The sequence below is a fragment of the Alligator mississippiensis genome, chromosome 7 (genome assembly GCF_030867095.1).
Source record: "Alligator mississippiensis isolate rAllMis1 chromosome 7, rAllMis1, whole genome shotgun sequence".
NCBI classification, from domain to species: Eukaryota; Metazoa; Chordata; order Crocodylia; family Alligatoridae; genus Alligator; species Alligator mississippiensis.
The window spans coordinates 7,574,661-7,635,036 of record NC_081830.1 but is presented as its reverse complement, the minus strand read 5'-3'; the positions used below and the strand labels follow the sequence as shown (position 1 = coordinate 7,635,036).

The 60,376-nt window shown below is 48.0% G+C and overlaps 3 protein-coding genes and 1 pseudogene across 3 annotated transcripts; all 4 read left to right on the top strand.

Moving 5' to 3' along the window:
- Positions 1-8,035: 8,035 nt before the first annotated feature.
- Positions 8,036-9,001, top strand: LOC102576766 (olfactory receptor 6M1). The gene has a single exon (XM_006268505.2). It carries the CDS (start codon positions 8,036-8,038, stop codon positions 8,999-9,001), a length of 966 nt encoding a protein of 321 aa, XP_006268567.2.
- Positions 9,002-13,779: 4,778 nt separating this feature from the next.
- LOC102576536 (olfactory receptor 6M1) lies at positions 13,780-14,721 on the top strand. Its single transcript, XM_006268504.2, has one exon. It carries the CDS (start codon positions 13,780-13,782, stop codon positions 14,719-14,721), a length of 942 nt encoding a protein of 313 aa, XP_006268566.1.
- A 9,030-nt stretch (positions 14,722-23,751) lies between these two features.
- On the top strand, positions 23,752-24,705 carry LOC102576307 (olfactory receptor 6E1-like). The gene has a single exon (XM_006268503.4). It carries the CDS (start codon positions 23,752-23,754, stop codon positions 24,703-24,705), a length of 954 nt encoding a protein of 317 aa, XP_006268565.4.
- A 6,781-nt stretch (positions 24,706-31,486) lies between these two features.
- LOC132251576 (olfactory receptor 6X1-like) lies at positions 31,487-32,449 on the top strand (annotated as a pseudogene).
- The last annotated feature ends 27,927 nt before the right edge of the window (positions 32,450-60,376 follow it).

The window sequence follows — 60,376 nt, the reverse complement described above, 5'->3', positions numbered from 1 at the left end:
AGAATACGTGAAAGGGTGGCATCTCATGACTGAGGGGCATTGACTGAGCTCTATGTGGGGAGGAACTCCTTATGCCATGTCAGAGGGGAAAATTCAGACCAGGAGAAACACAAACATGGAGAAACACAAGGTGAAGAGAGTTGTTTTTTTGTGGGTTTTTTTTGTTTTTTTTATTAAGTCAGCTCTGGACATTGCCAACTTTAAAGTTCCTGAAAGTTCATCCCAGGTGAAATGTTTAAGCCACTTACAGTCTGACTCCATAGGGAAAGGAATTAACAGAACCAACCTGTGAAGGAATTATACTTACTCTGCAAAGATAGACAGGAGTGATAGAGAAATTAAAGCAAGAGTGCAGTCTGGAAATCAACAGCAGGGGATGGTTACTTTGGTGGGAAAAGAAAAGCAGGCTAGATTTGATAGCAAAATCAACTGAGCTGTAATTTTCACTATTCCATCACACGTGGGTGAGCAGGGATGGAGCACTGCCACCCACCACCCTGCACCGCTGCCTCCCAGGACCAGGGCTGGGGTGGGGGGAGAAGGCAGCTGTGCCACTCTGTGGGTTGTACAGGTGCCACCCGGCCAGCTGGATGCCAGGGGGCGGGAAATGACAGCTCACACACAGTGGCCGACACTGCCACCCAGCACCCTGCACTGTTGCCAGGAGGTGGGCAAGGGCAGTGGCACCCGTCTGCAGGCTGCACAGGTGCCACCTGGCCAGCTGGACATGGGGGGAAGGGAGAGCTCACACGCAAAAGCCACCCCTGCCCCCAACCAACCATGCACTGCCACCGTGCTTCGTCCAGCCATGTGCCACTACCCCCCTCTGCTCCATGTCTGATTGCCCAGTGTACACTTATTTAAAAAGGTTGAAAACCCCTGATATAATGCATAAGCACATTTGTAACACAGTACCAAGAGCTACTCACTGCAAGACTATGGGAAACTTTACTTGCCTTTTCTTTGGTGGAACTGATGCAATGGTGGTTTCACTTTAGAGAAGGCAGGGTAGAGATGCACCGTTATAGATTAAGTAAATAAGATATATGAAAGAGCACAAGCTTTCACTTCACAGCCCATGGTTACAGTGATAAAAATGCACTACTTCAATGTAAGGTCTGCTTATTTTCATGTATAAGAGTTTAAAACCGTTTTGTTTTGGGTTTTTTGGCAGTCAGTACAAACATGGCCAAGAATCACAGTCTGACTTTTATACAGGGATTACGCTGCTCTGGATGATAAATGACCTACTCCTTTTGTCCGATTATGGGTCCTCTCAGACCTTGTCATCTTACTCCCTGCCTGTGCAGCTTTTCATGTTGGTTATTTTATCCTTCTTTAGAGTTCATGGAAAGAAACAGTGTCTTCACAGCACTCCCCTCTGTTTGCCTGAATCCCACTTTTATCCTTTCTTTACTCAGATCCCGCCCTCGCTATCTGATCCAGACTGACTCCTGTTTGAGTGACTGGATGTAGGAACCACTGCTACTGCTTTTGTGAACAGAACCCTTCTTTTCTTTTCTTTTGGAAAACTTTTGCAATCACACAAAATGTTTCAGGTCGAATGAGAGAGAAATGCTTGGGTTTGGTTCACCCTGTTCATCTTCAGTCATTTTGTTTGGCAGCCAAACCTGAAAATCAAATACTCACACAGACCTAGTCTCGCATTCAGACAACCTTACTGGTAATCTCTGTTTTACGGAAGGATATTTGTTTCTCAAAAGCTTGTCTAACATCTCTCCCACCTATACAGTTGTTCCAGTACAAAAGATCATCAACCCGCCCTTATTCCAGCATATATGCTCCACTGTTTACAGGATTTTTGTAATTTTACCCAATGCATCCTCTTACTTCACCCTGTGCTTCTTTGGCCTTCTTCTCATGGTTCTCTCCACAGTAGGTGCTGTCATTCTTTTGCACCCCCACATCTGGATGTGGGGGTAAAAAGCACACTGACAAAGTTCACCAATAATACTAAGCTGTGCATCCACGCATCAGGGTAGGCTGAGGATACAGACAGACCTAGACAGATTGGTTAAATGAGCGGACCAGAACCAGATGCTGTTCAACACTGTGGAGTGTGAAGTGCTCCATATGGGGAGGAAAAATCTGCAAGAAACTTAGACTCAGTGGTGCTATGCACCACATCCAGAAGGGGGTCATAATTGACCATTAAGTGAATAAGAGCTACCAATGTGATGCTACTGTTAGCAGAGCAAACAATACGCTGGCGTGCATCAACCAATGCATCTCAAGCCAAACTAAGGAAGTTATTTTTCCGCTCTGTTCAGCATTGATGAGGCTGCAGGTGGAGTACAGCATCTGGTTCTGGGCACCACACGTCAAGAAGGATGTGGAGAAGCTTGAGAGAGTCCAGACAAGAGCCACTCATATGATTAAAAGCCTGAAGAGCAAGCCACACAAGGAAAGGCTGACAGATATGGAACTGTTCAACCTAGAGAAGAGAAGACTTTGGGGGGATTTGGTGGCAGCTTACAAATATATCAGGGGAGAGAATCAGGGGCTTGGTGAACAATTTTTCACCAAAGTGCTCCAGGGGAAAACCAGGAGCAAGGGTCATAAACTCTGAGAAGAAAATTTCAGACTGTATATAAGGTAAAACTTCTTCATGGTTCATGTAACCAGACTCTGGCATAGACTCCCAACTGGGGTGGAGCAGGCACCTACCCTGGAGATCTTCCAAAGGAGACTGCATGCACAACTCGCTGGGGTTATTTGACCCCAGCTGTCTTTCCTGCCCAGATCAGGGGGGCTGGATCCTATGATCTCATGAGGTCCCTTCCAGCCCTAAACATCTGTGAATCTGGGTGAATCTGCTCGATCACTATTGATGATAAAAGGAATTCAGATCAGGCCTCTTTGACTCTGCCAGCCCTCTTTTCTCTGTGTATTTCCCACTCCTCTCTGTCTTCATCCCAGGTCCCTTTCTTTGTCTCTCTCAGTTCTCTGTTCAAAAAGTCTGTAGCGTTCAGGAGAAGGTAAGAAGCACTTATATGACCCATTTGCCATTATAAATTAATTGCAAACAGGGATATGAACTTTTCAAAGCACCAGATCTTTATTTCTATAATAATGCATGGATGCACAATGCCAGAAATCATATCAGCCTCTGAGGAGCTTTGAATTTAAACAACAGAATTTAACCTGGAACGCAACATCACATGCTTAAAAGCCAGCATATGCTATTTCTCACGGCAAAAGTTGAGCCCAGACTTTCTCTCCTAAAAAAATTCTGCATATTTTTCTCAGGTGAAACTTTTTAGGCCCTTTTTTTTCAACCATAGGGAAAGGAAAGGGAGGGGAAATGGAAAGGGCCTGGAGGTGAGTGATTCAAACCATAGAGAGAATGGAAAGCAAGTTGTATGGGGCAAGGTTGAAGGAACTATGTGTTTTTGTCTAGTGGAAAAGACATCTGTATTTGGTGACGGGAGCACAATTGTGCTTTTTCTGAATATTTGAAAGACTTCCACAAAGCCTGAAGTTCCTTCTTGTCTTGATAACAGGATTCATGGCAATAAGTTTAAACTACAGTGAAAAAGAGTTAGATGAAATCTCAGGAAACACTTTCTAATTGGAAGGGAACAAGGTGCCCAGGGAATCTCCTTCACCAGAAGTTTTTCAAGAGTTGGCTGGATGGGCATTTTTCTGGGATGATTTAGAAATAGTGAATTCTCCATTTGTGCCGGGTGTTGGACTAGATCATCCATTCTCACGTGACAATTCTGTGAATGGCTTTGAAGAAAACAATGAAAACATGTTATAAGTATGCTGCAGAATAAAATGAAACCAACACGCACACGGGAGAGATGCAGGTTTCAAGCTGAGGGAGAAGTCTGGAAACAAAGACTGAAATGAATGGTGAGGAATAATTTAGAATCAGTGGAAAGAAAATCCCAAACAAAAGTGGTCTGCAAATAGTCTTACAAGCAAAAATCAAGGAAGTTTGGGTGAGGAGTCTGTATATCTGTCTGTCTCTGTATATCTCAGTCCCTTCGTCCCTTCGTTCTCTTTCTGTTTTTCATCCCTGTGTCTCTCTTCCTCTCTCTCCCCGTGTTCACAAAACTCTGTGCTTTCTCCTAAAATATAGGAAGTTCTTGTGTTTTTAATCATTGACCATAAATTACTTAAATACGTATGGCAACGAATACTCTAACCCTTATGATTTTTACATTTCTGATGGCAGAAATCATGTCAGTACCAAGTTAGCTTTAAACCTCAAATTCTTCACCACAAGGTTCCCTGGAAAACTGAATGCATTGGGCCTTCGCAAAGAGGATAGATTGATGTTAGATCTACATTGCATAATTGGCGTGAGTGAATTTAAACTATCATGAATTCATCTGAAAACTTCTTCTAACAACCTTCACTCTTTATTCATAATGCAATTGGTCTAATTGATGAGAATACATTGAAGCCAAGGTAAGGTAGTTTATTTTCAGTTATGCTGCTAGTCTTTGTATGGTTTTATTGGCAACCATCCTGATTTATTTTTCAGATCTTTTGATGGTATTCCCTGTATTTCTATTCATTTTATGTCTGTTTAGTTAGTTATTTTATGTTGCTTTACAATTAGGAACTCAAGCAAGCACAAATGATGTTCTATAGCACATAAAGCATATGACAAATTTTGATTCAAAGTTATGTAGTTAGCTGAACAGTGATAAAGTCTTCATTCTCTGGTATCTAGACATTTAGGAAAAGGACACTAAAAACAGTGGTTGCCTGTCTTTTGATTCTGATGGGTGTTGTATCATGCCATTTATGTACTACCTGTATGGTCACAGTTTTATATTGAATTAATCAGCCTGATGCCATGCTGTGCTGCTTTAGCTTTACACCAGAGTAACACAACTGAGATCTCTAGTAAACCAATATACATGCAGAGTGATTTGTTAGAGAATTTTTTACTACATTACTTTATATTCATTCTCATCTGAAATAATTGAAATAGGGCAAGTGGAGATTTTGAATTAATTGGAAGTAGTAAATTCAAGGAAAACCACGAATTTGCATTGTTTGAAGGAAAAACAAGCACTAGATGTGAATTTGGGATATTATGTAATTTTTAATGCCACAGGCATTTTATGAACAACAATATTATTATGAGTTCTGTATAAATTGACTTTATACTTCAGTCTTTTTATCAATGGTTGCATAAGACTGGGTGTGTGTTTTAAAGAGATAAATAGAAATTGATGATCTAGAGTAGAAATAATATTAAAATCATGCCATTGCTTCAAACGGTATTTTTAATTAGAACAGCTGAACTCTTACAATGCAAAATTATGGAGAAGGGAATTATTTGATTGTTTTTATTTTTTAATGGTATACACCGATAGATAGATAGATAGATAGATAGATAGATAGATAGATAGATAGATAGATAGATAGATAGATAGATAGATAGATAGATAGATAGATAGATAGATAGATAGATAGATAGATAGATAATCTGTGCAAAGCAGAAAGTATTTGCTTTGGATTCAGATTTGGCAGTTTGGAGGGACAGTCATTCAATTCGGTAATTTGAATCACTATCCCAATTTGATTCGGCTGAATCCATAGATGATTCATTGATACTAGTCGGAAGGGACCTCAACAGATTATTGAGTCCAACCCTCTGCCTAGGCAGGAAAGAGTGCTGGGTCAGATGACCCCAGCCAGATGCCTATCCAGCCTTCTTTTAAAGACCCCCCAAGGTAGGGGAGAGCACCACCTCCCTTGGAAACCCATTCCAAATTTTTGCCACCCTTACCATGAAGAAGTTCTTCCTGATATCTAGCCTAAATCTGCTCTCTGTCAGTTTGTGACCATTGTTCCTTGTTACCCCAAGAGACGCCCTGGTGAACAGAGCATCTCCGATCCCTTGCTGCATCCCCCTAATGAATTTGTAGGCGGCCACAAGATCACCTCTCAGCCTTCTCTTGCAGAGGCTGAAGAGGCCCAGGACCCCCAGTCTCTCCTCATAGGGCTTGTTCTGTAAGCCCCTAACCATACGAATCCAAAGATATTTGGCTATAGACGATACAGGCAGGCAGGGCTGGCAGGAGCAGCCAGATGAGCCCTGGCTTGAGCCAGCAGCCCTGAGAAAAGCCGTGGCTTGTCCAGCTGCTCCCCCAGCTGTCAACTCTCTTGCAATTCCATTGTGCCCATCGCTGCACCCAAATAACTCGTGCCATCCTATGGCAGGTTTGCAGCAATGCTGTCACTGTGATAGGTTTTTGGTGATATCTTTAATTGGACAACCCAGATAGTTGGGAGAGATGCTACTTAAGTTTTCCGGCACACAGGGCCCTTTCTCAACTCTAGGAAGAAGCAGATTCAGTTTAAATTTAATACCATGAAAATCAATGGCTTGCATTTAACTCCATATTTAAAAGACAACAGGCACTTCAAGGAATGGAGGAGTGCCTTGAAATAGGAGCAAAGGGAAGATAGCAGAAGCAGTTTCAAAGCAAGAGAAGTGTAGTTGAAGAGAGAAACTAATTATGCAAGAATGCAAAACCATTAGGAAGGGCTAAGGATGGTATCAAGTGGAGTGCCTCAGGGGTTGATCCTGAGCCCAGTTTTGTTCAGTACCTTCATTAATGATCTGCAGGATGGGATTGAGTGGACCCTCAGCAAGTTTGTGAATGACACTAAGCTGTGGGGTGTAGTAGATACACTAGAGGATAGGGCTAGAATCCAGAGCGTCCTAGATAAATTGGAGCATTGAGCCAAAATAAGTTTCATGAGGTTTAACAAGGACACGTGCAAAGTCCTGTACTTCGGATGCAAGAATCCCATGCACTGGTACAGGCTTGGGACCAGCTGGCTCAGGAACAGCTCTGCAGAAAAGGACCTAAGGGTTACAGTGGACAATAACATAGATACGAGCAAGCAGTGTGCCCTTGTTGTGAAGAAGACCAATGGCATACTGGCCTGCATTAGTAGGAGCATTGCCAGCAGATCAAAGAACATGATGATCCCCCTCTATTCTGCACTGGTGAGGCCACATCTGGAGTACTGTTTTCAGTTTTGGGCCCCCCACTACAGAAAAGATGTGGACAAGTTGGAGACAGTCCAGAGGAGGGCAATAAAATGATTAGGGGTACATGTCTTATGAGGAGAGACTGAAGGAAATGGGCTTATTTAGTCTGCAGTAAGGAAGACTAAGGGGGGATTTAATATCAGCCTTCAACTGAAGGGTAGCTCCAAAAAAGACGGAGCTAGACTGTTCTCAGTGGTGGCAGATGACAAAACAAAGAGTGATGGTCTCAAGTTGCAACAAGGGAAATTTAGATTCGGTATTTCAAAAAAACTTTCTCACTAGGAGGATAATGAAGCACTGGAGGTGTTGAACTCTGTATCCTCGGAGGTTTTTAAGACCTGGCTTGGCAAAGCCCTGGCTTGAATGATCTATTTGGGGCTGGTTCTCCTTTTAACAAGGGGTTGAACTAGATGACCTCCTGAGAGCCTTTCCAACTCTAATTTGCTATGATTCTATAATGAGATGTGGAGAACTGAGAAGTTAGTGCTAAATGGTGACAGACACCTGTGTACTAAGATGTCAGTGAGTAGCAGCACTATGATTCCAACCTCCCATCCATGCCAGTGATGCATTGGGTAAAACGTGTTTAAAAAGCCCTGGGAATAGGGTCCAGAGACCAGGACCCTGCTTCAGGGAAGCACCCATCTTCCAGGCCCACAAAGTAAGGCTCCCTCCTGCTTGTTCTCTTTCTGGTGCTATGAATATTTCCCTGTGAGATGCCAAATAGCCCAGCTTCAACAGGAGGGGGAGTAGAAGGTGCTCCCAGCCATATCTGCTCCATAGTGTAGAGTGTAGAGTTAAGAAATTCTGAATATACATACACGCGCACGCACACACACACACACACACACACACACACAGAGTCTATTAAGAGAGATTTAATTCCAAAATTCGTAGTCCACCAGAAATGTGATACCTAAGCCCCATTAAAACTTTTCTCTAATTGTCCTGCTTTCTCTGTCATGTTCCCACAGATTGCGTGCGATGACTGTGGGTCGTCTGAACCAAACTCTGGTCACAGAGTTCATTCTCATGGCTTTTCCAGTCTCTCAGCAGATGCAGATCTTCCTCTTTCTGGTCCTGCTTTCAATTTACCTGCTTACCCTTGCAGGTAACACAGTCATCATCTCAATCATATGGCTCGATCATCGCCTCCAAACTCCTATGTACTTCTTCCTTAGCAACCTGTCCTTCTTGGATATCCTCTTCACCTCTGTCATTTCTCCTAAAATGCTAGTCAGCCTCCTATTGGAGAGGAAGACAGTGTCAGTCACTGCATGCCTATCCCAGACGTTCTTCTCCATCTTCTTGGGCACCACTGAGTTCATCCTGTTGGCTGTCATGTCATTCGATCGCTATGTGGCCATTTGCAATCCGCTACGCTACACAGTCATAATGAATGGCAGGGTGTGCTTCTTGCTTGTCCTAAGCTGTTGGTTGGCAGCATCTATTTCTATGCTTGGTCCCACCATTGTGTACACCAGGCTACCTTTCTGTGGCCAAGAACTGGACCATTTCTTCTGTGACATCACCCCTCTCCTAAAAGCTGCCTGTGTGGACACAAGCTACCTGGAAATGCTCGACTTTGTTCTCTCCTCCCTCGTCTTGCTGAGTTCCTTGACATTTACTATTGTGTCTTACACTTACATCATAGCTACCATCCTGAGGATACCCTCTGTCCAAAGGCGTCAAAAGGCCTTTTCCACCTGCGCCTCTCACATCACTGTGGTTACTATTGCCTATGGGAGCTCCATCTTCGTGTACGTCAGGCCGAAACACAGCAATGCCTTAGCATATGACAAGGCAGCTTCTTTGCTTACAACTGTGGTGACTCCCCTTTTGAATCCCTTCATCTACAGCCTCAGGAATGACAAAGTGAAGGAGGTCTTGACTGATGTGGGAGCAAAGTTAATGGGTTCTTCCAAGAAGGTCCATTCTGAAAAGAACTGATTTAAAAAAGGAGCAAGTTGGGAAAAGTAAATGGCTGCGGAGGGCAGACTTACAATGCTATGTGTTGCCTTGAGGCGGTTGGTCTGTTTTGGACTGTGCTCTTTATTCTGTCTGTGCACCTCAAAAGCATATGTGACATTACTTCATAACCCTCAATGGGGTTATGAACCCTCTGCCCATGTCCCATATATATCCCCCAGTATGCATTAAAAACACATCTCAATAAGGCATGACTAAGAATCCTTAAAAGGCAAAGACCAGTGAAGGAAATCAGACTCTTCATTAACAGCAATGGTTCAGCATATGCATAGCCGGTCTGTTTTGGTCATTCAGAACAATGTTTCTCACCATTCAAGCAGTTTCATGAGGATGGTAGACTGGGACCTTCAGAAGAGCTGACAGAATCTGGGTGCCTAAGTCTCTTACCTTTGAAAATCCTTGAAATGCTTATGTATACACTTTGGGCAGTGGCTGTCGGATGCGGGGTGCTTTATGTGGCTGAAGTGCATTATCAGAGTTACTTGGCATTGGCAGAGGGTAGCCCGAGGAAGAGGAATGACATCTTGATGTTCCTGTGTCTGGGTGATTATAAGGAAGGTCTGCAATAATGGTATACTTAGTGGGCTGTGACCACCTTTTTCCATGAAGTTATTTGCCTATTTGTTTGTTTTTTTTATTAGTCTTAAATATCAAATGACCAGAACAAGCTCTTCAAAAATGTCTCCATTTTATTCTGTTTCTCCTGTCTCTTTATGGTATTCATTTCTAATGTCTGGCCTTATTATTGAGTTAATGCCTACTAAAATAGGGTGTATATTTTGCAGACCGGTCCTTGTTCTAAACTTCCTACCTGTGAGGATGCATTTGTTCTAGATCAAGTGAGATCTAGATGAGTGCACTTTCAAAACGGAATAAGGGTATAGACAGATGTAATAATTATATCCTTATCAAAGGATACTGATAAAACCCATTGTGATGCACCTGTTACATCTGTATGCTTCTCTTCCATGGTGGTGCTCAGCAGAAGGCTCACATGCTGGATTCAAAGTGTGAACAGCCTACCATATAATACCATATCCCTGTCTCTGCTGAAATCCTGGTGAGATCAGGCTCTTGCCAGGGCCTGCATTGCTAAGCTGGCGAGTTCAGCACATACGAAGCTCCAACAATGGCGCTCAGTCTATTCCTGATTTTAAATGTTTTGCAAAAAGGTTGTGCACTGCTGCTCTAGCAATAGAAATACCACAAGACCAAAGCCAACATTATCACTGCTTCATTCAGGGCCAAAGTTAGGGCAATTTAGCTCACTGGCATTCCTACAGTATCAGACAGCTGTAACAGTCACAGTTCAGACCAGATCAGAAGCTCCATTCCCATTATAAAGGACTTCTAAACTACATGTAAGCATCCAGATGAGCATGCGTGTGTAGTATGCGGCACCACAGACCCATCTGCAGTGCCTTACACATCGCATGCTGCACATGAAGGCATTCCCTATACTGCTGATTTGCAGTGTGGGGTGGTTTTTTTTGACATTGTGAGATGCAAAAGCAGGCAGCATGCACCATGAAAAACTGGACCCTGCACAGCTAGAGCCATGCTCCTGCTGCTGGCCAGGCTCCCTGTTGTCGGATCGCCACTGCTGGAGCCCCAGAACGCTCCCAGGACACTAGGCAAGGCTGCTGGGGCCAGCCCAGGTGTTGGCCTCATCCCCTGCTACCCCACCCCGGGGTAACGTGCTGCACAGCAGAGCGTGCATGCATGGACATTCCCTGGGGACAAGTAGCAGCAGCACATATTGTGCTACTGCTCTTTGTCCCTGGGGAAATGCATGTGACTACATACCTGTATCTGGTCCATTTGTCTAAACACAAGCTTTCTAGTATAAAGGCAACACTAGAGTCCAGGGGGGCATTTTCTGAGTTTATTCTTCAACACCAATGAAGCTAAATAAACTGAAGGCCACTTTAATTCTGAATAAAATGTTCACACTGTGGTTTCACTAATCTACATTGAAGTCACACCTTTATGTAATCCAGTTTACCGTTCCTGAGTGCCACCATGTTGATGAGGTTTTAGGGTGCACTAAAAATGTGCACATGAGAAGTAAATAAGTAGAGAGGACACTGGGAATGCACACACAATTTTACTCTCTACTCACTGAACTCTGTAGAGAGATCTTTTGTTCATAAATTCCTCAGGGCAGGGAAAGCTTTATATTGTGCCTGTGTAGCTCCTAACACAAGGAGGTCCGTATTTTCAAATGGGCTCCTTATCTGTAATTTGTGATGGATATTAGAAAGAAATATAGAGAAAATGCTGTGGACCTTGTTTGATTAAAACTTCAAGCCCTAATGTGAAAGGATTATCTGGTGATCAAAGTCAAAGTCAGTGTCTTGGGACTTGCTGGGATCTATATGCGTCTTTGGCACCTTTATACCTTTTAAACAGCTGACCCATGTGCTTCAGTTTACCACTGCAGAATGGGGATAATAGCACCCTTCAAGAGCCTTAAACATTGCATGATACTTAGATACTCTGCTAACAGAAAACAGATACATCACTAGGATGGATACTGATGGATAGACAGATAACTCGTGCGTGCAGAGTCCGATTAGCTGAATGCTTGTGTTGTAAAGCTGTAGCAAGCTCTTCCTAAGAGACTTAGGAAGGTTTATAGAGAGCCAAGTCCCTAAGAGCAATGAGGCATTGAAATTACCATGCTGTGTCATGATGAGCCAAACAGAGCTACCAAGACGCAAAAGCTTGTCTCAATAGTCAGAGGTTGAACAGTTCTGGTAGGTAGGCTTTACAAATAAATATTCAGTACCAAGAACTAGGTATGTCCTTTTCTAGAGCCCTTTTAGAGGCTGAAACCAGATTTGTTTTCAAACTTCAAGAAAAATAGGAAATCTCTCCTCCAGTTGAGAATGGGCTACACAGCTGTCTTGAAAGAAGGCTAGTGATCCAGGGAACAGGGCGGTGAAGGACTGAGAAGTGTGTTGCAAGGAGATAGTTACTCATGTGATGTTCAGAATTTGCATCTAGTCAGTGGATCCCATGCTGCAATCCAAAGTGGAAAACTCTAATTTGTAATGGCATCCTGGAGGAAAAGTACCTAGTATAGATCACATACCACCCTAAAAAACATCAGTGGTGTTAGTGGCTTTGCCTGTGATGTGTTTTATTGTCTGAGGATGGATCAGAAGTCAAGGGAGCTCTCTGACACATACCAGAGAAAGCAAGGGTGCTCAGTATTTAATGTTGTGAGGATGTTCTAAAAATAGATATGCAAATTCATCCCATACTGGTTGAAGAGCTGTAATTATCAGAATCACTTCATTTAAATTTTTCTCTGAAACATTAATGAAGGAAATTCTGCATGGGTTCATACTTCATGATGGGAGACAAAAAACGTAGTCTAAACTGAGGCAACTCGGTTAAATTCCAGGGACCTGACATTTTGCACCTGACCTGAGGGTCCAGACTATAAGTATTGGAGGCAGAAGGGACCACGGTCGTCACATTTGCCCATGGTCTTGCACAACATGGTCTGAAAAACTTTAGCAGTGTTTCCTCAAAGGAATCAAAGGGAAGAGAGGCTCCCTGCTACGTCCCCTCCGGGGCTTTGTAGGCAACACGGTTGAGCCCAACAGTGAAAACTATCTTTCTGACAGACTCTCAGGGCCAGATTTTTAAAGGATCCTGTACTTTTCTACTTTGAAAAAAATGGAAATTTTGTCCTGCATGTTGCCTGGAGGACTCCATCTGATGAATGCCGGTGCTGCTTAAGTTTTGTAAAGGTTTGTGTGCAAAATGGGAGAAGGGAGGAGGAAATGGGCAATTTTGGGAAGAGAAAGATTTGTTTTTATTTTCATTACTGTAGAGATCAGGGTAAAGATGATGAGCCAGATCCTGAGCTGATGCAAATAGGTTACAGCCCAAACTCTCCCATGATTTATTTCCGAGGGGAAGCTAACTCACTGGGTTTGTTTTTAGGCATTGTGTAAGATGTGATACTTTAAAGCGTTCCACTGGTAATTTTCTTGTTTCTGTGATTAATACTTACATCCCCTGAAGATCAAAAAATATGAAAATCTGCAATTCTGAAATTGCAATTCTGCAATAAATACTTGGCCATTTTTTCCTGCTATCATAACTTCAGGAAACTCAAAGTCTCTCTGTCTCTCTTCCCATGGTCCCACTCCTTGTCAGGTAGAAGTCACCGCCACTTAATCAAATTCAAAATCATTGTGCCAAATTTAGAGCTCATCAGAAAGAAAAAAAAGACATACACTAAATTTCTAACAAAAAGACATTTTCATAAGACTCTTTTTCTTGTATGAAAACAGACAGTTTTCCCAGAAGAGGTGTTGGGGAAATGCAGTATGGATAAGGATATTTTGTATGATTTTTTATTTTTTTTTAGTTGAAATGTGATTTTATTTTGGTATGTTTGGTTTCCAAATACTGAATCTCATCAATATTTGGAGTATAGATGGAATTGAAAAAAATTACATGTTTCATGGATATTTTGTTCAAAAGACCTTTTCATATTAAATTTATGTTTCAACAGTCTCATGGGAGGAAAAAACAAAGAACTGAAAACTTCTGTTTGTGTTCAGGAGTGGGGAATGAGGAGGATTGGTTTAAATGAAAATGGGCTTTTCAGTCACAAAATGCATTGCACAAAGATATTTGACCCAGTCTCCCCAACTATTTATATTGGTAATGTTGTTCTTATTTACTGCAGCAGTTCTCAGGTAGTACAGAGCAGCATGGCTTTTGCCAGCAACAACCAGACCGCAGTGACAGAATTCATCCTCCTATCCTTCCCTGTCCTCAGGGGAAGGCAGATTTTCTTCTTTGTGGTCCTTCTGCTGATTTACCTGCTCACACTTACGGGGAATATTGTCATAATCTCAATCATATGGACTGACCATCGCCTCCACACCCCCATGTATTTCTTCCTCAGCAACTTGTCCTTCTTGGACATCCTTTTCACAACAGTAATTGCGCCCAAGATGTTATCTAGTCTTCTGGCACAGAAGAAAAGCATCTCCTTTGCTGGATGCATCACCCAGACCTACTTCTATTTCTTCCTGGGGACCGTGGAGTTTATCCTCCTGGCAGTCATGTCCTTTGACCGGTATGTGGCCATCTGCAACCCACTGAGGTACACTGTCATCATGAACAGCAGCATTTGCTTCCTCATGGTGCTGGGTTGCTGGGTGGGGGCCTTCCTCTCGGTCCTCTGCCCCACCATTGTGGTGTCCAGGCTGCCCTACTGTGGCCACGCCATCAACCATTTCTTCTGTGACATTGCCCCCTTGTTGCAAGTGGCCTGCATAGACACCCGCTTGATTGAGCTCCTCAATTTCCTCCTGTCCTCCCTCGTGGTGCTCAGCTCCTTGATGCTCACAGCAGTGTCTTACAGCTACATTATCTCCACCATCATGAAAATCCCTTCCGGGCAGGGGCGGCAGAAAGCCTTCTCCACTTGTGTTTCTCACATCACTGTGGTCACCATTGCCTATGGGAGCTCCATCTTCATGTATGTCCGGCCCAATCAAAGCTACTCCCTTGAGTTTGACAAGGTGGCAGCTGTCTTGACCACAGTGGTGACGCCTCTCCTCAACCCCTTCATATATAGCCTGAGGAATGAGAAGGTCAAAGAAGTCTTGAAGGAGGCTGTCATTAGGATATTTTCACGTTCCTGATCTTGCTTGCTTCTTAAGAGAAGGAAGGTGGAAACAAACACTGGACAGTTTGTTTCTCTCTCCAAGGACATTTTGGCTCTTGACCATTGTCATGTCTTTTTCAATAATAAAGGCAAATTAAGTAAATGCTGGTTGCTGGTGCATTTTTACTCCGATTCTTACTAGTATCTCAAAACAAGTATTCCTGCAGCTGCAAGCATGCTTCTGGTTTACACTGAAAGGATCTTTGGGAAGGTGCACATATTTTTATTTTCCTTTTGAAATGAAAATTGGAAGGCATAAATAAACCTACTGTCTCAGACCTGGCAATGTTTCATCTTGCACTCATGACTCACCACATTCAAAAGGATCGAGGCATTGCTCACAGTAATAGCATTTTGGAGGCTCTGGGCACTGTGATAGAAAAGTTCAAAGCATCAAGGTGTCCCTGCAGGTCTTCAGTTTTTGGTGCCATGTTAAGGTCTTTCCTTTCCATGTTCTTTCTAATCCCAAGCTTAAGGTTTGATATTTAAAAAAGGTTTCCTCTTTTTTTTCTGCCACACACATGAAACATTTGTAATGCTGATTTTTGGTCGGAATAATAATGCTAGCATTCCTAGTTGAAAGCAGAGATACTCAATGAACACAGGACAGAGATTCCCAGAGACAAAAAATGGAGTTAGCTGTATAGAGGGAAATAAGATGTGATTGCGGTTTTGGTACTGCAAAAATCATGGTATTCCTGGATTCAATTTTTTTTAGTGTCACAAGCTTTATCTGTGTTCTTGAACTACTCACTAGTCCACGTTCATGCCTCAGTTCTCCATTTTCAAAATGGAGATAGCCACACTTCCCTGCCTCAGAAGGGAACATTGTTCACTGTTCGCTTATTATGGTAATGAGGTGGCACATCATTACCATGAATAGAAACAACACTCGGTGAGTCTAATATGGGGTATTGTAGGTCCCCATTCTACATTTAAAAATGTGTTTATATGCTCCCAACATGCCTCATATCTAAACACTGCTGTCATGATTTGTATACGCATATATACAAGCACAATTATGCCTGGGAGATTCAAAGGTTGCCACATGAATTAGGATAACAGTTTTCATTGACATCCTTTCTCTCCATCTAGTAGGCATCTCAAGTGTTATCTTACTCCACTATACTCACGCCCCTGAAAATAAAACATTAATGCCCTCCTTCTGCAACAAGCCATCATCTTAACTTTAAGATTAAGTTCTTCTTGTTTATTCTATGGCTTTTAGTTGTACTTTGGTTTCCTAACTCTCTCAAGTCCCCTAGGAAATTAAAGAGTAATTGTGCTGGAAATAGAGATTATTTATTTCCTAAAATAGCATGGTGATATTGAAGGTCTCAGATGGAGAAATCAAGAATAAAGAAAACTTAACAGAAGCCTTTTATTTTTTTATTTTGGAAAAGAGTGCTCACCATGGCCTTTGGGAATGGGGGAGACAGACACACAGACAGAAATAGATTAGACAGATTTTGAGATCTTCAAAGATACCAATAGGATTTTAATACTGCCCCCCAACAAAATTAGGGGGAATTGGAAGCCTGAAAGCTCTCCAAGGCTCTGAAAATCCTCCATCCTTGTGTAAGACAGACCAGGGGTGAGCAAAATGGTGGATTCAGCCTGCGGTCAGATTCCATTTCCCAGCAGCACCGGCCAGCATGGGCCCAGGGAGACCACAGAATCACAAGGCTGTGGCAGTGGGGGGCCATAAAACCAGGGCTCAACCCGAGACCCAGGCGCAGCCTACACGATCCCAGGGTTGTCCCATGGACAATGGCCGGGAGCCACAAGAGCAGGGTCTACTGGGAAATGGAGACACCATGGGCCGATACAGCCCATGGGCCAGATTTGCCCCCCTGGTCTAGAGTGTGGTCATTACAGGCATAACTGTAAATTGTAGCAATCAGTCTGAGCAAAGCTGCATGGTCTGTAAAACTGAACTGAGAAGCAGAATAAATGACCCGTACAACTTAACTCTTTGCTGCCACTCACGTAATGCCAGTATCCAAACTAGGTTGAGTAGAGTTAGCTTGCATATATGCACACTACACTGAAATCATTGCCATAGAGACACACAGCTTTATGCCAAAAGAATTAGATACCTGACTCCAGCTGAAATTCAACAGGGTATGGCCAACCAAGTTCATCTATAGACCTTTGAGTAATCTATAAGATAGGCTCAAGAATGGACTCATGTATATATATATGAGGGGGGACAGGATGCACTACATCTCCCGTGTCCCCACCATCATGGTGGCAGGCTGCCTTCTGTCACAATGCTCTGATTGGCTGTTTGTCAGCCAATCAGAGTGTGTATAAAGCATTATGGACAGACAGATTTAGGCTTTTATAATATTAGAATATAGATACATGGGTGTCAGCTGTGGGCCAAGGCACTGAACAGAAAGAACAAAATAAATGGAGTTGCACCAAGATGGTGCCAATCTAAGAAGTGAGAAGACTAGTCCATACCAGCAGAAAGGAGAGTGGAAGAAAACAATGAGACAATACTGGGCATTTTGCTAGGCCTCAACACACCAGTTGCCTCTATGAATAATATTTGGTTGGCTTCATAAGAAGTGTGTGGCAGTGCACCTTTACTGCCTGCCAATTTAAGGGCAGGAGCAGGCAGCTGCCAGGTGCCTGATGAGGGGGGGCATTTTCAAACATAGGCCAGAGGGGCAGCAGTCTGTGCTGAGCAAACAAGGAGGCACCACCAGGCTGTGCTGCTCCTGGAACCCCTTGGAGGTAAGGGTGAGGCTACGGGGATGGAGGATGCCTCGGTGGTCCCGGACATGACCTGAAACTCTACCCTGCTGGTATAGGGAGGCCTGGTGGGTCTGCCAGTGGTGTGACAGCCCCACTTAAATACCAGGACTGTGAACCTTCCCCGCATAAGTTGGACCGGGGCACCTAAACCCCAGCCCCCACCCTTGGGTGGGTTACTAAGAGGGAGGAGTGGGGCTAGGCATGGCTGTAGCCACCTGAGGCTGCAGGGGTGCAAGATGCCAGAGGACCCAGAGGAGGGCAGTTGTAAAGCCCTAGAGAAGGGGGCGGTTGAAAGATCCTGAGAGAGTAGGGGTGTCAGTGGGTGCACCCAGAGTAAGGGATGTCTTCATGACCTGAGGGACTGGGAGTAATTTAGGGTTGAGTAGAGCTAAAAGGAGGGTCTGAAGAGCAGCCCCAGGGGATATGTTGAGTAGGGCTGAAGGATGGCCAGAAGGGCAGCACACGGGCCAACCCCGCACAATATCATGGTGTTGTGTATAAGGAACCCAGTGAGGGGTCAGGGTGAAGTTGACCCTCAATTTGGTGAACTGGCTGGCACTACTCAGCTGAGGGTCATGGGAGAGGCCCGAGAAACTGCATGTTGCCAGCCAAGGCATAATTCGATAAGCCTGATGGCCAGAAAAATTGCTCCAGGAGGGAGCAGGGCAGAGTGGAGGGGGCACAGTATGGTGCGGCGAGCAAGAGCCTCTTTGAGAAGGGGTAGAGTGCAGGCTGCCCCTGTGAGGGGGGGGGTGGTATGAGTGTATGGGTGCGTGTGCGTGTGTGTGTGCGTGAGAGAGAGAGAGAGAGAGAGAGAGAGACCTGGTGGAGGACTAGGTTTGTTCCAGCTTGTGGCCGGGAGTATGATAACAGCTTGGATTCCAACTGCAAGACATGGGCCACAGTGTAGGGCAGGTACCATGGATAGCGCCCCCTCGCATCAGGGCATAAAATGGTCAGCATCCCGCATTTACCACCAGTTTATTGTAATAGCAAAGTCGTGGCAGAAAAGACTGGGCGGACTGCCTTACATAGACAGGTGGGTGGGTCAACTTGAAACTTGGCCCTGAGCTTGCCCCCGTCACAAAGTGGAATATGAAACTGGTATTGGAAAGAGGACAAAGTGGGGTGGCTTTCTGGAAGGATTTGGAGCATCCACAGTTCACCTATAATGATTAAAAAATTAAGTACTTATTGATTTTTATTTGTTAACGTTTTATACTTTTCTTTTTCAGTTGAAATAAAAATTAAGTTAGTTAAAAACATGTTATTGAAGGGGGGAAATATTTCAGTTAAAACCAGACCAATTATTTCTTTCTGTTTGGTTTGTTCATTTGGTTGTTTTATTTTGGTTTTGATCAGGCAGTTAATGAAAAGAATCCATTATTTATCCATGTGTAGCAATCACTCATTCATAAAAAAATAAAAATAAATAACACTTTCTCTTGAGGCCCCGGCCTTCTCTTTAGCTTCCAGTGTCTCCAACCTCATATTGGGACAGAGCAGTTAGCAAAGAGTCACAACAGGAAACTTCCCTACCAACTTACTCTGACCAGCACAGGAGTTGCATAGAACATGGTCCCTACATAGTGCAGTTCACTTGTAGAACTTGTTGCCCCAGGAGGTTGGAGAGGCAGAAAGTAAAACCAGATACAAAAAAGGATAGGTGCATGGGGGATAGGGCCATTGGGAACTATTAAATAAAATTAGGGATGTTTTCACTTGCATCCTGAAACCCAATGATGTTTGATGCTGGGGAGCTATGTCTGGGGAATGGTCATACTAGACATGCTCTGTTCAAATATTCTTCCTCTGAAGCACTGGATGTTTGCCATGTTCAGAGGCAGCGTATGGATCATTGATCTGACCCAGGATGGCATGGCTTATGTTCCCCAGAGTGAACTAGGCTGTTATATTTATATTAAGTTTGCAGGCAGAATGTCTTCAAAGAAGATACGTGTTTAACTTTTGGTTTTCACCAGAAACTTATTATATCCTCTTAGATTTTTCTAGGTATTTTAACCTCCCAGGGTGGCTGTGGACCAAAGCAGGTACACCCTACCATTATAAAAGACAGAGTGTGTGAGGAGAAGACCTTTCTTTCCTGAGGACACAGAGACAGTCTGGCTGATGTGAAGCCATGCTTTTATGCTGTTCTTTTCAGGATGACAGTGCTCAAGCCTTAATTGAAGTGAAAAGGTAATTATTTGAAAAGGCTATGCATAAACTACAGATAAAGTGTGAAATTGTGTATGTCAGGGGCAACTGGGGGTGGGGTGGGGATGAGTAGGGACAGAGGAATAATTTTCTTTAGAGGACAAAGGAAAAAAAGAAATATAGTGAGAAAAATGCTGTTATTGCTTGAAAAAAATTGGCTTGCATTTTGTTTGAATAAATCTTCTTTTGCACAGCCACAAGATACCAACTATCAGGTAACAATTACCTCATTGAGGATTTACAATGCAAATGTCTCAGGACTGAGGGATGGAGGTGCTTCCACATCAAATTGCTTTATTGGGGGGCTAAAATTCCCATTCAATTTCCTCATGCACATGTAAGCATTCTCATCAGCTAACCATAACTAAGACGTCTTTGATCACGATTCTATTCACAAGGTCTCCTAAGCTTATCACATTTGAGTCTTTTGCAAAGACCCATTTATGTTTTTCTGCTGTTAAAAATGTGCTGATCACAAATCCTTGAACCCCTAGGCTGAGATTTTCAGAGATACCAAAGAAATGTGGAGGACAAAATCAATGAGACATAGGGAAATAATTTCTTCAAGTACCCATGAAAATCCTGCCATTTTCCTGTCTCTTGTAGAACAATATTTCTCATTGTCCTTGCCTTCCCATACGATGAATTTATCCTGTATCCTGAGACCATCACTGGATACATCTCCAATCAAGTGTGGAGGTAGCCGAGAAATATCACTGACATGGTTGTCATCACCACTGCCCCTCAGTCACTTACAGTCTCACACAGGTAGTCTGTGGTAATGTAAGAGTGATGCTGTAGCTGTGATGGTCTACAAATTATGTGAGTCAAGTATTTCTTAGGGTGGTATCTTTTATCGGACCAACTATGTAGCTGGGATAAAATCAGACAAGCTTTTGAATGAAATAATTCTGTGTCAGGTTACCTCCATTGTAAGTGGTGGATTTTGATATCTTCCATGTTACGATAGTGTAAGAGTGATGTTGTAGCTATATGTATTGCGGACAAAAGAATGGATTCAAATTTCACAGATCCTTAAAAAATGTTCTGGCCACTTCCTTTCTTCTTTGGAAGGGCAAGGTCATTTTACTGCAAATATAGGAAAGGTTGGGGAGTAGAGAAGATATTGTATTAAGACTTGTGTGATCATGGTTAAATTCCTCTGTTGCCTTGTGGGGTCAGGCCAATGCTCAGGATATCAATATTGTGCTGTTAGAAAGGAGGGCATGGTGTACAATTGCACATACAGAAATAAAAATCAATTAGGTGTACACACACACTCTAGGTGCATACACCCCGACCAGGCATGCGCACACACACACTACCAACTGAAGCCCACGTGCATCCAAAATTACCAGCCTAGGCACATGCATATCTATCACCAATTCAAGCACATACACACTCTAATGATAAGGACATGAAATCATATACAATACACACATTCATACACATATACACACAGGTTAAATACTGACTCAGGTGACAGCGTGTGTGTGTGTTGGTGCCTGTGGTACTTATGCTTGGGGTGCTTGGTAACTAAAGAGCCAGTGGCAGAGATCAGGGGAAAAGGAAGTGGGGATGGGGCAATAGCAGTGGCACAGATCAGGGGAAAAGGCAGTGGATATGGGGCAACAGCAAAGAAACAGTGGTTTGCAGGGAGAAAGGAGCTCAGGATGGCTGGAGCCACAGGAGCATGGGACAGGTGTTGGAGGTGGCAGAGAGTCAGAAGCAGGAGATGGAGAAATGAGACAGAAGTTAGAGGGGCGAGAAGCAGAGATTGGAGCAGGGCCGGATCTGTAGTAGAGCAAAACCCAACTCAGGGTTCCCAATAACAGTTTTAGTAAAAGAACACTGTACTGTACAGCTTGGTTCCCACACACACTCACACAACGGTAGCAGAAGAAAGAGACTCAGTGGAAGGGTTGGAGTCCAGGTAGGGAAGAGAAACAAAGTCCAAGTCCTTGGTTGAAGAGAGGGTGGGGGTGATATCTATCTATCCAGACTGGGAGGGGATCCTCGATAGTCAGTTGGGGTCTTTCTCCAGCAGGTGTTGTCCAGAAGGGGGTCACCAGCGGAGCCTCTGGGTGGATAGGTGGTGTGGCATGGTGCTGGTCCAGATGGAGAGGGTGTCCCACTGGGTCTGTCTTCACTGGGTCTGTCTGCCCCTTTTATAGGGGCAGACCTCCTATGACCCTAGTGGCAGGGGCATGCCCAGGTAGAATCAACCCCTAGTGTACTGAGCATGTGCACTTCTAGGTAAGGACATGCAGTTTCAGGTGTCTGTAATGGTGGTTTGATTGATTTCTGCAGCAGTCTTTATCTTCCAAATCTTGAGCCAGGGAGGGTCGATGCAGAGTGATGGTTGGGTTGTCGAGTTGATGGTTCGGTCATTCAGAGGGAGCTATTTTTAGACCTAATGGCATTGTCTCTCAAGAGCTCTCATTCATCCCCATTCTTTCAGGAACCAATTTACATAGGAGAGGTAGGTATGAGGCATAGGTTACAACATACTTACACAACAGGGCATGGGGACAAGATAGGAACCTGACACACAGAATGGATACTTGGCATCACTCATACCAACCCACATTGAAGGCCTAAATCATACAATATTACTATGAAACAATAAAAATCAGTGCACAAATGATAGGAATACAATATAATACAGTGTAAAACAGTAAAAATCAATACAAACGTAACAGAACACTATTTACAATATAAAAAGGGGCTTATTATGATAATAGTATATAAGAAATTTGCTTACCTAATACTACTTGTAATCATTTTTAAGGGATAGAGAGGGCAGAGAGAAAGTCAGAAATGGTTGGGGGAGGGAATGTATTTTAAAAATAAAAAATAAACCAAAAACTGGGGGATTTGCTACACCTCCATCATGCATTCCTTGCATGACTTGTTTCAAATTGCTTAGTTTGCCTGTGCCTGAGTTACCACCTATACAATCAAAATGGTGATATCCTCTGTTATGCTGGAAGATATCTATAGTTGTCATCAAGAGGTTTTTGTTCTATAGACAATCACATTTCTTATCAAAGCTGATTGGTGTGTAAAACAATTCCATCGGAACAAATAAGCCCTTTCATAGAGCAGAAAAGATGGAGATTAATGAAACCCCTCTCCAAAATAATGAGTTTCATTGGGGAGGCTGGGGGGGGGATTACACTGTGGTGTCTGCAGGATTTTCCAAGTATTGCTGAAAAGACTGGCGTGAGGGGTTTGACGGTGTGCAGTTATATGTATGTCTGTGTGAGAGAGTGACAAGGGCAGAGAGGGAAAGGAGGAGATGCATAAACAGACTTGAGAAGGACTGAGCCCCTTGATGCAGAAGTGTTGTGGGAAAGTCTGGATTGGAAATGGTGTCCAATGAACCCTCTTACGGCTGTCTTGTCCCTACTGCAATTGGGAAAGCAGAGCTTTGTGCGCAGGCTGAAAATAGATGGGACTGTACCCGAGAAATGCCTGACTTGTATAATCAATTTATCCTCCTATTAGAAACAGTCCATTAAACCCACACAATTTAGCTAACAACTTAGGTTACAGGTGCAAACTTTGCTTGGCTGGTCTAAGGATATTCACTGCTGGCAAATTCTCTCTGTTATTTCACAAGCCAGGGAAAGCACAAGAAAACAGTTTTATTGAGGAATCTGCTGTGCTTCTGCTGGACCTTTGAACTTATTGTTGTTATATAGAGAACAATATCCCGAACAAAAAACAAAGTACAACACAACAGCAAGGATAGGAATCCGTTATACTACACTAGCCTCTGTATTTCTATGTAGCCTGACACAGGGAGCAAAATATCATTCCAATGATACCTAGTTTTCTCTCACAAGGAGTCACAACAGTAAACTGGAACCTAGCAAAAGCAGTGGTCAAACAACACCTGTTATGGTCACTTGGCCTGACTTCCTGAAGAATATGGACAATTGTTTAAAGTGCTGGGGATTGTGCTAAAGCCTTGTTTTTCTCATCGTTATTGTTTCTACAGTGAAAACTGAACTTGTCAATGGAGGGAGCAAATAAAACCGCTGTGTCTGAGTTCATTCTGCTGGGGCTTTCCACCATTGAAGACCACCTGCAGGCATTCATCTTTCTCCTCCTTTTTATCATGTACTTGGTTACACTCCTGGGCAACACACTGGTCATTTTCATAGTGTGGGTGGATCACAGGCTTCACACGCCCATGTATTTCTTCATCAGTAACTTCTCCTTCCTAGAGATCTTGTTCACCTCTGTTACGAATCCCAAGATGCTGTTGAACTTCATTACAGACAGAAAAACCATCAATTTCGCCATGTGCATGGCCCAGTCCTACTTCTACTTCGCTGTTGGGGCAACAGAGTTTGCCATCCTCATGGTCATGTCCTTTGATCGCTATGTTGCCATCTGCTGCCCCTTACAATATGTCACCATCATGAGGCCAAGACTCTGTGTCCAGCTTGTCCTTGGCTCCTGGGTGGGAGGTTTCTCAGTGATCAGCCTGCACATGGTCATGATGTCAAAGTTGAGGTTTTGTGGGCCCAACGTAATCAACCATTTCTTTTGTGACAGCACACCACTCTTCCAGCTCTCGTGTGTGGACACCCACCTTATTCAGAAGATGGATGCCATTTTGCTGTCCACCATTATGTTTAGCTCATTATGCTTAACTATGGTCTCATATTCTTGCCTTCTTTTCTCCATACTGAGGATCCCATCAACTGTGGGGAGGAAGAAGGCCTTTGCCACTTGCACTTCCCATCTCATGGTGGTCTCATTAGCCTATGGCAGCTGCATTTTCATGTATGCCAGGCCAGTCACTGGTTATGCCTTGGATCTCAACAAAGGGGTGGCAGTGCTGAACACCATATTGACCCCTTTCTTGAACCCCTTCATTTACACCTTCCGAAACAAGAATGTTAAGCTTGCCCTCAGAGATGCCATTAATCACAGAATTGCAAAGCTGTCTCCTATATTCTGACTTTTATTGTTTTTCATGCAGAGACAAGGAGAAGTCAAGAGTAGAAAGTCAAAGAGAATGAGTCAGACTGTCAACATGTAGCCCACTCAAGTGAAATGGTTGCTTTTTCATCTGTGTTTTTGTTTGTTTGTTTTATAAATGTTCTTTAAATCTGCTTTTTAGGAAAAGGATCAAAGATTCAGCTTCCCCAAATGTGTTGGACCATGCAACCAATGGTCAAACAAAATAAGTAAAAGTCATCCCAAACTGAACAGCCAATTGAGCTAGTGTGGCTAAACAAAGGCACAAAGGATGAGATGGACCTAGAGGCACCGTTAGGCCATGAAACATGTTGCAAAAATAAAGTGAATCAATTTTGGTGGGATGTCTCCTGCCACTGCTAATCTACTTCATTGGGTGAAATGTGATCTGAGTGCCCAGTCCTGCAGGACAATGGGCAAGCATTCCCTGCTCACAGAAATGCACCTCAGAAATTCCCTAGGGCACATCTCGAAGCAGAAAAAGCCAGGTTCTACGCTTAGAGATGTGTTCTGGTCCAAGGCATGGAGTCCCAGCCTTTCCTGCTTACAGAGATGTGCCCTGGAGATTGACCTGGGCACATCTCTATAAAAGGGGAAAGTCAGCCAGGGACACAATTCTGTACAGGAATGTCTGGAGAGTACAGGATCATGCTGCTTAAAACATGGCACTCCCTGCCTGGGGCAGCTGGAGATAGTGGGTAGCTCTGGCTGCTTGTGCTCTCACATCATAAAGCAAACAGACAAGTAGCATGATCAGAATTTGTCACAGCCACAATTGTTGAGCATTTGTAGTGTGACAATGGCCAGGCCATCTGTTTGCTTAGCTTTTCGTGCTACCATAAAAAATGTGAAGGTGACACAAAGACGATGCCTGTTTGCACCTTAGCCACCCTGAGCTAAAATGACCAGGTAAGCTAGTTACATGCAGTCTTAGCTGTGAGTCCAAACCAGAGCCCAAGCATACATCTCTCGTGCATCTTAACAGAATTCTTCAACTGAAGTGGCACCATCTCCCAGCACAGACCCTTTTCCTTCTTACACTACAGCACCCTTCATCGCTGTACTGAGGCACTGCGGTCAGTGCAGACTGGTACGAATGACAAATCTCCATTGAGACTCACCCTGTCTCCTACTGTTTCCTACTCCACTGCCAGCCCCAGCTTTTTAAAAAAAATGCCTAAGAGGTTTGAGAACCTGAATCCTATTTTTGGATTTTGTCTTTGGAGACCGCCCCCCTAGACCCAGTAAAAAATCTGTGTCCACATTTGAGTTTAGTTGGCTTAGTTGTTTTATAATGTGATATAGGCTGTTCTAGCTATGTTAGGTCCCAGGTATTTTACTGTGATCAGGCTCTTCCCAACAATTATTTATAGAGTCAGTGAAGATGAGATTTATCTGGAGGAAAGGCAAAGATAAATGAAGGCAGTGGGTTGTAGATAAGAAGAACCCACAACCTGTGGGTTGAACCTGTAGGCTTAATAAGCCCTTAAATGATAAAGTACGAAGACGTAGTTGGGACCACGTGCAGTCCATGACTCCTCAGTTGCAGAATTAGCTCAGAATTAATTAAATCAAATCATTATAGGAAAAGGGACACTTATGCATGTATCTGGAGGTTATCTTTTTCCTATAATGGGGGCGGGTGTGGTACTTAGGCACCCATAGAAGCTAATAGAATTGCTCCTAGTCTTTAGATTTATAACTCAGCCTCTAGCTGCATTTTGGTTATCCACTAGATGAAATACATTTCTGGCCCTGTTTGATATGTGATACATTCTCCATCACTTCGGATCTTTATCAAGACCAAAAGTCTTGCTAAAAGACCTGCTATATCCCAAACACATAGTGCGCTTTAATGGACTGGTTGATGGCAATAACCCATTCACATCTTCAAACTCACAAGTTTATTAAAATGCTCTGCTCTTATTTTTACTTATTCTTTCTACAACCCACACCAGAACTGGGCATGGACCAAAAGAATGAAACTGCTGTGGTTGAATGCCTCGTCATTGGCTTCCCTGGTCTTAGTTATAAACTGCAGATTGTCCTTTTCCTGGTCCATTAACTCCTCTATTTGACTACACTGGTGGGTAACACGTTAATCATTTCCATAGTCTGCATGAGCCACTGCCTTCACAATCCCATGGTTTTCTTCATTAGCAATTTGTCCTTCTTGAAGAACTGGTTTGCCTCCTCCACCAGCCCAAACTGATGTTGAATTTCATCTCAGGAAGGAAAACCATTTCATTCCATGGCTGCATGGCTCAGTCCTACTTCTACTTTATTCTGGAGATTACAGACATCACTCTCCTGATGGTCATGTCCTTCAATCACTATGTTGTGCTATGCCACACTTTGCCATATGCCACCGTCATGATGCCCCACGTCTGCCTCCAACTCCTTTTTGGTTCCTGGTTGATTGGTTTAAAGTCACAGTGAAGTCTTTTCCTTCACTGACCGACACTAGCCATCTGCAGAGGACGGATTCCATTTTGATATAGACTATGGGGTTGAGGTCCTTGTGCTTAACGGTGATCTTGTACGTATGCATTTTCTCCTCCATCCTAAGAATGTGAATGGGCGTGGGGAAGCAGAAGGCTGCTTCCACTTGTGCCTCTCATCTCCTGATACTAGCAATAGCCTATCAGAGTGGCATGTTTTGGATGCCCGGCCTACTAGAAGTGTCTCCTTGCATCTCAATAAAATGGGGGCATTGCTGAACACTGTCATATAACCATTCCTGAACCCCTTCATCTACAGCATCTGCAACCAGGTGGTGAAGATGACCCTGAGAGATGTCATAGCTGAGGAACTACAAAATAGTTGCTCAGGTGTGATGTGAAAGGGAACTGTTTAAGGATACAAAGTGCATGAGTAGTTTTTGGCACCTAGATCAGGCTTGATTTGGATTACCTTATTTTTTAAATGTATTTATTTATGTAGGTTACTTTGGCAACTAAATTCCATCTAGTTATCATTTAGAGGCATTGACAAGCTGGGTTTGGATTTGGCCCAAAAATCAACATCCAAAGGTGAAGAGAGTTTTTCAATGATGCCTAGGAAACAATGAGGAACTGAGGTCAAGATTCCTTGATATGCCATGATATAGGCGGATGGAAAACTAAATTGATGTCATTCAGGAGTTGAAAGGCCATTTAAGCTCTAGGTTGGTTAGGTGCCTCCATTTTGGCCTGAACAAATCTGTAATTTCCTAGATCTGAGCCTGAACAGAAATGGCCAAGAGCAGATATCCTGTTCACATAAGCCTCATCTGAAACCTTGTGTGAGCCACATCTCTGGCTTCCTGGACAAGTGTGTCTACCAATGGATTATTTGGCAATGGGTGAATGCCCTCATAAAGTTCTCCTTATTTGCTGTACAGGAAATCTAGGTTTATAACCTATTTATTTGGGGTCATCTTCATGAGACAAGGCTGTAAGTGCTGTAAGTGATATGTCTTTGAAATCTGCCTTAAATACCTGAGGTACTTCTTCCTTCAAATGGACCCTGCCTATCAACTTTAAGTACATACTGAGCAGATCTTGCATTTCTACATCTGTTGAGTGAAAGTGGAAATGTGGTGAATTTGGGGTCTTTTGGAGAAGATGCATGTCTGTTACGGTTTCTAGTGTGATAACTGATCTATGCAGATATTTTTAGGAAGTAAAAACTTCATTCATGGAAGGACAAGTTAGTGACAATAAATCTAAAAAAATAAATATAATTAATTAGGTTTATTACTTTTTATTCTTAAAAAAATATAATTAATTAGCTTTATTACTTTTTTATTCTTAGATCTGCAGGGTATGGCTATAATATTTAATTTAGAAAAGTGGTTCCCAAACTCTAACAGATTCTACACCACTAATTTCATTGCTATAACCTTAAGTACCAGCAGCAAATTTTTGTCATATAAAGTAATATAATACATCTGTTAATATGTACTACTGACAGGTGGTCTGCATACCAGAGGAGGTACCCGTAACACGGATTGGGAACCACTGATTTAGAAAATTATTTTTACAGCAGCATACTGTTAAACAGAAATGTCTAAGAATTTGCAAATAATGATTAGACTATGGGAAATATAGTTTTCTAGTAAATGTGCTGTTCATAATAAATAAAGTTTGTTGGGCGGGGGGGGGTGGAGTTCAAAGTTCCCAGACATTTCCTAGTGCAGTGGCATGCATTGTTATTTGCTAAAACACAGAAGTCTTAATAAGTCATCAGCTGGGAATTAACTGGGGAAACTCCAGAGACAAATGTCCCAGGGATGTTGAGAAATCTCTGTCTCTCTCTCTCAACAAGAAGTATTTTGAAAAGAAACATCAGGCCTCAGATAGAGCAGCCAAGATATCATAAGTAGCACACTCTTCAATGGCTCCTAGGCACTGGCCATACCACCTCCATCTCAGTGTTTCAAGTCTCTGGTACTGATAGCATCAAGAAGTCGCAAATTTCTGGAGAAAGGGTGCTCTTATTGGCTTTGGGCAGACGTTTCAAGAGATTCAAATTTAGAAAATGGAGTTCAGAATGGTAAGGGCATAATATGCTTTATTTTTGGTAAGAAGACTCCCATGTATTCTTCAAAAGGCAGACACTTATATTTTGTATTATGTGATTGGGCATTGCCACTTCTTTTCACTTACTGAAGGAATTGCCTCTTCATCCTCCAGTGAAAGGGTGCCCACTTGTCTAATTATTTTTTTCTCATTTGCCTTCTATGAAGACCTAAATGTCTGCCTAGCTCTATAATTTCTTATGTAGCAGCTCTAACGATGATATCTGAAGGCTGCCTCTGCTCATACAATATTCCTTTTCCTTTTTTCTCCTGATACTGAGAAGAGGGAGACATGGGAGTGGTTTTCTCCCCACCCACCCCCTTTTTCTTCTAAATGTGTGATTTTGTGAGGTTTCTGTAGGGCAAAAGAAGTAGGATTTACAACTTTGGAAGGCTCTGGATTGTGTGGCCACCTTGACCAATTCCAGGGGTCATTTACCAGTTGCTGAAGGACCAGTCTCCTACCCCTGAACATCTCAAAAGTGAGGCGGCATGTTCCCAAACTGTGGTGAGTAAAATTGTGCTTATTCTTAGGGACTGTGGGGGCAGGTTGGACGTTGGTTTGTACACAGCAAACAAAATACGCAGACTAATAATTCACAAATGTTTCCACAAAATGTGATAATAAGCAATTGGACGTTACAAAAAATCAGATGCTGGTTTGCTTCTGGTTTTGCATTACCTGGCAAACATGTTCCTCTGCTTCCTGTGCAATTTAAACATGGGATCACTGTTCCTGTGTTATAAGCCGACTGTTTTGTTTTTGGCAACTGCAGTGATGTGTACAAAACACACATCCATCTTACCTAGGGGTTTTGCTGAGTGGAAAGCACTCGCCTTGCTTCTGTAGAGCATGGGGAACTACTGTGAGAGTCCCCATCATAATACAAGAGGTCTGTCTCTAGTTGGCTCTTTGATGGGGCTGGACACAGGCGTGGGTGAACTGGGCAGCTGCCTGGGGCAGGGACAGAAAGGGGGCCTGAAAATGGTAATTTTAATTAGTATTATTATCATTATCTCTGTGAAAGAGTGGAATGATACTAAAGGATTGCCTGGGGCTGCCAGGAGTCTAGGTAGGGTGCTGCTCTTTGGGATTGTTTTTTTGGTTTGTTTTCTATATGTCTGATATATCGCTATTATATAAGGTGGGAGTCAGAAATCTATCCAGTTTTTTTTTATTTTCCCAACTCTCTTTCACTGGAAGTTTGACTCCTTTTCCATTGACACATCAATGAGATGATTTTATTATCCTCAACTAATTAGAAGGCTAGGCAAGAAGTAATGGGTTCCAGTTGCATGAAGGGAGAGTTATACCAGATATTAGGAAGAACATCCTAAATGGTTAAGCACTATATAAGATGAATAGAGAGGTTATAAAATCCCTCTTTATGGACATTTTAATTCCAGTTAGACAAACACTTTTCTGGGATTGTTTAGAAAGAGATGATCCTGGCTTAAGCTGGACATTGGACTAGATGACCTTCCAAGGTTCCTTCAAGCCCTATTTTAATATGATAGTATAGTTTTATTCAAGGAATTATCTTTTAGAAGAAACAGAAGGTTTCTATAACTGATAAAGCCTCATAGATTTAAGTCTCAATCAGATCAGTCTGGAGACTAATATAACTCTAATCACCATAGCACCTAATTAACTTCCCCCCCAGTACTCCCCATAAACATTAGCTGCACTAAACATCCATTGAATATAGAGGTAGTAAAGCCTGACCTTTAGTGGCATGATTGATAAGTAGGCAGGTAAATAGATGGGATAAGGATTTGACAGGGATATAAGGATTTGATATAAATAAAATAATGCTCAAAAAGCGAGGTTTCTACTGGAGTGGTTATGCATATCTGTCCATTCATGTATCCGGAGGTACAGAGAAATAGCTGAGTAACTATTCCCTTATCTATTTAGCTAACAAGGAAAAGACACATTAATCAATGAATACTGTAACAGAAACACTGAGCTTTTTTTGCTGACTGTTTTTCATGTATTAAAGTCCTAAATCTTTGTCTTTCCATGTCTCTGTCTAGATAAATATATATTTATCCAGACACCTGTTGATCCATCCAGGATGCATGGATGGATAGATAGCTGGCACTGAATAAAAAGCTGCTGTGATACAACCCTAATCTTTTTTCGGACTCTGGGTGCAGAAGGTATGAGCTAATCTTTTGTCACTCTTGCTCTTCCTGTAGCTCCAGCGTGAGAGGGAAGAGAGAAGCCATAGTCATGAAGAATAACACAGTGTTGACTGAATTCATCCTCCTGGGCTTTCCATTGCTTCAAGGTCTGCACAGTGTGTTCTTCTCAGTCGTTCTGCTCATGTACATCCTAACCATCCTAGGTAATGGCCTCATTGTTTTTATTGTGAGAGCCAACCACAAGCTTCACACACCCATGTACTTCTTCCTGAGCAACCTCTCCTTCCTGGAGATCTGGTACACCACGACTGTAGTACCCAAAATGCTAGAGACCTTTGTGGCCACCAAGACAACAATCTGCATCTACTGCTGCCTGGTCCAGGCATTTTTCTACTTCTTCCTGGGCAGCACAGAGTTTTTCATCCTCACAGTGATGTCCTTTGACCGTTAGTTGGCCATATGCAAGCCCCTGCAGTATGCCACCCCCATGACCAACAGGGTCTGTTTCCAGTTGGCCTTTGGGGCTTGGTTTGGTGGTTTCATGGCTATCTTCTTCCCAACTATTCTAGTCTTCCAGCTGCCCTTCTGTGACTCCAACATCATCAACCATTTCTACTGTGACATCAGACCAATCTTAAAAATAGCCTGCACGGACACCCACCTCATTGAGCTGCTAGGTTTTCTTGCTGCTGTCACGGTCATCCTCAGCTCTTTGCTTTTCACTGTGGTGTCTTACATCTATATCATTGCCACCACCTTAGCCATCCCTTCTTCTACAGGGCGCCGAAAGGCCTTCTCTACCTGTGCATCCCATCTGACTGTGGTCTCTATATTGTACGGGGCTGTTCTTTTCATGTACCTGAAGCCCAATGTGCATTCCTCCTCTGGTCTCAACAAGGTGGTGTCTGTGCTAAACACAGTCTTGACCCCTCTCCTGAATCCTTTCATTTACACAATAAGGAACAAGGAGGTGAAAGAGGCCTTCAGAAATGTACTTAGCAGAAAAAGGGTGTAGGTGAGCCATGAGAGTTTTTCTGGCATGGAAAATAGTGGTTTCTGTCTAGAAACTGTCCATAGGCCCTGACATAAAATAAATAAATACATACATACATTTCTACTGAATCCCTTGGACTGAACACAGTCTTGGGTCTCATGATGCAGTAGACATGTCTACACATAAATTTACATGTCTGCAGAGAACTGAAGGTGGCTTTGGCAGGTCCTCACAAAGATCTCTTGCTGCACAATGAGACGAGTACTCTGCTCTTCCCCCTCTCCCACCAGCCCCATGCTTCCCAAGTGGAGGCTGCTGTTGGGAATGGTGAGAGCTTATAGTTTCCTGTTCACTTCCATGGCAGAGCAAGGCAGGTGGCTCTAGAAAGTGTGAAGTTCTGTGGCCTTGGTAAGAGGGGCTGTCCTGCTTCACAGCACACGGTGGTTACTCTGAGGTTCAAAGGGGCCTTTCTCTGTGGGCACGTCTCTTCCAGGAGCCTGGTCTGTGCCCCTCCCAGTGAAATGGCTGGACTTGGCTGCCAAGAAAATGGGTTGACTGGGCCATGGTCTGTGCCTTTGTCTGGGGATGCATTCACTTATCCCCACATTCACTTGCACTTGGAGAGAGCAGGGGGCTGCATCATTACTGAGGGCAAGAGCAGAGGCACTGAGAGCTGAACCTGTGCTGGTACGTCCTCATCTTCTGGGTCTCAGTGACTCCATTAGCACTGGACTCCTAGGGCCTCACAAGCAAAACTCAGGGGCATCTGAACCCCAAGCCTCCAGGCTTTGGCCTCCAAGTAGGATGCCTACCAGAGGATTTGGGAACATCTGAAGCCCCAGATGGTAGGGCTACTTATGGCTCTGGACTGACTCACAGATTTGGAACTGATTTGGCTAATTTGGCTTGGAATATGGAAAATTAAAAAATATATAAATTAGACTCCATTAGCACTGGGCAGAGTTTCCTGTCCTGTTGGAGACCCTGGTAACTGTCCATGTACAGTGTGTCTCTGTGGGGACAAGTGGAGGTCTTGATCAGGTGATGGCCTGAGTCCTGGGTGCCAGGGTGAGGAGTCTTCCCCTTGTATTCCTGCAAGAAGGGCAGGCAGAGCAGGGACACGATGGAGACCAGGGAAGGATACCTGGGTTCTCTTCTCAGTATCAGAGACTCTGACCCACTGGTCACTTTTGAGCCTTCCCTGGATTTAATCCTTGGCTGGTTCAAGTGATCTAACAGGCCTGATGTCTCAGATCCAGGAAGCAGAGCACAGGGCTGGCAGCTGCTGACTCTGCTGCTCACACAGGCAGGTGGGTGCCGCAGGGTTGGTTTTTGTGCAGGTTCTCATGGGTTTTCATTCCCTGTGTGTTTCTGGCACAGTAGTACCGGGCAGTGTCTGATGGCTGGAGCCTGGTCAGGCACAGGTGCACTTGGCTGTTGGAGGTGTCTCTGCTGATGCTGAGGTCGCTTTGGAGAGCGCTGTTATAGTTGGTGCTTCCATCACTCCAGATAACTCCAACCCGCTCCAGCCCTTCTCCTGCTGCTGGGTGCTGGGAGTGAGGGGCATGCAAGAGCCAGTGCCAGTGGGTCCCAGAGCAGGATGGCTCTCCTCTCTCCCTGCTGGGGCAGCCCAGCCCAACTCCATAGAGCCCAGCCAGTTGCACCCCGGGCTCCTGCCAACCTGCTCTGGGCCCAACCGGCACTGGCCCCGGGGCACCGCCTGGCTGTCACTGGCTCCCAATCCCCCTGTCCAGCCCGTCACTGTGTGGAGCACTGGATCCTTTCTCTCTACCTCTCCCATGACTGTGGGGGCTAGGGTCTGCTTGCCAGAGGGATACAGGGAGCACACTTGTGACTGGAGGTGGGCTCTCTTGCTGCATTGAAACCCAGAAACCCAGCGACCTCCCTCTGGTCAGCACCATGAGGCTGGCATCTCCCCTGCACAGCTCGGAGGAATGAACCCACATCACACCTGGACAGTTAGTGTTGGTGGTAGCAGGGACTGCTGCTCTCTGCTGGTGCTTTCCAATCTGAAGCTTGTCTGAAGACCACCAAGTTTCTGATCACTGTGTGTCTGGCACAGTAATCACTGGCCATGTCCTTGGCTCTGAGGATGTCTGTGTGTATCTGCATGGTGCTGCTGGAGTCATCCCTGGAGAACGGTACATTGTCCTTTAATGGCACTATTATTGTCTGGTGTGAGACCATTCTGGAGGTTGTGTATGAATGTAACCCACTGCAGCCCCTTCCTGGGAGCCTGACAGGTCCAGTGCATGTAGTAGTTGCTGCAAGTGGATCCAGAGGCTTAGCAGGGGAGATGCAGAGACCCATCAGACTTCTGAACTCCTCTTCCAGACTCCACCAGTGTTACCAGATTTGCCCATTACTTTGGGGTGTGCTCATTTATCAGGTATACATTTCTAGGGTCTTGGTAATTTTGTCAATGTGCTGCTTGTGTTACTTGTGTTTCTATACAGAGCTGTATCTCTCCCTTCTGCAAGTCCTCACCCCCAATGGAGCGATCTTGCAGAACTCAGTTTCAATGGGGCTGGGTTCCTTCTGCCACCAAATCAGTCATACACACACAGACTAATGTGACACGCCTGGCCCAGCCGGGTTGATCAGCATGGACAGGCTGACACCCTCCTATGCCAAGAATCAGTTCATCACAGCACCAATACACTGCAGTCAGACACAAGCACACCGGTGAACAGAATCCCTCTGAATCCGGCTGGGTGTCCAGCTGACACCCTCATGGGCCAGCATTCAGTTCATAAGGGCACGTCTGAGTCAAACTGGGTCAATGAGCCTGTACAAGCTGATCCCCTTATGTGTTTCAAACTCAGCACGTCTCAGTCTTTGGCCTCTTGATGAGCAGACCTCACAGCATTTTGGGGCTTCACAGGGATCTTTAGCTTAGGTAAAAGAAACGATGCTGCAGAGCACATGAGGAAGGAGAAGTAGAAAAGGAAAAATGTACCCAGTTACTACCAGTTTGACTGTAAAAGTTATTTATTGCTAGTATATGAAATATATAATGGTACTAGTAGTAATAGACATGCAAAGGAAAGACAAACACGCACAATTACAATACTAACCTGGTTTCACTAAGTTCCCCAAATAGTAGCACCATATTTTACAAAAATTAGAGAGAATTGGGAGGAAAGTGGGGGTCTCAAACAGACCCTTTGATGGGGCAGCCCAGGAACAGGGCAGTGGAGAATGCTAGAGATGGGGAAGAGCTATGGAGGCTCCATGATACCTAAATGTCCTAGAAGTCAGAGCAGGTGGAGTCCTGGCCCTCCTGAAACCTCTCCTGTCTCCAACCTGCATCTTCAGGAGCCTGGGCCGGGGAGTCACTTGCATCCAGACCCCCAGATCCGAGGGATAGGGAGCACTCAGGTACCTAGCGCTGTCCTGAATACGTGCTCAGATGTGCAGAAGTAGAGTAGGTGCTTGATGTGGTGGACCCAGACGGGGGCTGAATCAGTTGTTGCTGCTGACTTGGTGCAGATTTGGTCCCTGAAGGAGCAGAGCCTTTGGCCAGTGCTGAAATTTAAAGTAACTCAATGTGAACTGCTGCCAATTTCCAGGAAAGCTCCCTGTACTGATTTGCAGAGACACTGTATGCAGTCTCTTCAGATGCACTCCCAGAGCTCTTGGCTGTGGGTGCCAGGCAGCCTTGCCAAGCCTGGGGTGCATTGCAGGGACAAGGCTGGGGGTATTAGGGATCCCTCCATCTCAAGTCACCTGAGAAAAGGACATGTCCAGTGGAAATAAGAGATTGCTTCACCCCTGATGAAGAACATGTTGTCTTAGGGAACTGAGTGCCTGGATAAAGCCAGCCTTTCCTTTGTGTGGAGCCCCTGCACTGCCAGGGCATCCAAGGTCTGCACAGCTGGTCTGGGAGCCTACAACCCCACTCTGCAAAGCACCATGAAGCTCCCCCCCTCCCCAGTGGGTATCTCAGCAGTGCCCTCCCCTTCTTGCCTCCTTCCTTCTCTCCCTTTGACCATCTATTACCTTGGTCTTTCTTGCACAGTGACCTGCAGCTGTGACTGTAACTACTGTATGCTGGATACATAACTGGTTGGATCATTGTGCTCAGTTAGAAGTCATCAATGGCTCAATGTCTCGTGAGAAGGGGGTAACAAATGGGGGTCCTCAGGGGTCTGTTCTGGGACCCATATTACACTTATTTCTTCCCTGATGAGGCTTCCCCTGGAGCATTGGTTCCTATTTTGGTTAGTGCACATCAGTAGAAGAGTGGGCATACCAGGAACCCAGCAGTGAATGAGGGAATGTGTCATTGGAGAAATAGCTGGTGGTACTGGAAGGACTTACTCAGAAGACAAGATGGAGGGGATTTGATGAGGCTTCAAATATCTGAAGAGCAGTTTTAAAATAAACAGTGGTAGACAATTCTTTGTGGCCATGGGGGCAAGACAAGGAGTCATGGTCTTCACCTGCAGCAAAGGAAACATAGGCTGCAGACCAGGGAGAACAGTCTGGCTCTGAGGGTGGTTCAGCATAGACATGGATTATCTAGAGAGGCTGGGGAATCTTCATCCTGGAAGTTTCTTAAAAGCAGGTTTGGCAGACAACGGATGGATGGTTGAGACATGGCGAATCCCACCTTGAGCAATGGGCTGGACTAGATGGGACCTCTTTTTTTGTTTTGTTTTTTCCCCATTTAGATTTGCATTGTTATGGTTGTGTGGAAGTGAGATGAGGCCAGTACTGATTGCCTCTAGTCATGGTCAGGCTGTCCTGGTCTGTGAAGGGCCAACCTAGCATCTTCCATCTGTCCTTGAAACAACCACACATCTGCCATTATGAAGATTCCTTTCCCCATAGGGTCACCCGAAGCTCTGTGGATCTGCCTGATGCCAGGCTCGGTGTGAGGGGGCTATCTCTTGGACATAGACATCCAGTAGGCTGGAAACATGATTGTTTTGGGGTTTTTTTTCCTATTAGAAGGGAAAGGATAATTTGCCTGAGCTGATATGGGAGACCTGTGGCAGAAGATGGAGCAGGTGTTCTTACCTCCTGTAACAGCCCACCCTCTTTGCTTTGCTTCCATTCACCCGCTGGCTCATCCGTGTTTTTACTCCTGTGCATTTGTTCAGGGGCTGGTAGTGAATGCGCTCTCTGCGCGGTTCAGCCTGAACTTCCTTCCCTTTTTTGTGCAGCCCCTGCCCTGCTCTGTGTCACTGTGCCCCTGGCACAGTAATACGTGGCAGTGTCTGCGGCTGTCAGGGACTGCAGCTTCAGGGAGAACTGGTTCTTGGATTTGCCTGCAAACAGGATCGCTCGGCTCTGGAGCATCGGGCTGTAGTATGTGCGCCACGTGGAGCCACTCCAGCCAACCTGGCCCACCCACTCGAGCCCTTTCCCTGGAGCTTGTCGGACCCAGTCCCAGTAACTGCTGGTGACAGTATCTCCAGAAATGGTGCAGGTGAGGGTGAGGGTCTCTCCAGGCCTCACCACCCCAGGGCCAGACTCCTTCAGTGTGACCTGGGACAGGATGCCTAAAGGGAAACGAACATAGCATTAGCTAATGGACCCTCCTTCCCTTCCCGAGCACCTGACCCTGCTCTTCCACCCCCAGCAGGAGACACTCACCCAGGGGTGCAGCCAGCAGGGACAGCAAAACCAGTGCAGGTGTCATGGTCCTTCTGGCTGATGCCCAGTGTCCACAGCAGGCAGGGATGGGCAGGTTCCTCTCTGGAGGGACACTGAGGTGCTCAGAGCTGGGTCTGGTATTTAACCAGGGGGCCCTGGGGACAGGGATTTGCATGTGACTTCCTGCAGGGAGGATAAGGGGGGCAGCAGAGGAGGGGCTTCCTGGAGGGTGGCCTCCTTTCCCTGCATGCTAGTCAAAGATTTCAGCTGCCTGCCAGAGTTGCACAGTGAGGGACAAAGAGAGTCCTGCCCCAGGTCTGTCTCCTCCAGGGCCTGGGCTGTAAGTGGAGCTGGCACCAGATGTTGATAGGAATGTGCAGCCCATGCAACAGTGGAGGCAGCGATGGGGCGTGAGACCGCGATCCTTACTCTGAGATGCCCTTGAGTCATGGTCCTGCACTGACAGGAGGTGGCAGAGCTGCTGCAGCTCCTCCCCTCCCTGCCTGCACTCTCAGGGATTCAGGCTAGATCCCAGCCAGGGGCTTTCCCACAGCATTTGGCCTTGGGCTGCAGGGAGCTCTGGGGCTGGCCCTGCTGGAGCAGCTGGAGCCTTGTGCCCTGAGGAGGACAGTGTCTGCTGGGCAATCTGCTCAGTCCTCTTCTGCCTGGGACCAGATCCTCTTTCAGCCCTGGGCTGGGCCCTGTGAGATGCTTGCTACTGCTGGGATATCTGTCTCTCACACCCTGGGCAGGTGTCTCAGGCAATGTATCTGGTGTGAGCTCTCCCTCCCACTGTCTCAGTGCTCATACTGGCTTCTATCATATAGTAGGAGCAGAGTATTGTTATGTCTGTGCGAGTCCAGGGTATATCCCAGACATAAGGGTTATATGGTGATCTCTTTTCTTAGCCCATCTGTGCAGTTGGAGAAATGTGCAGCTGAGTTTTGGACACAACATGCTCTTCAGAGCTAGTGAAAGAGCCAACTGCAGCCTGAGTTAAACTCCATGGAAGACTAGGGCTTGTTTTTCATGTGACGTGCAAAAGAGCAGGTCCTGTGTGCATGATTGTGCCCAGAGTGTGCACAGGCGAGGACTGGGATTGAATCCTGTCTCCAGCTGGGAATGGTCCCTGAAGAGGTTTGCACCTGAGAGAGTAGATTGAGCTCAGAACAAAGGATCAGCTTCCAAGATTCAAAAGGGATTTGGATAACCTGATTCTGTAATAACCTTTAGGATTGGTGTAACAAGCATTCCTGAGGGCCATTTGAACTGCTGGATGACATACAAATCAGGAAGGAAGGTCCTGAGTGGTTGCTGAGGATGTGAGGGCATAGGAGGATTTGAGGAGGTAGATGAGAGAAATCCTCTTCTCTGATGGCTATGACCAGGATTTCTACAGGAGTCAAATGGAGCTAATACTTCACGCTTTGCAGAAAAATGTGGGGTGGGAGAGGAGAGCCTGGATACTTCTCCTGAAGCCTTTTGGAAATGCTTTGCTGAATATAACAGCAGGAGAGAGGTTTCACGGGCATTCAGGTGTTGCTAGCATATTGTGCTGATACACGATGGGGAGACAGGGCTGGGCATGCAACAAGTGTTCAAGGGAGTGAGGACCCCCGCTTCCATGGCCATTCATGGGAACAAGGACCTCAAACACACTGGGTGAATCTACACAGCCAATTTAAGGTGCATTAGCTATTTTTAAGGTGCATTAAGGGTGCAGGCCTACACATGTGCACACGCATTTGAGCCACATTAGAGCACCTTAGGGTATGCACATGTAGACACATGCCTAAATCACCTTAATACACCTGAGGTAAAGGTGCATTTAGTTTAGGCACATGTAAATTTATGTGTAGACATGTCTACTGAGTCATGAGACCCAAGACTGTGTTCAGTCCAAGGGATTCAGTAGAAATGTATGTATGTATTTATTTATTTTATGCCAGGGCCTATGGACAGTTTCTGTGAGTCCTGGGAGCTCTGCAATGGTGGCACTGAAAGTGTGATGGGATGGGTCTTCCAGCGTGACTTCATATGTATCAGGGGTGTTCTGAGTTGATGCGTGTGGGACTAGGCCCCAAGTTTCCCTCAGTTCAGCCAGAACCTGAAACTTCCCTGGTGACCACAAGTCAGCCACAGCTTGCGAAGAGGGGCAGGTAATTATTTTGGGCAGAGGGCCGCTTATTGAGTTTTGGTAAGCCATTGAGGGCTGCATGACAGGCAGCCCAGGACAGATAAACATTAATTTTCTAACTTTTTTAAGGGTCCCGTGGGCCAGATAGAATGGCCTGGCAGGCTGCATCCAGCCCCCGGGCCACATTTTGCCCACCCCTGCCCTACCCCAACTTGTGGGGGAGGCTTCATGGTGTCATTCAGGCCTTGGTCAGAAATGCTGCTGTCTCCAGGTCTCACACCTTGCCCATGCCTGTGGCAGAGTGCCAGGCTGCTGGGTAGTAGCACTCACATCTAGGCAGCACCAGTGCTAGGAGGTGCAGCTCCCTGCCCTGGGGATGCAGGATGTGTTTACAAACTCTCACATTATTGGGAGCCAAGGAAGCAAATGGCCCCTCTGGCCATTGCAAGCCCCAGCAGAAAGTGATAAGTGACAATAGCCTAGCCAGAGGAACTTACCATCACAAAACTCTACTCTACAAGCCATTTTAAGCTAATCAAGCCACCTGAAACCTATGAAGACAGAGATATTGGATCAGTCAAGGCAAGGGTGGACTCCCAAAACTACACCATTGGGCAAAACCCCCAATGACTGTGACTATCAGCTGTCATGCACTACTCAAGACCCACGTGAGACAGGGACCTCCACATTGGGCAGCCAAGATGATGCTAGGAGATCACACAAGTCTGCCAGAAAGGGATAAAAGGCAGTGAAGCGTGACCCTCAGTGGTGCCCTCTCATCCAGCACCTGACTTACCGAAACAGGAGGATAAGCAGGGAACCCCCTTCTGGAGAAGACACCGCCTTGAAGAAAGCTGACCATCAAAAGCAGACTCCAGGGCCTCGGATAGGTAGGTATACTGACACCAGTGCTCACAGTCACTACAGCAGCTACCATACATTATACCAGATGGGTCTAAATGACACGGATTTGAATGAGTGAATGCATGTGTGTGTGTGTGTGCACGCTCTAATGCTAAGGTGACCAGTACCTCTCATAACCCCCCCCAAAAATTGCATTTATAATTTTATTAAAACCTCGCATCCTATCTAAGAAACTATAATTTATAATGATCCTGTGAGTTTTGTCCTTTGTAGCCAACAATGCAGGTACCACCAGTGGTACATAGACAACCTGTCAGTGGTAGACTTTAACAGATTTATTATAATTACTTTATATAACAAAAATTTGCTGGTAGTACTTAAGCTTGAATTGAAAAAATTGCTGATAGTATTTCAGGTTGTACCATTTCAAATTGCTGGTGCACAATCTGTCAGAGTTTGGGAACCACTGCTGTAAAGAATCCTGCCCCCCCGTCAGTTGTATGAAACAAGTGGAAACAATGAGGAGAACTTTATTTTCTGTCAGAAGCTCTTAGGAGTGCTGTCTATTCCTGTTTTCACCTTAGCTTAAGGGGCTTAGGATCCCCCACTCAACTCAGAGGCCAGAGTCTGTGGGTCCCTCACTCTGAAACCCCTATACTCCTTGTCCCCAGCTGGCAGGAGGTGGCAGAGCTGCTATGGCTCTTCCCATCTATCACCTATGGTCTCAGGGAATGCAGGATGGTTCCCAGCCTCGGGCTTTCCCAGGGAGTTTTGCCTTGGGCTCCAGGGAGCCCCTGCATGAGATGCTGGTGCCTTGTGGCCAAAGGAGGACAGTGTGTCTGCTGGGGAACCTCTTTGTTCCTATGGTGCCTGCGGCCAGATCAGCTCTGAGCCCTGGCCCAGGGTGAAGTAGAACATGTAATGCTGCATTACACCTGTTGACCTTCCTGTGCAAAGTTGCAAAGTTTCCAGACATGCTCTAGTTTGTGTGAGTTCCTATACATCTTGTCTCCATGCCAGGGTCCCATTGCTTGGATTAATTTCCATCACATAGCAGGATTGAAGTGTGGCTGTAGGAGTGATGGACCAGGGATATATATGTAAAGCCAGGTCTTCTGGTGATAACTTAAATTGAACCAACTCCATATTTCAAAATGTTTTCAGACAACCTCATAAGATCCAATGCCTGCCTCATATGTAGGGCAGTTCTGTCTAATGCAGGTGTTTTGTGGGTTTCTTTTGAGCAGAAGTAAGGTTGGAGACTTGTAGCCATGATGGTCCAGGAAAAGTATGAGGCAAGGATTTGTTTTGTTGTGGGATGTTCTTTGAACCAAGAGTTCAGTTGGGAGACGTGGTAGACAAGCTTTCTGGCACAAAGGGCCCTTCCTCCAGTCTGGAAAATAACTTTGTGGGTTGGATATGTTTCTTTCTGTTGGACCTTCTCCAAGCACAGGCTGAGTGTTGCTGCCCCTTGTTCTCAGAGCTGCAGTAGGGGGGTGGGGGTAACAGAGGTGGGGTGCATTCGGGGAGGCAAAGGGTTATGTCTGTGTGGCAATTGGTTGGTGCAGGGTGTTGTGGCTGGTTCCTAGCTGAACTTGGTATCGGCTGAGGTGTCTGTGCTGGGTGCAGACAAGTGTAGAGGGTGCAATGGGTGTCTCATGATCTCCCCTGTGGATCTGTGGGAGCTCTGGGGGCACCGCTGTAGCTGGCAGCTCCCTTGGTATGTCTGGGCTGGTGCTGCAGCCATCAGTACAGTGCCCATGTCATGTATATGGCCATAGGGTCGGACTCGATGATCTATTAAGGTCCCTTCCGACCCTAACATCTATGAATCTATGTGACCAGGTGTGTGGAAGAACCATCTGGATGTAGGTGGCAGGGTCTAGATAGCTGATGTTGGTGCATGGTTCCCTGGGGTCAGTGTCTAGATTCATGGTGCTGGCTCCAGGGGACTGTTCCCTCCCAGCCTTTTTCAAGAAGGTGAAGGGCCTGAGCTCGGAAAACTCTCCCCAGAGTGGGAGCTGAGCAGTGCTGCAGGGGCAGGAAGGGCTCTGGTGGTCAGGGCCTTGGCTGACTTCAGCTCCTGCCCTTGGCTGCTGCTGAGAAGGGATTTGGTGCAGGGCAGAAGGCTGGAATGGGTGCACAGCTGGGAGCACAGCTCCAGGGAGGTGTCCCTGGACATGGAGGTTCAGCTTTGGGGAAATGAGTTGGAGCGGAGATGGTCCCAGTGTCTGCAAGTATCTGTGTCAACTACTCCAGCCCTTTCTCTCAGGAGTCTGCTTGATTCAGTTGCAATAGTACCATTTGGAGATGGAAGAATCAGTGACGGCACCATCCCTGACTCCAGCTGGACCAGTGTCATTGCAGAGTGGGCACCTGGGGTCCATAAGCCATCCAAGGAAATAATCTGCAGCACAATAGATCCAGGCACCTGACCCCCATGGGCTCCTTGTTTCTCTCCTCTCTCTCCCTTGGACTCACAGCTGGGAGGAGACAGCAGGGAAAGGAGAACTAAAAAAAGTTTTCTTTCTCCTTCCCAGTGAGTGCTGGAGACTTCCGACCAAAAAGGATTTGGCAGGGCTGGGACTGGGCAGGAACTGAGGGTCTGGGACTCTGGGGCTGTATTCACCCAGAAGCCCTCATGGAAGAATTGAGTATATGGGATCCTGAGCTGGATTTAAGAGATGCCAGGCTGGGACCAGTCAGTGCAGAGTGGTATCACCTCTAGGACAGGCACCCTTTTCATACTGTCAAGGTAAAAGCTGCACTGAGCTTATAAAGATGTGCTCGCAGGGCATAGCCTTCCCTGCAGGAGAAGTGGGGAGGAGGGCAGCAGGCTATCTTGGGTCCTAGCGTGCCCCTAAGCTTGCAATCACCTACAGCTGTAACTCCTCAGGGACTCGAAGCCCTGGCACTGGCTGGTGTCTGGTGGATGAGAGGGTTTCACCACCTGCTCCTCAACTTGTTGGAGTCCCAGCACCCAGTGAGGTCAAAGTTGTCTCTTTGATGGGAAGATATAGGGAGTATGTGAGGGAAGGGGCTGCTGCCTGCCAGGGAGAAGGCTGGGAGCTGTCATAACCCAATGATTTTTAGTGCCTCGGCACATGGGAATTTCCCCGCCACGTGGAGCTTTCTTTGCGCGGTGGATTTCTCAGCTGCAGAGAGAAAACCCCGGTGCAAAGGGCTCCTGCCACATGTATGCAAATTAGTGTCCCACTATTTGTCAATTCTAAATTATTCCTACGTGGCGGCTAGCAATTGGCTCGCTAGCCGTATAAGAGGTTAGAGCAGCTTCCGCCCGAGTTGGAGGACTCCACACCACCTCGTGGGGAACTCTGAGCACACTGTGGAGCCTAGCAAACTCCGCGTGTGTCTTGGACGAGGACATAGGGGCCTGATCAGCTCTTAGCCACTCCCCGTCCTAGTGTAAATTTGACGTACCCCCCATGTGAAGCGCTCGTGGAGTCATACATCGACGACTCATCTCGGTTCGGTGCGGTTTGGAAGAGATCTCACTTGTGTTTGTCTGTGTGCAACTGCAACTCAAGCAAGTTTCCTCCCTGCACTGTGACCATCGGCAGTGTAAGTAAAGCTTTCTTTGTAAAACCAATACGCTTCCGTGCCTAACTCTACTCTGTCGTGGAAAAACCCCACCTGACGGTCCGGGCTACTGGCCATAGCCTTATACCGACCCTCGGTCCTGACAGTCTGGAGAGGGAAGCCCTCGGCCAATGTGGAGGCCTGGGTGTGCCGTTCCCCTCTGATAAAGGAGTTTTAGGCAATGCCTGCTGGTCCCCCCTGACTAGTTTGTAACAGGCCACCAGGTCCCCCCTCAGTCTTTTCTTGTGAAGGCTGAACAGGTTCAGGTCCCGTAGCCTCTCCTCGTAGGGCCTGCCCTGCTGCCCCCAATCATGCGGGTGGCCTCCTCTGGACCCTCTCCGTGCTGTCCACATCCCTCCTGAAGTGCGGCACCCAGAACTGGACGCAGTCCTCCACCTGCGGCCTGACCAGTGCCGCGGAGAGGGGATCATCTCCCTGGACCTGCTTGAGCTGCATCTGTGGATGCATGACAGAGTGTGGTTAGCCTTCCTGACCACGTCCCCACACTGTTGGCCCATGTTCATTGTGGCATCAGTAATGACTCCAAGACCCTTTTCTGCCTCTGCACTGACGAGAAGGGAGTTCCCCAGCCTGTAGGTATGCTGCTGGCTCTTCCTCCCCAGGTGCAGCACCTTGCACTTGTCAGCGTTGAAACCCATCCTGTTCTCATCCGCCCACCCCGTAACCCGTCTAGGTCCAATTGCAGCCTATTCCTCCCTTTTAGCGTGCCCACTTCCCCCCACATCTTAGTGTTGTCAGCAAATTTGAACAGGGTGATTTTTACCCCCTTGTCCAAGTCACCAATGAAGATGTTGAACAGCACGGGCCCGAGGACTGAGCCCTGGGGGACCCCACTGCCCACATCCCTCCAGGTGGAAAATGACCCATCCACCACCACTCTCTGGGTGCTGCCCTCCAGCCAACTAGTGACCCATCTGACTGTGCAGGGGTCGATGCCACAGTCCCTGAATTTTTTAATGAGAATGGGGTGAGAGACGGTGTTGAAGGCCTTCCTGAAGTCCAGAAAGACTACATCCACCACGACACCTGCATCTAAGGATGTTGTGACCTGGTCGTAGAAGGCCACCAGGTTGGTCTGACAGCACCTGCCTCGAATGAACCCATGTTGGTTGCCCCTAAGCATAACCTCCCCTGCTTACCCAGGATCGAGGTAAGACTCATGGGCCTATAGTTCCCTCGGTCCTCCTTCCTCCCTTTTTTGAAAATGGGAACCACATTGGCCCTTTTCCAGTCCTCTGGCACCACACCAGAGCACCACGAGCGCTCGTAAAGCCGTGCCAGGGGTCCCACCATGACCTCTGCTATTTCCCTCAGCGCTCTGGGGTGGAGATTGTCAGGACCAGCTGATTTAAATACGTCCAGTCCCTCCAGAAGTGCCCTGACCAGATCCTCACTGACCCTGGGCCTGGGTACGCCTCCCCCGGGGCCTGAAGGGGTCCCGGCGGGCAGGCTGATCTGGTCCCTGTTGAGGACAATAGAGGCAAGAAATCATTAAATAGGTTAGCCTTGTCATCTGGTGGGACAACCAGATTTCCTAGCATGTCTTGCAGAGCCCCACGTTACCCGGTACCTTCTTTTTTGGCCTCTATGTATTTAAAAAAGGATTTCTTGTTGTCCTTAATCTGGGTCACTAGTCCCAGTTCCATCTCCGCCTTGGCCTTCCCGACCGCCCCCTGCAGCCCCGAGCACCCGAGGTATAGTCATTTTATACCATTGTAAGCAAACATTTCTGGGTGTTTCCCAAGTGTTTTAATTGCACTTTGCCAGTAATTGCTGTAATTGTCCAAAAATTTTGCTTTGACAGTGCTGTCCTCAACTTTTGTGAACCTGGTGAACAAGTTAAGAGGCTGTGACGTGGATGACTACACAGTCCGGTGGGTGGCGAATTGGCTAGAGGGTCGCACCCAAAGAGTCGTGGTAGATGGGTCGGTCTCGACCTAGAAGGGCGTGGGCAGTGGGGTCCCGCAGGGCTCGGTCCTTGGACCGATACTCTTTAATGTCTTCATCAGCGACTTGGACGAGGGAGTCAAATGTACTCTGTCCAAGTTTGCAGATGACACAAAGCTATGGGGAGAAGTGGACACACCGGAGGGCAGGGAACAGCTGCAGGCAGACCTGGATAGGTTGGACAAATGGGCAGAAAACAACAGGATGCAGTTCAACAAGGAGAAATGCAAAGTGCTGCACCTAGGGAGGAAAAATGTCCAGCACACCTACAGCCTAGGGAATGACCTGCTGGGTGGCACAGAGGTGGAAAGGGATCTTGGAGTCCTAGTGGACTCCAAGATGAACATGAGCCGGCAGTGTGACGAAGCCATCAGAAAAGCCAATGGCACTTTATCGTGCATCAGCAGATGCATGACGAATAGGTCCAGGGAGGTGATACTTCCCCTCTATCGGGCGCTGGTCAGACCGCAGTTGGAGTACTGCGTGCAATTCTGGGCGCTGTACTTCAAGAAGGATGCGGATAACCTGGAGAGGATCCAGAGAAGGGCAACTCGTATGGTCAAGGGCCTGCAGACCAAGCCCTACGAGGAGAGACTAGAGAAACTGGACCTTTTCAGCCTCCGCAAGAGAAGGTTGAGAGGCGACCTTGTGGCTGCCTATAAGTTCATCACGGGGGCACAGAAGGGAATTGGTGAGGATTTATTCACCAAGGCGCCCCCGGGGGTTACAAGAAACAATGGCCACAAGCTAGCAGAGAGCAGATTTAGACTGGACATTAGGAAGAACTTCTTCACAGTGCGAGTGGCCAAGGTCTGGAACGGGCTCCCAAGGGAGGTGGTGCTCTCCCCTACCCTGGGGGTCTTCAAGAGGAGGTTAGATGAGTATCTAGCTGGGGTCATCTAGACCCAGCACTCTTTCCTGCTTATGCAGGGGGTCGGACTCGATGATCTATTGAGGTCCCTTCCGACCCTAACATCTATGAATCTATGAATCTTGCACCGGCCAGTACCCCTCATTCTCTGCTCAAAAACCTCACGGCTTCTTTCAGAGGCCATATAGTCACCTAGCAGAGCCCACCCTGCTCCTGCAAGGTACATCCCACCTCTGCTGCGCTACGCGGTGGCTGTAGGTCGGAGTAGCAGGATGACTGTCATGTGAGACTGCAGCTCTCTTTTCTTTTATAGCAGCAACACGAGCCCAGACATGCTGTCACCCACATTTCTTAAGCAGTGTGCCTATATATACCTCTATCTCTGTCTCTGTATATATATAAAGCTCTGTATATCTCTATGTAGGCATATACGTAGAGCTATCTCTCTGTCTATCACTATATATCTCTATCTCCATTTCTACATAGGTGTATTTCTATCTCTATCTCTATCTCTCATAGTGTTTGCTGTGAAAGCCCTAGACCCTGTGAGAGGCCATGGCTCTCTCTCTGCAGCCCATTTTGTAGCAGTCCTGGCTCTGCACAGCCGGGGCAGATGAGTCCAAGTCAGAGCCCCCGGCCGTGGCCTGCAGCAGGGCTGGCTGGAAGGGGAGGCAGAGGCCTGAGCCGTTGCAGGGGAGCCCTTGCCTCTGGGGTGTCAGGCCCCAGCCCAAGCTGAGACTGGGAACTGGGGCTGGCTGGGGCTCAGCTCCCAGCTCCATGACACGTGGGTCTGAGTCCCTGCCGGGTCCCAAGCGTGAGCGGCTGGCCCAGCAGTCCTCTCCCCGCCTGTCCTACCCAGGGGCTGCTTGGAGCCACAGGTGGCTTGTCCTGGCAAGCGCCCATCAGGCGTGACTGCCTATGATCAGCACCTGTCCCACCGCTCCGCCAGGGCCCCGCAGCTCCCAGCTCCCTGCAGCTTTGGTGCAAGTCCCTGGCCACTGCCCCTGCTGCCCCACAGCATCTAATATAGGCAGAAGGTAACCGAGCGGAGCATAACTCGCCACTCGCATGCAACATCTGTCGTGAGCGCGGCGAGCACTCCTGGCCGCGCGGTGCAGCTGGCCCTGGCCCTGGCCCCCCCAAGTGCTGCAGCTGGGGCGCTGGCGGCCAGGACCCGCAGCCCCAGCAGAGGCCTGTGCAGCCTCCTGGTACCGTACCTCCAGCTGCAGCCCCGCAGATGGATGTGCCCGTGTGCAGCCACAGGCCCTGCCGTGCTCCAGGTAAGTCGGGCACGGAGAGACTGGGCGCAGCCGGGGGAGGCAGTGCAGGGAGTAAGCGAGGCTTGACGGCTGGGGCTTGCAGGAGCTGCCTGAGGCGGCCTGTGCCCACCCCAGAGCCTGACTCGCCTCCCAGGCTGCCTGACCTGGGCGTAGCACTTTACCACGTCTCCCCAAAGTCAGGGTAGATGTACGCCTGATAGACTGGAGGTCTGGGATCACGGCTCTGCTCCAGGTCAGGTCAGTCTAAGTTTCAGCAGCCGAGCTGTCTGCCATGCTGCTGGGCTCCTGGGTGAGATGCTCCTGCCTGCTCTCACCTAGCTGGACCCATTCCCCTGACGGGAAGTGAAAAATGGAGGTTCATACCCAGGACTAAAACCAACAGTCAGGCTGGGGCTGTAACTACTGTGCTTTTTGCGGCTCTCACCCGGGGGCACTTAGTGCCTGCAAGGAGGAACCCGCTCAACAGAAGACATATATTAGCCAGCGTTTCCAGGAGCCTGGGCGGGTGGCGTGTTTTTGGGGCTAAGTCCCATGCTGCTCCGTTAGCAAGACTGGAGGTCAAGTCCTGATATGGGAACGGTGGGTCTTCGGGTGCGAGCAGTGCGACTGCTCATCTTGACTAACACGGGGCCCATGCAAAGACACCAAAGCCCCCAGTCTTTAACGCTCTCGTTCCACTTCAGAGGCACCGAGTCAAGGGGTGCAGCCCAGAGCGCTATGTGTAGAGGTGCTTGCTAGTCTGGAGGGCAGAGCACTGGTCTGCAGTCTGAGTGGCCTGAATTTGAATCCTGTCCTTGGCTGGTAAGGTGGTTTCCTGTGTGACTTCTTTGCTCTTGTGGCCTCCTCCCTCTTTCATTGCTGTGGCTGGAGGCACCGGGTCAAGAGGCGCACCCGACAGCCTCATTTCAGCAGAAGTTGCTGGTCTTGTGGGGAGAGTGTTTCTCTAAAGACTTGGTGTCAGGGGTTCAAATCCCATTCTAGCACTATGAGCAAGTACCCTTAATAAACTGGTCTTTGGGAGAAGTTGTTTACTCCTGGGGCCCTGACTCTTTCATTGCTGTGCCCAGAGGCATTGAGATAAGAGGTGCACCCGACAGATCCCTAAGAAGGAAAGCTTGCTGGCCTTGTGGGGAGAGTGCTTGGCTAAAGAGTGGGACTCATGGGTTCAAATCCCACCCTGGCACTGTGAATAAGCTGGTCTCTGGGAGAAGTTCTTTACTCCTGGGGCCCCTGACTCTTTCATTGCTGTGGCCGGAGGCATCAAGATAAGAGGCGCACCCGACAGGTCTCCAGGAAGGAGAGCTTGCTGGCCTGGTGGGTGAGGCGCTGCCTTGAGACACTGGTGGCATGGGTTCTAGTCCTGTGTGTGTCTGGGCTGGTGAGTGATCCTGAGTGAGCCCAAGACCCATGGCCTGGGTGCCCCCCTAGCTGTGCTGTTTGAGCACACAGCAGCTGGGGTTGGCTCCATGCTGCTGCTCAGCATGACTTTGTTGTCGCAGGACCTTTTGGAGGTCACGGAGAGGTCGCCCGGGTCTGGGGGCGTCCGGTTTTGGCACTCCAAATGTACATGTACAGTGTACAGTCGTCCAGGTGAACGTAGTATTCCAAGTCTCTGTTACTGATTGCGTGTATGCCTTTTAGTCAAAACCAGACTAGTCTACCTGGACGACTGTACACTGTACATGTACATTTGGAGTGCCAAAACCGGACGCCCCCAGACCCGGGCGACCTCTCCGTGACCTCCAAAAGGTCCTGCGACAACAAAGTCATGCTGAGCAGCAGCATGGAGCCAACCCCAGCTGCTGTGCGCTCAAACAGCACAGCTAGGGGGGCACCCAGGCCATGGGTCTTGGGCTCACTCAGGATCACTCACCAGCCCAGACACACACAGGACTAGAACCCATGCCACCAGTGTCTCAAGGCAGCACCTCACCCACCAGGCCAGCAAGCTCTCCTTCCTGAAGACCTGTCGGGTGCGCCTCTTATCTTGATGCCTCCGGCCACAGCAATGAAAGAGTCAGGGGCCCCGGGAGTAAAGAACTTGTCCCAGGGACCAGCTTATTCACAGTGCCAGGGTGGGATTTGAACCCATGATTCCCACTTTTTAGTCAAGCACTCTCCCCACAAGGCCAGCAAGCTTTCCTTCTCAGGTGCCTCTTGGGTGCGCCTCTTATCTCGATGCCTCTGGCCACAGCAATGAAAGAGTCAGGGCCCCAGGAGTAAAGAACTTCTCCCAGAGACCAGCTTACTCACAGTGCCAGAGGAGGATTTGAACCCATGCTCCCCAGTCTCTAGAAAAAAAAAAAAAAAAGCACTCACCCCATAAGGCCAGCAAACTTTTCTTCCAAAGGACTTGCCGGGTGTGCCTCTTGACTTGGTGCCTCTGGCCATAGCAATGAAAGAGTCAGGGCCCCCGGGAGTAAACAGCTCAGCCTAGAGACCAGTTTATTAAGGGTACTTGCTCACAGTACCAGGGTGGGACTTGAACCCATAATCCCAAGCCTCTAATCCAGCACTCTCCCCACCAGGCTAGCAAGCTCTCCTGGTGAGCCAGTTGTCAGCTGCGCCTCTTGACCCGGTGCCTCTGGCCACAGCAATTAAAGGGACAGCCGGTTGGCCACATTGTAGTACTCACAGTGCCAGGGGGCCAGGGCTCAGGCAGAGGTGAAAGTACAGCCAAATCAGGTGGAGAGAGAGAGAGAGAGCGCGCAATATAGAGATAGAGATAATAAAAAACCCTGCACTATCACTGTGACACAGGAGGGAGACAGCTGGAGAGACCGAGGGTGCGCCACAGGCCTTGGGCCCCGGCCCTCCCAGGGAGCTGGTTAAATAGGGGGGTGTGTTGCTGTATTAATGCAGACCCTAGGACCATGTTAGACTCCTTTCAGACTTCCCTTGCTTTACTTAACCAAGGGAGCATCACTGCACCCGCGTGAAACGGGGACCTGTTACATAACACCTGGTGCGTGGAAGTGGGGTGCAGATTGAGAGGCAGGGGCAGAGCCACAACAAAAAGGGACCTTGGGCATGTAAAGTGGGGTTTAGGTCGCCAGCCGGGAGCCTGAGTCCAATACTGTTACCCGAAAACCCTGACTCGGCTGCTGCCCAACCCTGGAGGTGACCAGACATCAGGGCCTCCTCTATCTTGGACCTTAAGGCTTCCCCGATGGCAACAACTGCGTCTCAGCGAAGGCTGAAAAGTTTCCCAATCTTACCCGATCAGCAGCCAGGCGCCCAACTCCCCTAAACCCGTCAGCATTCAGAAGATACGCCTATCTCCCCAGCCAGCCCCACCACCCCCATGGAGCAGCGCTGGCTCATGCCGCCCCGCACCTCTTCTCCGGCCCGTGTGTCCACAGGACAAAAAGGCCACAACGTCAGGCTCCCATCACAGAAGCTACAGAGCCCAAAGGGCTAAACGAGGCCTCCTCCCCGCAGGCCAGAAGGGGTGGGGGCGCAGCCTTGCTTACAGGGTGCCGGGGGAGGCCATCTCAATAGTGCCAGGTGCAGCAGAGCAGAGGAGCAGAGCCCTGGACCTGAGTTACAGGAAGGTCAGGAAGCCTCGGGGTCCCAGCGCACTCAGTGTCCTCCAGAAGCCTGCAACCTTCCCCGCAATCTGTGGGTATCGTCTCTGGCCGGCCTCTCCAAGTGGAACGAGAAGCAGAGAATCAAGGGGACCTGCGCCCTGCTTACAGGCTGCAGGCCGGGCGTGGGGGCGCGGAAGAATGGCCGGCCAAGAGCCAGGGCGCCCGTCTCACCAGGGACTTGGGGATGAATACATAGCCTTCTCTCAAAAAGGACAGCAGTAACCCTTCATGCGAGCTACCCAGTGGCCACAAGAACATGCTAGTCACCCAACAAGAGGGGGCCCTACCCTGAGATGCACTGAGGTCTTTTTTCCAAAATTACTAGGGGTGGCCTAATGCACCCCCAGGCCAGAAGGGGCAAGAATTTATAGCAGTGCTTAACCCCCTAGGTGAGGAGCTGGGAGGAGAAGGCTACGAGGACGCATCTCGCCCCTTTTCCAGCACTGGGAAGAAAATAAAGTACGCTGCAGCGATTTTAAGAGCAAAAAGAAAATAACACACGCTTTCATTCCCAGGCACTCCTCTCTCTCGCCATCCACACTCTCACGAGGGAAAAAGACTGTTCCCGGGCTGGAAAGGAGATCCGTGCCGCAAACCGCTTCACCTCCTGCCTTCCATGGGAAAATCCTCCTCCGCTCCCAGGGGGCAAGACGGCTGAGACCGGCACCCTTCTTACAGGGCCCGGCCTGCCTGACTAGTCACACTGCCCACAAGGGGCAAAAGGGAAAGGCCCAGAGCCTGCCAAAGGACAGAGCTGTCCGCAGAGGCACAGTGAGACCTGCACCGGGCTCACAGGGTGGTCCACAGCTCTGCAGACACCAGCCCTCCACCAGGCGCACGGGACTCGCACCCTCCTTACAGGGCGGCCGAGCAGTCCAGATGTGGAGTGCCAGGCATAGATGCAGGAAGGAGGACCGGTGCCTGGACACAGGGATCGGAGAGGAGGCCGCAGACTTCAACCCAGCCACGGGAAGGTCATCCAGCTCTGGGGTCTAAGGAGCTTGCCCTCATCCCACAAAACTCAGCTCCAGTCTGCAAGGCCGCCCTGTGGCACCACGCTGCAGACTGCTCCAGCTCTCTCACGCCACTGGCAGCTGCGTCTGGCCTGGACCCCGCTTACAGGGCAGCCGTGCTGCGCAAGACCGCCAACCAGATCTACGGCCTTTAGAAACAAGGTGGTGGTGACACACGCCTTGCTTACAGGGTTGTCCACCTGTCACCTGACTGCTGCACAAGTGCAACACCATCAAGGGCAGAGACCCTTTTCCGGGTTACAAGGAGCTCGCCCAAAGGCTCACGCGCCCAAAATTTGGCCAATACGTGATCGAGACCTAAAGGCAGGGAGGCCGCTCTGTCCAGAATCCCTACCTTTTGCATCCCGCTTTGCTGGCTTTTGGCCTCTCGTGTTTTGCCCACCGCGTGTCCTTCTGGCAGCTGCAAAAAGAAAAAGAAAAGAAATAACAACCCACCCCAAGAAAAGAACAGGGGGACACAGTCTGGGTGTAAGGCATGGAGCCAGAGACCGAGACAGGAAGCTGTAACGTCTGTGAGGTTGGTCCTTCCCTGTATCCCCTGCTGATCTGTCTTCTGTTTGACAGAGGGGCGAGCATGAATCTCCTCGTTCAGCTTCCCAAGACCGGGGCAGTTGGACATGGCAAGCCATGGGCCACAAGCTTCCCGCTTACAGGGAGGTCCCACTGCGCCAAGACTCTCGGAGCCACATTTTGACTCATACGTGACCGAGACCTAAGGGCAGGGCCGTCAGCGTGTCCAGAGTCCCTTTCCTTCGTACCCCATTTCCCTCGCTGGCTTTGCTCCTGGCTCGCGCCTTCGCCACCAGGTCTTCTGAGGACTGTAAGGACAAGGATAGAGACTGGCTGTAAGTAAACGCAGCTTCAGGGCACGTCGAGTGGCTGCCACTTCTCCCTTTTCACCCCTGGTGTGAAGGGGTTCTAACACGCTCAGCTCTCCTCCAGAGCCTGCAGCCCTCCCTGCAATCCCTAAGTAACACCTCTGCCAAAACCTCACAAAGTGGCCTAAGATGCTGAGGAAGAAGAGCAGGAGAACTGTGCCTCGCCTCCTGGCCGGGGGCCCAGCACATCCGCTCACTCCAAACCTTCCACGGCTCCCAAATCCCTAGTCTTTCCCCACAACTCTCTTACCTTGCCTCCTGCTTGCCTGGCATGGTTTTCTGCCCCGGTTCTCAGTTAAGTTGCATTCATCTGCCTTCTCTGCTTCTCTTGCTGGGGGCAGAAAGAACAAGAAAGATATGGGACCTAAGTCAGCACAATGGAAGATGGGTCTGCAGCCCCCAACGTCTCCCCTCCTTTACTCTTACCTGGATCTGCGGCCACTCTGTCCTGTGTCCGCAGAAAGTGGGGAGGGCACACCCTCTGCGGGCACCGCTGCCGACATCCCGGCCAGCCAGAAGCAGAGCGCAATGGGCCAGGACTCTGGACACAACTGCTCGGGTGGCACCATGAACGGTGACCACAAGCACCGGCAACCCTGCTTACAGGGCGGTGCTCCCTCCACACAGCTGGCTGCGGGGGCATGAAGCCCGGAGACAACCTTACAGGCCAGGGGCGGGGGTGCACAAGAACGGCTGGCCAAGTGCCAGGGCACTCGTTTCCAGGGTCTCGGGGAGGGAATACATCGCCTTCCCACAAGGAGGGAAGGAACCCTTCATGCAAGCTACCAAGTCATCAAAACAACATGCTAGCCACCCAAAAAGAGGGGGCATGCATAAGACCTGTACCCTGACATACAGGGAGGTCACGTGCCCAGAAGTATTAGAGAGGGGCCTAATGCTCCCCAAGGCCAGAAGGCATGGAAATCTATAATGATGCTTTACCCCCTAGGTGAGGAGCTGGGAGGAGAAGGCTACGAGGACGCATCTCGCCCCTTTTCCAGCACTGGGAAGAAAATAAAGTACACTTCAGCGATTTTAAGAGCAAAAAGAAAATAACAAACTCTTTCAGTCCCAGGCGCTCCTCTCTCTCGCCATCCACACTCTCACGAGGGAAAAAGACTGGTCCCAGGCTGGAAAGGAGCTCCATGCTGCAAACCGCTTCACCTCCAGCCTTCCACGGGAAAATCCTCCTCCGCTCGCAGTGGGCAAGACAGCTGAGACCGGCACCCTCCTTACAGGGCCCGGCCCGCCTGGCTAGTCACACTGCCCACAAGGGGCAAAAGGGAAAGGCCCAGAGCCGGCTTACAGGGAGAGCCGTCAGCCAGCGAAATCAAAGAGCTATCACCAAAGGCACAGTGAGAGCCATCCGGATGAGGACTGCCAGGCATAGATGCAGGAAGGAGGACCAGTGCCTGGACACAGGGATCGGAGAGGAACAGGAGTTCCCCAGCCTGTAGGTCTGCTGCTGGTTCTTCCTCCCCAGGTGCAGCACCTTGCACTTGTTGGTGTTGAACCCCATCCTGTTCTCATCCGCCCACCCCTGTAACCTGTCCAGACAGCCCACTTCCCCCCACATCTTAGTGTCGTCTGCGAATTTGAACAGGGTGCTTTTTACCCCCTTGTCCAAGTCGCTGATGAAGTTGTTGAACAGTGCGGGCCGGAGGACCGAGCCCTGGGGGACCCCACTGCCCACATCCCTCCAGGTCGAAAATGACCCGTCCACCACCACTCTCTGGGTGCGGCCCTCCAGCCAGTTAGCGACCCATCTGACTGTGCAGGTGTCAACGCCACAGTCGCCGAGTTTTTAATGAGAATGGGGTGAGAGATGGTGTCGAAGGCCTTCCTGAAGTCCAGAAAGACTACGTCCACTCCTACCCCTGCGTCCAAGGATGTTGTGACCTGGTCGTAGAAGGCCACCAGGTTGGTCTGACAGCACCTGCCTCGAATGAACCCGTGCTGGTTGTCCCTGAGCATAACCTCCCCGTCTGCCCCTCGCGGACATGCGCCAGGATAACTCTCTCAAAAAGCTTACCCAGGATCGAGGTAAGACTCACAGGCCTATAGTTCCCTGGGTCCTCCTTCCTCCCTTTTTTGAAAATGGGAACCACATTGGCCCTTTTCCAGTCCTCTGGCACCACACCAGAGCACCACGAGTGCTCGTAAAGCCGTGCCAGGGGTCCCGCAATGACCTGTGCTATTTCCCTCAGCACTCTGGGGTGGAGATCGTCAGGACCAGCTGATTTAAATACGTCCAGTCCCTCCAGAAGTGCCCTGACCGGATCCTCACTGACCCTGGGCCTGGGTACGCCTCCCCCGGGGCCTGAGGGGGTCCTGGTGGGGGGGTGACCTGGTCCCTGCTCTGGAAAATGGAGGCAAAGAAATTGTTAAATAGGTTAGCCTTGTCATCTGGTGCAACAACCAGATTTCCTAGCATGTCTTGCAGAGGTCCCACGTTACCCGGTACCTTCTTTTTGCCCCCTATGTATTTAAAAAAGGACTTCTTGTTGTCCTTGAGCCGGGTAGCTAGTCCCAGTCTCATCTCTGCCTTGGCCTTCCCGACCGCTCCCTGCAGCCCCGAGCACCTGAGGTTCTTTGGGTAAATCTGACGTTTTTAGTAGACACTGAAAACCCTGGTCAAGCAGGCCGTGCAAACCCCAGCCTGCCCTTGACACAGAGAAGAGGAGCAGAGCCGCGACAGTGATCCCACGAGTGCTTCTAGGGACACAAAATGCAATGGAGCTGTCCCTCCCCACCTGTCAGGCAGCATGCACCACAGCAGCGGCCACCCAAATCTCCTGCGATTCTCTATTTACTTCAGCAGCAAAGAGAAAGCGAGGCCAGCCTCCTGTGGGCACCGGTCATGCAGCCGGCTTGCTGTGCAGGAGGCCTTCCCTGGGAAAGCCTTCTGCCCAGGTCATCTGCAGCAGCAGGAAGGCACAGCTCACTCCCTGCTCCAGGACATTGAGTTATATCAAAAATATTTATCCAGCTTTGCAATGAGCCAGAACACATTGTGCCGCAGTCCTCTTATGTAAGGCTTCATGACCCAGCCACGCCAAGGAGTTTCAACACGCTCGCTGCTTTGCTTATTGGGTTTCATCCTTGATGCTCTCACAACACAGTAAGTCACTACAGACCCTCACAGCAGCCTGGTCTCCAGACCAAGCTGCTAGGCACAGTGCGGGAGACAGGGGCAGGAGTTTCCAAGAGCTTTTTTGGAGTGTATTCACATATCTCTGCCTTTCTGCTAGCAGCAGAGCAAACACTTACCTGATCAGCAGCGATGTTAACCTTTGGGTAGACAGCTCGGGGAAGCATTTGAAAGTGAAATGCCAGGAGAGGCTGATATATCCTCGGATTTCAGAAAATGCACGTTCTGGGGCCACAACGCCAGCTGCCGCGAGTCAGTGCTGTCTGTACAGCAAAGTGCCTATCCCTGCTGAGACTCCGGCTCCTACAACCTTGTTGCCTTGTGTTGACTCATTGACCTGCTCCTAGAAGCCAGCGCGCTCTTTTTCTTCTAACACAGATTATTTGTGGGTTGCGTTTGTGTTTTGTAGCGGGTCCCTGGGCAGAGCACGAGGAGAAATGGGTCTGATTCTGCTCTCGGACAACTGGAGTCACAGAGTCATTGGGTGAATTGAGGCCTTGAGGTTCATCGAGTCCAACTCTGCTGCTCACGGGTAGGATTTGCTATGGCTGCAGCGAGTTGGAGTCGGAAGCAGTGTTAAAGGACAGGTGTGGGGGGGCGGAGATCAGGCTCACCACACTGCAGCAATTCCCTTTTTTCACAGCGATTTCCTTTTTAAACACCGTGTGGTTCAGTTTGTGCATGTGGGGAGGGGCGGTTACAGTTACATACATGTGGCAGGGTGTTTGTGCCTGTGATGGGGAGGCAGAAGGAAAGGAGGCAGCATCTGGCTGTGGAATGAAACCAAGCAGCAGAGTTTTTCAAAATTGCCATGATACTTGCCTATTTAATCAAAGGACTCGGAAAGGTGCAGTAGTTTAATTATAATGCAAAACTCTAAAACTCTTGGTTCAGAGAATACCTTTCATTAGACCAAGTAACACATTGCAAAAAAATAATCTTTCTTTGCAAGCTTTCATGCACACACACAGGCTGAGGGAAAATCAAAGATGGTAAAAGTCCCCATCGGTAGAAAATAAACTTCATTTTGCACAGAGGAAGCTGAAGGTGGATGTCTGTTCCTCTGGGTGCATGAGTTCCTTCGTGTGACTTGCTCTTTAATTGTAGTTAAATCGCAGTTTTCAACTTCTGGCTCAGTGCAGGGCAGTTTCAGTGCCTCAGGAGGGTACAGGAGATTTTAAAAATCACTCCCTCTCTCCAGCAAAATATTTTTTTTTGTAGCATGCTTTTAGGACTCATTAGTTTAGCCCAACACATCAGCAATGGGATTACAACCCAGTATTGCAGATTGGATCCTTGCCAAAGTTTGACCACTTTGCAACAGGCAGGGGACAGACAGTCCATGGATCCTGGCTACCTAGGGCTCATTGCACACCAGCACGGTGGAGAGCAGGATGCCCTTCGAGAGCCCATGAGAATCATCCACCTTCCATCCTGTCAGGCCTGTGACGATCTCCGCCCTGTTGCCTGGTTAAAACCTGCCCTGGTGACCCAGGCAAGCAAGACGGGGCACTTTAGAAACGTGGCAGCCAGCTGTGGACATCCCCGTGCTTTCTGGTGCTCCTCTCACTTGCTTGTGCGAGCTGGGAGGCAGAGACGTGGCTGCTGTGCACAGTCAGGTGCCCCGGCGGCCCCGGTTCAAGGAGCGATCAAGGCAGACAGGTGCCCTGGCAGGTATCACATTAGCACATGGTTTATGATACTATTTGCCAGCGCTGATATCTGTTCCCAAGCCTCCAAATGTCAAAGTCAGTCGGGAGCAGGGACGCGGGTGGTGAGAACAGGTGGGCTGTGCTATCCTCCTGGGCACTGCTAATTCATAGGAATTTGCAGGGAATAAGTTAGTGACAGGAGCAGGTACGAAGTCCTGCTCTGGGTGCCAGCAGCTGAGTGACTCCCGTCTGACAGAGGGAGGGAGGCCGGCCCGTGGTGACCAGACTGCCTTTGATTTCCATGATATGAGCTAGCCTTAAAGGGAACTTGCCTTTTTCCATTGCCTTTGCTCCTATTTGGGACTTTGGAAGCAGTGGCAGATGTTTAAAATAATGAGTGTCTCCTCTAATGACATTGGGCTGCATCTCTGCAAGAGAAAGAGCTTCTCTGCCTTCCCCCAGCAAAATTGCTAGACATCTTCCTAGCCCCTTGACAATCCGGGAAGATGCCTTCAAAGTTAATGACATCCACCCAGTGTGCGAGAGCCACGGCCACGTGAAGAGGTGCACGTCAGTGGGCTATGCCAGCTTATAAGGGCAGATAACCTAGTCCTTGGCCTTCATATCACACAAATATCTTTCCCCCGCTCTCACCTTAAGGAGACCCACAGGCAAATTTATGCTGCTAACAGTTAAAGCTTGCCTGAGTGGAAGGCACTTTGCTTAGCTAATTTTTCTTCTGGGTTTCAGGGCCAGTGCTGCTTGTTTCCCTTTGCAGCAGATCTTGGCAGCGTTAGAGACGCAAGAGGCCCCACGTGCACCCTCCACCCGTGTACCCAGTTAGGAGGAGCAAGCCAAGAGATCAGGTGGAGAGCAGAGTCAGAGCATAAGGCAGAAGGAACAGCAAGGCTGGGATCAAGTTGAAAGCCCATTGCCCAAGCACTTCCTCTTCCAGGTGAGAAGTTTATCAATGGGGAAGCAGAGGGTCAGTTGACCCCAACCAGCCACTCTGGTGACAGGGAGTGGGCAGAGGACTGTACCCAGCTGGGGCCTTCAGGCTAGCCTTGCCTAAGCTGGCTGATCAGCTGGAGGGTGGCAGGCTGGGACGAGCGGCCTTACTGGTCAGACTGGGTTTGAGGCTGCAGCCTGACACCCAAGGAAGAACACTTCTGGAGACTCATGGGAATTGTGATAAAGCTGATGAGGTTGGGGCAGGGCTGATTTGGAGGTACTTTAAGGGCTCTCTCTGGGGGTGGCTGTTTTACTTGATAATCTTGGATCAGGGAACCACTGGGTGG

Bases quoted from the DNA above. Each gene is read 5' to 3' on its own strand.
- LOC102576766 (XM_006268505.2), top strand. From the start codon at position 8,036: ATGACTGTGGGTCGTCTGAACCAAACTCTGGTCACAGAGTTCATTCTC.
- LOC102576536 (XM_006268504.2), top strand. From the start codon at position 13,780: ATGGCTTTTGCCAGCAACAACCAGACCGCAGTGACAGAATTCATCCTC.
- LOC102576307 (XM_006268503.4), top strand. From the start codon at position 23,752: ATGGAGGGAGCAAATAAAACCGCTGTGTCTGAGTTCATTCTGCTGGGG.